The sequence below is a fragment of the Coptis chinensis genome, chromosome 6 (genome assembly GCF_015680905.1).
Source record: "Coptis chinensis isolate HL-2020 chromosome 6, ASM1568090v1, whole genome shotgun sequence".
NCBI classification, from domain to species: domain Eukaryota; kingdom Viridiplantae; phylum Streptophyta; class Magnoliopsida; order Ranunculales; family Ranunculaceae; genus Coptis; species Coptis chinensis.
The window spans coordinates 13,883,437-13,954,632 of record NC_141461.1 but is presented as its reverse complement, the minus strand read 5'-3'; the positions used below and the strand labels follow the sequence as shown (position 1 = coordinate 13,954,632).

The window sequence follows — 71,196 nt, the reverse complement described above, 5'->3', positions numbered from 1 at the left end:
ATCAAGATAGGATTTAGGGGCATCATATTTCGCTTGGTAATTCGACCTAGGTGTCGACAACGAATGCAAGCTATGCAATGTTCGTGGTGCATCGCGAAAAAGGGGTAGCCAAGAAAAACCCACATTGTAACACTTTGGCCGTAGTTTTCTTCCCAATCGAAATGACCTCCAAGATTTTTCATGGCAAAAGATAATACGTCGGTGTGTTCCCGGGAATACAACACGAATATGAGTTGGTCTCGGAACAAAGATTTAAAGAGGTAGAGTTCATCCCGAAATAATATTTTACGATGGATAAGAACTTTTATGATCAGAACGTGACCAAAAGGAGGGGACTTCCTCAGTAACTAGGTAGTTAATGATATCCCCGTACCATGGGGATGAGAAAATAGAGTACAAGTATTCGTCCGGGAAGGAATCACCGATAGCTTCAGAATCACTATCGATGTCACCAACCAGCCTTGATAAATGGTCGGCTACAACATTTTCGGTTCCTTTCTTGTCTTTGATTTCCATGATGAATTCTTGTAAGAGAAGGATCCAGCGGAACAATCGTTGTTTTGCGTCCTTTTTCGCGAGTAAGTACCGAATTGCTGCATGGTCAGTATATACGATGGTCGATGTTCCAACTAGGTATGGGTGAAACTTATCCAAAGCATAGACAACAGCTAGGAACTCTTTCTCAGTTGTGGTATAATTACGTTGAGCGTCGTTAAGAGTTTTACTAGCGTAGTAAATGACAATGGGTTTGTCGTCACGTCGTTGGCCTAGCACGCACCAATAGCAAAAAGTCGCTAAGCGTCACACATCGATTCGAATGGTTGAGACCAATCAGGGGTTGAATGATAGGAGCGGTAGTCGAGCGGTTTTAGAGTATCAAAAGCTTGTTTGCAATTGAAATTGAAGTCGAATCGTATCCTTAAGCAGAGATTGGTTAAGGGTCGAAAGCAACTTTAGAAAAAATCCTGAATGAATCTCCTGTAAAACCAGTGGGGCCTAAAAGGCACGGATATCACTTAACTATGCGTGGGAAAGGTAGCGAAGAAATTTTAACAATTTTAGCTTTATCAACCTCTATCCCGTCTTTTTGAAACAATATGACCTAGAACAAGTCCTTTGGTAACCATGAAATGACACTTCTCCTAATTTAGTACCGATTTTTCTCTTCAACGCAGCGTTAATACTTTAGAAAGGTTGGATAAACAATAAGTTAAAGGAATTTTCGTAAATGGAAAAGTCGCCCTTGAAGACTTCCATATAACGTTCCACCATATCACTAAAAATGTGAAGCATGCAAATATTGGAAAGTGTCCGGGGCATTACAAAGACCAAAAGACATTCGTCTCAGATGCAAAGGTTCCAAAGGGACATGTGAAAGTTGTCTTTTCTTGATCGGGGGATCGATGACAATTTGGAAGTATCCGAATAGCCATCAAGAAAACAAGTAGTAAGCATGACCGCTAAACGTTCTAGCATCCGGTCAATGAATGGGAGAGGGAAGTGATCTTTACGGGTTCGGCATTAAGTTTGCGATAGTCAATGCAAATTCTCCATTTCAAAGGAATGCGAGTGGAGATGCACTCACCATTTTCATTTTGTACAACTTGAATGCCGGACTTTTGGAAACAACGTGGGCGGGACTAACCAGTCACTATCCGAGATAGGGTATATGATACCCGCATCAAGTAAACGTAAAACTTCCTCTCTCACTCCTTCCTTCATGGCGGGATTAAAGGCGGCGTTGTGGTTCTCGATATATCTTTGTGTCGTCATCAAGATGTATACGATCGTCGCGAGATCTTAGGGTCTATTCCCTTGATATCATCTAAGGACCATCCGATAGCAGAGCGGTGTTCACGAATGACATGAATCAAACGCGTGCCTCTTCGCCCTCAGTAGTCAAGTGAGCAGAAATTATTATAGGGTGACTACCATCGAGATCGAGATGCACGCATTTCAAATCGGAGGGGTAGAGGTTTTAAATCCGGAGTTGGAGGATTGGGGATCAAGGATTCATGAGGGATCATCTCTTCAATGGAAAAGAGCTTAATCCGGTTCTTCGAATCACCGCACCGAAGCATTAGGGTCAAATAGTGGTAATCGACTCTAATAATGCATGGACATCCCTTATGTACGAAGTCATCGTCAAACTCCGGATTATCAAAAGAAAGAAATTGGTGTATCTCTCGTCCGGAGGAAAAGAGTTTGTGAAATAATCATGTTCCAGACTATCAACCAAGCTAATCTCGGCCTCCATTATAGGGTCGGGAAACTGTTTCATTAATTTGAACACGTTGAGTTCGACAGAAAGGTTCCCGAAAGACAATGTCATTGAACCGTCCCAACAATATATGAGAGCGTTAGCAGTTGCAAGAAAAGGACATCCCAAGATGATAGGGATGGAGTCATAGGCTACTTCAGTATCTAGAATGACAAAATCCACTGGGTAGTAAAAATCTTGGACCTTTACTATAACATTCTCTACTATGCCTTTTGGGTACTTGATGGAGCGATCCGCGAGTTGCAGAGTCATATTGGTAGGTTTTAATTCATGAAAACCTAACCGCTTAAATAAGTAGTAGGGAAGTAGGTTAACACCGCACCTAGGTCTAAAAGTGCGATGCAGATATACTTGTCGCATGGCGTGCGTGTGGTACGGTTAATTCGACACGGAATCACTTTTACTTTACCACACCATTAGTAGTGGTAATCGAGGGAAACTGCTCAGTGAGGAACGCTTGTTGAGGTACATTCGTACGTCGTTTGGTGGTGCACATGTCCTTCAAAAACTTGGCATGCTTAGGCAAATGCTTTAGCGCGTCTAGGAAAGGTAAGTTTATGGTCAAATTTTTGAAGGTTTCACGGATCTCATCAAAATGTTCATCATGTTTGTTCTTTACCAAACGGGCAGGGAACGGAGCTTTTGGATGGAATCGCGTATAAGGATTAGTGGCGTCTTTCCCTAGGGACGTAGGTGTAGATTTTGAAGGTACAACTTCATCAGTTATAGGTTGCGAGGTAGGAGTTGGAAAGACGTCAGTCGTGACTTTCGTCGATTCCTCGTCTGGCATACGTATATTATTGTCGATGGTTGGGCCAGAACGAAGAGTGGTAATGGCATTTACCTCACCCTGGCTTGGATTACTAGGTCCTGGTGCATTGTTGAGTTCAAAGGCAGTGTTTGTAGGCTTAGGGTTTGGAACCGCTTGGCGGGGAACACGCCCTTTTGACTTTTATCCCGAAAGTTACACAATGAAGAGACCGTTGGATAGAAGCTAGGATTTGATTCTGTTGATTCATGTATGTCGGGGAAAGTTTCACCGTTTTATCGGTACCGTGGATTGTACCAAAGGAGTAGCGAGGAACTAGTTCACGGTTATTATTCACGGGTTGATTTTGGTAGCCATATCCTTGATTAGCGGGAACAAGGTTGCGGTTGTTTTGGTACCCTATATTTACGTTGTTGGGAAAATTACTTTGCCCTTGTTGGAATTGTGGAGGATTTCCTTGACGATAGGAATTGTAGTTCGCGGGTGGTCGTACAGGAACGTTGTTGCCACCCGGAGGAGCTTGTTGTTGGACAGGGGGTGCCCAAGCTAAATTCGGATGTTGTCGCCAAGGTGCATTAGGGATGTTGAAAGCACAAGCCTCTTCGAAGGTTGGGGAGGACACTTGTATACCAAAGGACAATAATAATCGGCGTCTTTCGGGACTTAAAACAAATAGGGCATGGGGAAGCGTTGGCGCCCATGACGACTGTTTGGGTTTTGTTCATTTACTTGTACAGAAAAAGCATCGACTTTTTTGTTTAGGGACTCGATTAGAGTTTTTAATTCCGGATCGGGTTTGACCTCGAACATAGACGTAACTTTGGTAGGAGTGTCTTTAGAAGATCTAGAAGAATCAGTGTTTCCCCAATGGGTGTTTAAGTGAGGCCTGTTTCTCAAGAAAAGTGTATGCTTCAAGAAGTGCCCTTGTCCATGAAACAACCGCCGTTCATGATATCTAATGTTTCCTTTTGATGGTCGAGAGACCATTAAAGAATGAATGGACTAATACAAATGTGTCGAATTGATGATGGGGACATTCGAGAAGTAGATCGATAAATCTGCTCCACGCTCGAAAAGGATTCACAGGGGTGCCGGCGCGAAAGAATTGAATCTTTTGAAGCATTTACGTAGTCTTCTTACGAGTATAAAACTTTATCATGAATGCTTGAACAAGTTTGGCCCATGTGTCAATGGATTGCGGGCTTGTCCGGGCGAGCCAAACCGAAGCTTTATCGCCTAAGGTGAAGGGAAACAACCTAAGCAAGATTTGTTCGTTGGTAACGGTCGGATGGCGGAAAGTGGTGACTACTTGTTGCATCCGACGAAGATGATTGTACGGTTTTTCATGGTCTAACCCATGGTAAACAGGTAACAAACCGAAAATATTTGGCGGAATACGAAAATCACCTACAATCGCATCGAGTTTAATGCAGGAAGTAGGTCCTTCCTGTAAGGCAGTATAGAAATCCGAAAGGGGTTTCTCGACTGTGAGATTTTCCTCAGCTATAATTAAAGGAGATAATGGCAACGGAGATGTTTGACGAGGTTGATTTACGGGGGAGGGACTATGTCTAGGAGATAACATAAATAGTTGTTTCTTGTATTTTCGACGATGATATATAAGTTCTAATTCCTTATGTTTACCGGACCGTAGTCTCATACAAATATAAATTTTAATTTAAGGCTCATAAGGAACGAACAATGACTGGAGGTTTTAGAATTTTGGAAGGAGGGAGTTGAAGCACGTCTTCCTAAGCCGCTGCTAACTTTCGGCAGGAAGCTAGGATAGCGTGTGAATATTCTAGCAACCCGGTTACCCTCGAGAGAATTGAGGGAGGTTGTTAGATCGTGCGAAGACGCTCCTTAATTAGGCAACCTCAATTTTTTTTCAAGTTTCCTAGGCACTGATGGAATATGATGATGATTTATGATGGTGTATTATGCGGGGTGTTATTAAGATGATTTAGATGAAATTTTTAATTACTATGATTTTTTATTATTATTTTTTTATTATTATTTTTTATTTTTTATTTTTTTATTTATTTTTATTTTTTTATTTTAATTTACGTAATTAGTGTATTATGGAGACGTGATTACGAAATATGCAATTAAAAATGATAGATGCCAAAATAGAAACTAACTAACATATACTAATTTACGCAGAAAGTCTACTCATGCAAATATATATTACCTATACGTGCAACTATATGTAAGTTATACGTGAGCTAGGGGAATGTCGAGAACGAACTCATGCAATTGAATACCGTGTACGTGAATTGATGTAACATACACATACAAAATTATTCTAAGCAGATGGTTTGACGCTACGCATATATCAAAATATATTTGAATCATATTGTGTTAACGTGAATATGTAATGACGAACCACCTTTACATGCAAGGAGTTCTCATGCCAACAAATATACGAGGTAAAACAGGTTATAGCAAATAATATCCTAGACAAAGTTTGAGGAGTTTAAGAGTTTGAAACCTAGCGTCCCGCGATTCCTCGTATAGCGATCGACTACTCCCGAGCTTATGCTTACTAGCAAAACAGACCAAAGAGCCCAAAAGAGTAATTGAAAAGGAAAGTGGCTCAGACCTGAAAACCGGAGTGTTGATACTCCGTGTTAGTCTCGCTGCTACTAATTCAGTCTCGTCCGAGACTCTTTTGTCCGTTCAAGACTTCAAATTCCTACGAGTACTTAGATCGTGCTAATGAAAATAAACAAAATTTGGTTCCACGATATTTGTTAGTAGAAAAAAGTTAAGGTAAACCGCTCCAAGTAACTTCGTTAGTATTGTAAATGAAATGAAAATTAAAAAGATGAGGAGGTAGGGGAGGGGGTTTTTATGGATGTATTCCAGTTATTACGTTAAGTCTAGAGTCCTTCGGCGTGCAACGGCGCCATTTGATATAACACACATTTATACATTTATTGGTTTTCAGTTACTTATTTTCTTAAGTCCGAGGTCCACAGTCCAAAGTCCGAAGTCCAAAGACCCAAGTCCAAAGTCCAAATTCCAACGTCCGTATAGTCGTACGTTTTAGTCAAGTTACCTTACTCACGTGGGTTTGGTAGGATAGGTCGAGTAAGGGATCGTCCAAACCTTAGGGCTCGGATAGGTTCACAACTGGAATTACAACGTTTGGTGAGTAGGATTTCTAGGTTTCTTTTTAGTTGGTTTTAATTAAATTAACGGTAATGCAAATAATGTAAATTACTACGGCGATTATATGTAGGTAAACAAAAATAGAGAAACAGGGAGAGAGTTAATCATGCTCATGCAAGAATCATTTTTTAACAGTTTATATTACCAAATCACTACATCTCTACTTCGTCTCGTTTTCGGAGACGACATCGAGTATTGATCCCTAGCGCATGTCCACATCTCTAGGTCGCATTTCATTAGCATAAGGAGTTTCAATAATACCTCATCTATGGTATATTATTTCAGCTCCTGGCTCGATTTCACATCAGTTGGACAAATTGGAGAGTGTCGACACCGAGAGTCGCTACAGAGACATCTGGAGCATCGGCAGATCCAACTTTGTATGATCTCTCGGCCATTTTGGGACCGGATGTCAATTCTATGCCTAATTCCTAAGTAGTTATTCTAGAATATTAACGAGTCAATCCGGGTTTTCACACGAGCAGCATAACCCTCCCCCTGAGGGGGGGGGGGATTAGCTCATGGTCATAGAAGGAATAATAAAACTTGTTGTATACATTAAGTAAATAAATGCGGACGTAAATTAAACTAGAAAAGAAATGGCTGTTATTAAGGGTAAAATAACTTACAGTATTTAAGCTGCTGGAATGGAAATGACAGAATGTAAGTACTGAAGGAAAAATCTAACTAAGCGGAAGCTAAAGCATTAATATGCTGAAGGGGTAATAATGAAGGCGACCCCCTTATATATATAGGCTGGAGACTGAAGACCCATTTAATTGAGTTTTGTTCGGTAGCTAATTGATTTCTTCAAAACTTTGAGAATCAAAGTTTTGTTTTGATCTGTTTTAACTTTTGTCTTTTTGCTGATTTAAGGTTTTGTTTTTAGCTCATTTCAATTCAAACCACCTAGTTTGAATTGGTACGTGTCTTCTCTCTTGCCAGGTGGTATCAAATTGAAACCATCCTTTGCCACCTGCCTCTGCTGACTCATCATGCTTTCTGGGCCCGCAGAGTGGATCCAGCTAGTGTATCCAGTGGCTGCGCCGATTTTGACATTTTTACTTAATTTTTGTCCTTACTTGAAGTTAAATTAAGCCGGGTCGCTATGGCAGCTTCACTAGCCAACGTCGGCATCTAGATTTATCCGATTTGAGCTTCACAAGTTTGCTGCTTCTTTATATGTGGACCCGCTCGACCGGTTTTGTTTCTTTGGAAACTTCGCTCTAGTCGGGCTTTGTTGGGCTTCACGGGGGTTGAGTGGGAAACTCCAAATATTCCCAGATTCCTCAGTACTTGGCGCTTCACTAGCCAACGCGTCGGCATCTAGATTTATCCGATTTGAACCCGGAAGTTCACGCTTTTTTATATGTGGACCCGCCTCTGACCGTTTTGTTCTTTTGGAAACTTCGGCCCTAGTCAGGCTTTGTTGGGCTTTACGGGGGTCGAGTGGGAAACTTCAAGTATTCCCGTATTCCTGTACTTCGATGCATGTTTTATCACTATATTTATTTTAATTGCGAAATCCTGCAAAAGTACGAAAATATAATTATTACATGATTATTAAACACATAATCGATCAAAATGCTATGTCTCTCGGGGTTTAATACTACAGTTTTGGGTGCTTATCACTGCTCGTAGAGAGCGTTCTCACTGAGTTGGTCCTAGAATTGTAGGTCATCAACTAGTTAGAACTTGGAGAGGCTATGGAGCCTGGTAGCTCGAGTGAGCGTGTTATGCTTGAGAACGTTTGAACTCATGAAAGTGTTTTTAGTTCGCATACGCTGGTGGCTCTTTCAGACCGAGCTCTACATCTGTTGGTGAACTTGAACAGAGCAGGTTGTAATAATATCCATAAGTAAATTATACATAGTTTGCCAGTAAAGTAAACTAGTTTGCTATAATGTGTTGGATATTACATAGTTTGCCACTTAGTAAAGTAATCAGTTGTAGGAAGGACAAACCGAAAACAGGTGCTTTTTTGTGGGATGAATGGACCCATGATATCCAAGCCCCACATGTGAAAGGGCCAAGGTCTGGCGATGTTGATTAACTCGCGAGCTGGGTAGATGATATTGTAGCTAAATGTTTGGCACTTGACGCATTTCAGTACGTACTGTTTGGCATCAATCTGCATTCTTGGCCAGAAGTAACCTTGGGAGATCACTTTGTGAGCTAAAGAACGACCTCCGACATGATTCCAGCATTCTCCCTCATGGATTTTTGCGAAAATTAGCTGACCTTGTTTTGGGTTTATGCACCTCAAGTGAGGTCCGCCAGCAGATTTTCTGAATAGTTTATTATTTACCAAGCCGTAGCGATGTGCCTGATAATTAACTTGTCTAGCTTTAGTGTGGTCTTCTAGTGTGGTGCCATGTTGGATATACTCTATGAGGGGTTGCATCCATGTTTGACTCATCTGAATGTCAGAGAGTGGGCATAGGTCGTTGATTTCCAGTACGTGCTCAGCTTGGTAAGCAGGTCGGTCGAGTACTTCGATGAGTAACTGTCTAGGGGCGCAGTTCGGTGTTTAAGTAGCAAGATAAACTAAACTGTCCGCGTAGTGATTCTCGTCACGCAAGAAGTGGTGTATGGTCGTTGTCTTAAAAAAAGGAAGTAACTGATAAACAACGTGAAGATATTTAGAAAGGTTACCTTCATGGGTAGTGTATTCTTTAGCAATATGGCGAACAATCAGTTGCGAGTCACTAAAGACTTTAAGCTCCTGGACACCGAGTTGTAGCGCCATTATAAGTCCCATAATTAGAGCTTCGTACTCCGCCTCATTGTTAGAGGTCGCAAAATCAATGCGAACTAATTTCTCCACCATAGTGCCATTTGGTGACACTACGACGACCCTGATTCCACTTCCACCGGGATTGCTAGAATCATCCACAAAGAGCGACCAGACTGACTTGTCCTGCGGTTTAGTGGATGGGATATCTATTTCTGGTTCCCAGTTCAGATCATCAACAGAAAAGTCTGCTAGGAAGTCCGCAACGACCTGTCCTTTCTGAGAAGTTCGCGGAACGAACTCAATGTGATGCTCCCCGAGTTCTTCGGCCCATACTACCATGCAAGTTGTCTCTGAGAAGGATCTTCTTCAGTGGGAGGTCGGTGAGTACTTTGGTTGGATGTGCTTGAAAGTAAGGTATTAACTTCCTTGCTGAGTGCAGCAATGCGAATACTGCTTTTTCAATGTAAAAGTAGTTCTTTTCAACTGGTGTTAGCGTCTTGCTTGTGAAGTAGATCAGCTTTTCTGCCCCTTGGTCCTCCTTGAAGAGAACTGAGCTGATAGCAAAGTCTGAGACCACGAGGTAGAGCCCCAACGTTTTGCCATCTGTTGGTTTGGCCAGATCGGGTGGCGTAGTTAGGTATTCTTTTAGAGTAGAGAACGCTTGCTGGCATTGGTCGCTCCATAAGAACTGTTCCCCCCCTTTTGAGAAGTTGTATGTAGGAAAGGCTTGCATTTGTCTGACGCTCTCGATATATATCGGTTGAGAGCTGCTACCATTCCTGAGAGTTTCTGTATTTGCTTCTTTGTCTTTGGATCGGGCATCTCCAATAACGCTCGGATCTGGTCTGGATTAGCCTCGATTCCACGTTGTGATACCTGATACCCAAGAAATTTCCCTGAGGATGTTCCAACAAGGCATTTTTTGGGGTTTAGCTTCATCTGAGTTTGGCGTAATTTGGAGAACGCCTGCTCGAGGTGATCTAGGTGATCCATCGCTTTTCTGCTCTTGACCACCATGTCGTCTATGTAGACTTCCATGGTGTCACCTAACATGTCCTAAAATATGTCAGTGACTAGCCGTTGGTAGGTCGCTCCAGCATTCTTGAGACCGAACGGGAGGACGTTATAACAATAAATTCGTTGTTCTGTGATGAAGGAAGTTTTTTCTTGATTTTCTTCTGCGAGTGGGATCTGGTTGTACCCATTGTATGCATCCATAAATGACAGGAGCTCGTGCCCACAGGTCTGGTCCACAAGTCGGTTGATTCTTGGTGGGGGGGAACTATCTTTGGGTGTTTCGTGGTTGACATTGGTGAAGTCTACGCAGAGGCGAACTGTGCCATTCTTTTTTGGGACTGCTACTATGTTAGCGATCCACTCTGGGTGGTCGACCTTTCTGATGAAGCCTACTTGTTTAAGCTTGTCGACCTCATCATTAATAGCTTTCTGAAATCTCAGGGATAGCTTCCTAGGTCGCTGACGAACTGGTCTAGCATTAAGGTTGACATTTAGATTATGACATGCAATACTAGGATCTATACCAGGCACATCGACCTACAACCAAGCAAAAACGTCTTTATTCATTGATAAAAAGTTTACAAGCTGAGCTTTGAGGGTAGGGTCAAGCTTAGCCCTTACATAGAGAAACTTGGGATCATCTGCAGTGCCCAAGTTGACCTTCTCTTTCTCCTCGTTTTGCACTGTTGCTTGAGAAGATGAAGCGACCTTAGCAGATTTGGTCTGGGATATGGGGATCGCGACAGCAGGAGGTGGTGTGACCTCTGTGGTTACGACAACAGGATTAGGAGTGACCTATGTGGTCATGATAACAGGGTCTGGGGCGATCTCTGGAGTCTTGGTTACGGCATTTGGCCCGACCTCTGGGGTCTTGAATTGTGGAGGGGCCTTTTTGACAAAGCCCCCAGCATTCTCCTTAATTTGGAACTTTGGTTTTGACCTTAGCGATGAAGTCTTTGGCCATCTTGGTGCGGGTGAGCTCGCTTTTGGTTCGTACAGGATCCCCAACGGACTTGTTTGCTGAGAGGATCTGATTGCAGTGATAAGCCTCGAGTTGGTTTCTGTGAAGCTCCATCATGCCTCTGGGGCTGGGAAAGCGAAGTACCTGGTGGAGTATTGATGGTATTGCTTGCATTTGGTAGATCCAACGATGTCCTAGGATGGCATTATAGGACGAGCTGACATCCAAAATACTAAAACGAGTGTTGAAGCTGACTTTGTCCTCTTTGGATCCCACGGAGACTGGGAGTATGATATCACCGATTAGATCAACTCAAGAGCCATTGAATCCATAGAGAGGAGCGATTAGATCTATGAAGACCGATTTGGGCAGGTTCATCTCTTTGATGGTGTGATAGAACAAGATGTCACATGAACTGCCTGGGTCTATTAGGACACGCTTAACTATCCAATCGCTGATTTTGACGTGGACAACTAAGGCATCAATGTGAGGGAGGCAAACTTTGCTGAGGTCGGCCTCAGTGAATGTTATGTCGCCTGAACTGCGACCTGAAGTGCGTAGGGCAGGTGCGGCCTGGGAGGAGAACTGGTAAACTTCTTGGAGAGTGCCTACTCGTCTGCGTTTATCCCTAATGGACGTGACAGAATCGTCCTGGAAAGTGATCATGTTGATCGTTCTGTCATTATCTCTGTCAGATGAGTGCTGACGGCTGTCATGACGGGAGCGGTCGCGGGGACACCCTCTGCTACGAGAGCGAGCTGGATCATTGTGGCGAGCTGGAGACCTGTTACGCTCTCTGCGAGTCATGAGCTTATGGCGCAGGTCGCCGTCGGTGATGTTGGTGTAATGCTTGATATGTCCCGATTCAACGAGGTCTTGGAGGTAGTACTTGAGCCCCCATCACTCATTGGTGTCCTAGACACTTGGCTCTATGAAAGGCACAATAAGGTTTGCCTGGTCGATCCTCTAGTTCCCGCACATCAGGTCGGTAGTAGGCAGTTTTCTTGATCTTGCCCAGTATGTAACTGGGAGATTGGGTGAGTACAGCGAACTCGTGGCTGTTGGGCGGTCTGTTGCTAGACTTCTGTCCTTGTTGTCTGGGTCACTTTTTGGAAGGTGGGGCATCATCAGAGATCGCTGGCACTTGATGTTATTCAGTTAGACCTTCACGTTTCAGGCCTTCTTGCAACTTGATGTATTTGTCTACTTGAGCGTACAACTCAGATAAAGTTTCTGAACATTTTTTCACTAACGATCTGGATAGCCACGTGTTGTGTACATGGCAGGCGTTGGTAAATGCCAGTGTGGTGAACGACTCTTTGAGACCGCTCTCCATGCATATCAGTTCGGTTTTGAACCGACCTAGGAAGGAGCGGATGTCCTCATCTTTGCCCAGGGACAGCTGGAAAAGTGAATCTAAGTCGGCCTTTTTACGCCTGTTGTGGACGTACTGGCTAGCAAATAGATCAGTGAGATTCTCGAAGCTTTTTATCGAGTCTGGCTCAAGTGAGAAGAACCAATCGAGAGCTCCATCTTTAAGACTCGCGGGAAACAAACGACAATGGAGATGGTCGAACTCCTGAGCACTATAGAGTGCGAGGCTCTGAATGTAGCCAGCCACGTGTTGACCAGGGCACGTGCTGCCATCGTACATTGCAAAACGTGGTGGATGAAGTATTGAGGGGAGGGTTTACTGAGTACCTCAGTAGTGAAGGGGGACACACGATATGTCTTGAGCATTTTTTGAACGATCTGGGTAGCATCTTTTCTGACTACACTCTGGTCGATTCTTTGTGACAGCTTGTTAATCTGCTGATTAACTTCATTTATACCGTCCTCCGTTATGGTACCAGCTAGGTGTTGCGCGTCCACTTGTGCGCGTAAGGCAACATTCTCCTGCCTGAGCAGGGTGATGTGCTCATTCATTGTACCTAGTTGATTTGTTAAACTCTGGATTTGAGCTTCGAGGCTTGTCATACTTCGTGGGCTTGAGGTTTTTTGTTTTTGTGAAGTGGTTTCTCAAGAAATCGAGACTAGAGACGGCGCCAATGTAAATGTGTTATTTAGTTCGGGCTTTACAAACTATAATTATGGAGAAGGAGAAGGGGTTTAGATATTGGAAAGACTGAGTTCGTTTTGAGTGAACTACCTACGTATCAAGCTCTCACTTCTGGGGGGGGGAGAGTTGAATTAGGTCTGACGTACTTCATGTAGGTGGTATTTATAGCCGTTAAGTGTGTAGATCTGTGCAATACGTGCACTGACAAGTACAAATGTGTGGTTGAGATCAAGGATGAGTGTAGAGTTGGTTTTGGTAGGAATCCTGTAATGATGGAGAGTGGTTGGAGTAGTTCGTAGATTACGGAAATTGGTTGTACAAGTATGGCCCTGGTAATTATTGCATATGGATAAAGGATGGTATAATAAGATGAAGTGTTCTGCGTGAGATCGTCTGTTCAACCTGCGTTACTCTTGAACTAGCTGAAGTAGACCACCTAAATGAGGCGAGCTGCTTATGAAGCGAGCTTGGAAGACGATGACATGAGGTCGGTAGAGTATCCCTGCTTATGTTGGACGCGTACCTGATATTCATTAGATTTGAATATTACTCCCTCACAACGACAATCATATCTAGAAACACTTTCGAAAGTTGATTGTATTTATGGAAACAATTGAAAGTATGTTACATTTTTGCCAACTTTTGGCAAAGTATGAAAACTTGTTTATTCAAGAATGTTATCCAGCCTCATATCTTGTAAATTTCACTATATCTGCTGTCGAATTGAAGAAGTTGGTTATCGACAGGATCTACAATATTGAGGATAAGCTCTACATTAATTGCAAGAAAGGTGGCGTCGATGAAGTTTCTTTGATGGAGAATCAAAGGCGTAGTCAGTGCTGCCCCAATGTATGTGAATATACATACTGAGAGCAAAGGCGAAATAGCTCGCAATATCTAGAATCTTATTAATGGGATGCCTAATGCAAAATCTTTAATATTGCAGGGAATTGAGGTATGCTCTTCTTTCATCAATACACCTTACGTAAAGAGAGTCTTTGCATTTATTGCCACTAGTTTATATAGTAGTTAATGATGTGTATCGAATTTGAATTTTTGCAAAGATACGAAAGTGTGGACTACTATAGGATTGTGAGGAAATGGATTTACTTTTTAAGAACAAAATTACTGGTTATTTATTGTTTGTGTGTTTTGTACAATTGTACTCGGATGAACATATCCATGGATGTTTTGGTAATCATCCACAAGATTGATTACTGGGGTAGGCATTACACTTAGGCTGCTGGTGCTTGAAGGAAATCTTGTCTGCCCAATCCACGTACATGATTGAATAGTTCTAACAGTTTCCAGAGTTGTTGTGGCCGGACATCAAGTTGAATTTTTTGAGAATACATAATGACCTTAAAATATAGGGTGATCTTGGACATACCCAACAAAACACTCTCGTACTCCAATTTTAAAATAAATAAATAAAATAATTTTAGACATATTTAGCTTTCTAAATTACTCTTCTTTTTTATTAGGCGTACCTAAATATTTATTAACTAAAACAAGTCATTTACTCTACGTGATTCAATTGTAAATAAAGAGACGTGTTTTTTTACCCATTTTTTATAGCATTTCAGTAGCAAAGACATCTTGCTTAACCATAATGTTTCATTACTTGCTGCTGAGATTTCTTCTGTTCAAACAAACACTTATGCCTGGTCATCCAAATTTGCACCATGAGATAAACCACCGCAGCATTCCAAAGATCTTGAATAATGCTACTTAGATTTTTAGTGAGTCACCAACTCACTAAGGCCAAAGCTTCTAGTCTGACGGCATCAAATAGGTAAGCTAACCGGCCACCTCCATAGTTCCTGCACCTTCGAACAATTCCATAGCATGTCATCCACTGTCTCTCCCTCTTCTTTAATTTGAAAATTGAAAAGCCTCTAAAGTAACAGCCACTTTGACCAAGTAGTAGCCTGTTGAGTGTTGAAAAGCCTCTAAGCTCTGTTGCTTCCTCCTTTTTGATTGCCCGCTTCCTCTTTGATTGCTTGTTGTGCACTACAGATGATGTGTTTGGTATGAACCAGATTGGGGGTGGCATAACTAAGAGAGTTTCACTTGGATAAAGAAATTTGTTGATAGTGCCGTCTTCTAAATTGTATATGCCCATTTCCTGCCTTCCAAATCCTTGTTCACGAAAATAACTCCAAAAGTCGTCCGTGAAGTAGATGCAATTTCTCTTACACCCCAAGAAATGGCTGGACATAATAGAAAACGAACTGTTGTATCCCAAGAATAGAGCACGATCTCCAAGGCTTTGAATTTCAACCCACTTATTAGGACTTCCAAAATTCAACTTATAGACCTTGAATCCAACCGTTTTATGAGGTGATTTTTGTTCTCGTTCTCCAAGTATATACTTGTGTTTGAAAGGCAAGGCTCGTAAGGGATTTTTGTTTTTTGTTTTTCTCTTTTTGTGTAGAAGATATAGCGAGAGAGGGACGAAGAAGAATGGGCGAAAGAAACTTTTACTAAAAAACAGTAGCAAATAGATGTGGGTTGTTATTTTGTTTTTTGTTTTTGTTTTTATTATTTTTCCCCCTGCCTTTATTGGAAATACCCCAAATTATTTGGAAAATATTATTAGATTTATACAGTTATTGGGGTATGACAAAAACTTATGTTAGTTATGGGGTACGGGAGTGTTTTTATGGGTATGTCCAAAATCACCCTAAAAATATAACGTATTTTGCTGTTTTTTATATTAAATACAATGTATTGTTTTTACAATTGATTGATTCAATCTGTTAGGTGTGGTTAAATGGAAATTCAATTTACCGTTAAAATTGGTCACATGAGTTGCAGCCCCTCTCATTTCCCCCACTTAGTACACTTCTAGTCAACTCAGTAACAACTCAATCACCACGTTGGATACAATTCCCCCCTTCTTCTCCAATTCTTCCCCACTCAACATGAAAATCGTTATCTCCAACAACAATAACAACAATAATAACACTACCCAATGTCCTAGTAAGATTAGTACAATGGAATCATGAACCAATTGTTATTGCCCCACTACTTTTGGATCTTGATACGATGCGGCGCGAAAATGGGGTTGTTCGATTTTTTTAAAATTAAACTCCTCTTTAACATCAACATGGCAGGGGAATTGGTATGATGGGAAATATTGGGCATCCTCTATTTTTCTTTAACGCGATTATTCAGTTTGAGAAAATGAATTATTGTTCATCAACATTCAGCTATATTAGCAAAGTGGAGCTCTGAGCAATTATTCAGTTTGAGAAAATGAATTATTGTTCATCAACATTCAGCTATATTAGCAAAGTGGAGCTCTGAGCAATTCGTCTTCATTGCATGTTCTTGATTTCAATCATAATACTTTGTAAAGTGAAACAATGTACTCTACAGCAAAGTACTCTACAAAACTTTTGAGAAACAAAGTTATTTGAATTGCTTCAGTGGTAGGGGTCATAGCCTGTTCTTGATCGTATTGGGTCCAGAATTTAGAGGTTAAATGTTTGGATTTTGCACCCTTTTCTCAAAAAAAAAATTTGTTTGAACAAGTCAAGTGATTATTGAAGGAAGGAATTGGAGAATTGTTGAGAATTGGATTCAACATGGTGATTGGGTTGTTGCTGTGTTGTCAAGAATTGCCCAAAGTCATCCTCAAATGAGGACACTGGGGAGGGGGAGGATGAAACTCACGTGACCATTTTTAACAGTAAATTGACATGTCGTCTGTTCACATCTAACGGATTGTATTGATTGTAAAATTTTGAAAATACGATGCATTTTTAGGCAAGAAAAAAAGTACATTGTATTTAATGTAAAAAACAGCAAAATACGTTGTATTTTTAGGTCATTATGTCTTTTGAGAATGAGGTCATTTCAGTACGCATCACCTAAGATTGTCATTCACCCCTGCTACAGTACCACTACAGTGTACCGCTTCCTAGGATTTAACTTTTTAAGTTTCTAACGGTTCCTCCTAGTCGTCACGCTTTATGGAACAATAAGTATAATAATCGTAATGGTACTATGGTAGAAATACGTTTTGTCTCTAAAAATAACAAGATTTCATAGAAAATAGTGCATTATTTTGTGTAGAATTGCATAAATACATGTGTTAGAAAAAGTTTGGGACTTACCATCTAGTTACATCTCTCTAATGTGGTATAGTTACACATGTCTGTTCAGAGTGGTATGTAGCAGTTCTTCACAGATCAAACATCGCCGCAAGAAGTGTCTGTTTTTGAAAAAGCATCGTATTGAACTTGAGGTTTTGAATAAGTCAAATGAGTGTGTTTTTGTTCTATATGAACAAACAACTTTGAACAAACTGATGTGGCAGTGCAACATTTATGTTGCAGTGTCAATTACCATTGCCACATGGATGTTGTAGTGTCAACTCCCATTGCTATGTTCTATCGTTTATTTCTGCAACATGGGTGTTGCACTATCAAGTCTCACTGCAACATGGATGTTGCACTATCAATCCCACTGCAACATAAATGTTGCATGATAAATACCTAAAATTGTATATTATATATATAGGCACTTTACAATATTATTCATGTTTAATTGCTTATTTTTTACGTAAAACCATATATTCTATTTATTTCACGACATTATATTATGCACATTTTTTGGATATAATGGATTATTTGCATGTATGCCCCATGCAAAATATGTTATATTAATTTGGTTTAATATTTTTGTTGCACTATCAAATCCCATGCAAAATATGTTATATTAATTTTGGATGTTGCACTATCAAATCTCACTACAATATGGATGTTGCATTGTTAAACCGCATTATTTACCTCTACAACATGAGTGTTCCATGTTGCCCTATCAAATACCACTGCAACATGAATGTTGCACTGCCACGTCAATTTGTTCACAATTGTTTGTTGAAAATTGTTTGTTCATATAGAATTTTTATTCATTTATTTACCGTATAGAAACTGAATTATGTGTTTCATATCTGGTGGATCACAGCAGAAAAATGCTTGTTGTGACGTTGAAATTTCACTGATGTACTCCCCCCTTCTTTTTACAACAGGATTTCTATTCAGGCTACTAAAATTTAGATTAAGAAATGTCTATGCATGATAATCAAATCATGATCAGTCTAGGTATAAGCACAACTGAATTTTTTCTAATTGCAGGTGCAATTCATTTGTGAAGATTGTCCTACCTTTTGACTATCAATGTTATTTGACTCACTACCCATTGTTTGTTTTTGTCATCTGATACAGGTTTTTCGGGAAATCCCACATGCATCGGAACATCTGCTCGGTCCAATAAGTAATTTAAGGCATCTGAAGCTTCTGTTATCAATTCATGACAGCGCATGCATCTATGTAATTACACTTGTACTCAACGGTTGCCCTTTATTAGAAACTAGCCTTTTGCCGGCCTGGGTTAGTGATTGAGGTATTCATCAAGGCTTGATAATAGTGCATTGCCTCAGTTTATGTTATGAAAGTTTTCTCTAATCTTAATGCGTCTTATATTTAAATTTAGCGTTATTCTGACATACCCCCCCCAGTAGTTGCAATTAGGATTATCCCCATTATAACTTGAATTAGTGATCCCCAAATTGACGATCAAATGTAGTCAACTAATTTTTTCCGTCATTTGACCAGTCAAAGCACATTAAATGACCTTTTTTTTTATTGGCAAGCCTGTTTTAAATGAGATCAGTAACTCTTTTAGAGGGCTAAGGCAGACCCACACAGGTTACATTGAAGGACCCTAGCCCGAAAGCTTACATTGCTCGAAGGCTCATCAACTCTTAAGGGAACCTAGCCCGAAGGCTCTCGCCGATGCGCCATTTTGAGTAGACCCAACTGCCTCCACCTTGCCATGTGATAAGAGCCCAAAACTGTAGTTTTAACCCCTTAATAATCATACTGTTAGACCAATTATGTGAATAATAAGTAAGAGTTAACACCGATTCTGGCGTTTTATGCATTTCGTGGGCTTCAAAGTCCATTATGTGCGAAATGTACCACTTTAGCGAGATAAAGGAGCAAAAGTCGTGAGAACTTCCGAAAGCCGTATCTTTGGACTCAGACCTCGGAATTGGGCATACCTTATGTCAAAACGACCGGCTCGGAAAGAGCTTTGCAATGGTCCAAGCCTTGACCCAATCAGAGGAGCAGAAGTGGACGAAAAGTCTGTGGAAGCCAACTGCAGTGAAGAGGCCTTTTGAATTTGAAAGAATTGGGTTTTGGGCCTGATTCTCTGGCCCAAACCCTGGCTCCAAGCCCATGCACGATTTTTAGATCTGGATGTATAAAAACAAAAGCTTCACTCTTTGTTAATGGTAGCTAGTTATACCTAAATTAGTATATAGAATTCTAGATCTAGTTTTATTAATTAAATTAAGTTTTAGTTCTATTTCAATTCTTGTTTTAGATTAAATCTTTGAATCATTGTTCTTGATTGATTAGATAAATAAAATAGTTAGTTGTCCATTTCGAATTTTGTCATTTCCATTCTAGATCTAATTTAAATTCTTGTCCTTAATTCATTCCAGTCATTAAATTAGATTCATTATTGTTTAAGTAAGTAAACCTCAAATTCTTACATTATGTTTAGTTTAGATTCAATGGGAAATGTTAGTTTGATGAATCAAGGCTAAAACCTCCATTAGAGGGGTTGATGAAGCCTTGATGAAAACTTAGTGGTTAGTATAGAATTGGTTGTAGAATCTATTCCACTCTAGAAGGTCGTGTTTCGCCATGAGAATGGGTGGACGACCTCACATGCTAGTTAGTATCCCAGAAATGCCATGAACACTAGGATTAGACTCGAAATTCTGCCGCGAAAACGTAAGAATCGAGATCGACAATCTATACTAGGTTGTTAAGTTGGATTCGAGGTGGATTCAATTCCCCTCTAATTCTTTATCTAGATTCAAGAACATTAGTATTTCCATATAGTTCGTAGTGACATTCAACATATTGCTTTTCATATTGCATCGTAGTATAATCACCCCTCGTAAAACTCTCATTGACTTAAGACTGATTTCTTAGACTTAGAGAACAATCCGTGCTAGAGAACTAGGAGTGGAACGAACTTCCTACTCCACTTAGTGCAATTCGCATCGAGAGTAGAATCTTTGATAATAGACTCGTAAAAGTTCAGTTTTAGTTTACTTACGTTTTGAATTCATAGTTCATTTCGTAGGTAAACTACTCATTTTATGTTTATCACCATGAAAACTTGTTTTTGCTCCTCGGTCCACCCATCATAGCAACACCTTGTCTCTAGCCCGAAAGCTCACTTGGCTCAAAGGCCTATCACATAGTTACACAAAAAATAAATCCCAAACAACACTTGGTGAGATTTGAACTTGCAACCTCTCCCATGAGGAGAGGGGTACAAGGACTATTAAATGACCTTGATACCCTTTAAAATTGATTTTTTTTCAGTGGACCCCATCATAATAATAAAAATAATAATTTCTCTAAAAAATGTGGGTCCCACAAACACTAAGTCATTACTTCATTTTTTTTATTATTATTCTGTGGGCACCACAAAAAACAAATGTTCTCGATTTTTTTAATAAGTGAATAAACACAAAAAAAAAATCAAAAACCAAGAAAACTAAAAATAAGTGGGGCTCACAGTAGAAAAAAAAATGTTTTTTTAGTTTTGTAGGGCCACATGAAAATAAAAAGAAAATTTGAATTTTCTCTTTAAAATTGAATTTTTTTTCCTATGGGCACCGATCATAATAAAAAAATAATTTCTCTAAAAAAATGTGGGTCAAACACTAAGTCCCCACTTCATTTTTTTTTAATTTTTTATTCACTTTTTTTTGTTTGTTTTTTTTTTAGTTTGTGGGGCCACAAAATAATAAAAAGAAGAAAAGAATATGGAAGAGTAAAATGGTATCAATGTAATTTCATGTGTTTTGACTGGTCAAATGATGGAAAACGTTAGTTGACTATGTTTGACCGTCAATTTGGTTTGGAATCACTAATTCAAGTTATAATGGGGGGTAATCCTAATTGCAACTACTAGTGGGGGGCTATGACATTATAACCCTTAAATTTATTATCCTTAGAGTTCAGCGATCGGTGGATTGGAAGCCATTTTCCTATCGGACTGCAAGTTATCTCATCTCAAGTTTGTTGAGATTGGGAGCGTTAAAGGAGATGCGGCTAAAGTTGAGTTTTTGAAGTTCTAGCTGGAAAAAACTACTTATTAGGAAAAAAATGAATATTTTCATAGACCGACAAATAGAGAAGCTGCAGTAGAAGTTCGAGAAAGACTTGTCAGCATAACCCCATCACAAAGGTTGCCAAATATATATTGGCATAACCAGTAGAGGATGAATTCGGGAAATTATTAGCTTCCCCGACATAAATTTTTGACTTTTGACTGATACAGAGTCTCTTATATTCTATTGATTTTCTGCTTTCCGTGACAAAAATCTGTAAGGAGACCGTCAAGACCCGCCTAGGGATTTATACGTTTTGTTGACTTTGTAATGATACTTCTTTTGTTTTGATGAAGTCTTTCTGCTTCTACATGTTAAGGATACTAACAAGAGGTGCGAGATTATGTGCACACCCCACCCCACCTAAAAAAGTTTTTTTTTTTTTTTTTTGTAAGAAGGTCTAAACAATAAAGATCAACAAAATTATGTATTTATTTCAATTCACAAAATTATAGTGCATTGACTACTAAGAATTTAATATGGACTGACTTAACTACTTGATACTACTATGTCTATATATATCTACATAATCTAGTCCACAAGTCTACAACAATTCAACAAATTGTTAACTTCTTATAATGCTATAAATCTATATAACCCTACTATCATGTGGAGAAAACTATGAAAGATTAACATTGAAAGTAAAAACTTACCTTGTGTGTGTGTGTGTGTGTGTGTGTGTGTTTTATTTATTTATTATTATTAAGTGAAAATTTTATTGATAATGATAACGAGTTTTACAAATAATTAGGACAAGTGTGCAACAAGCTACGCCGCAAGTCCTTTTTGAATTTGTTTTTTTGTTGAGGTATGATGTTTGTTTAAGAATTGAGAGTGAAAGAAAGGATGTAGAGCTTATATTATGAGTTTGTTATGGGTGATTAAAATTATACAAACTGACTGGTTGGGCTTTGGGCATTTGACTATTTGTTTTAGTCTCATTAACCCATCAAACATTCAAAGACACATTTGTCATTATTTAATAGTTTTGGACTCAAAATAAATGATAAATGATAATTTTGTAAGGGCAAAAAAAAAAGTAAAAAAACTTTGGTTTATTGGAATGTTTTTTATTAGTTTTTTTTTTCATATTATTTTTTTTGTTGATTATATTCTTACTATAGTTGTGAAAATTTTGGGGTGCGGTAGTGGAAGTTTGCAAAAAAAATTGGAGGGTGCGGATCCTTATAATTTGAAGGTTTTTCTAGGCAATTAGTTATGTAGTAGTTGAGTTTTTCTAATCACAGGGGGTGCGACCACCCCCACACGCACTCCCCTATATCCATCTATGGATACCAATGAATATAATTTGTTATTTTCCACATAAACCATTTTTGTTATGGACTCCTAAATTTGAATACAAGCATCTTCTGGTTTTGCCTTTTGATTGATGCCTTCCAAGATATTGTTTTTGGCTTACTTCTATGATATAGAGGAAGTTTAAAGCTGAAGTGATTCGGTACAAGACAAAAAAAATATCATCACTGTTATTTCTTTTTAATTTGAGGCAAATATATCTTTTAATGGAAGCAAATATGTCTAGGCAATGAGTCCAATTTGAACGTTCCTTTTTGTGAGTTCGGTTTTGTTGTCCTAAAATACTGTGTCCTAGCTGTCCAGACTCAGTGTGTACCGTTGGTTTGCATTGAAATACACATAGACATTTGTGTGTAAATCTCTAGGCATTATATAAGCGGTTGTGATCTATTTTGGATAGCTGGACAGCAAACTTTGGGACAACATAACTCAGTTCCCTTTTCGTTTGGTGTTATTTGTGTGCTAGTTATTAGCTTTAATGGATAAGTAAAGAGGATTGAAATGATATGATAAGCCTCTCCCCATATTATCGACTACCATTTTAGTGTTAGGGTTTATACCAATACCAATCGATTCCCCCACTATACAGCTAACTTGTATTTGAACACAATTCAACTCCAGACAAATTCTAAATATCAACTACAACATATACTAACATGCCCAACTCGCTAAACAACTATTAACAACAAATAATAATATAAAGCAGTAAAAGCAAACCACAACACAAAGATTTACCATGGTTCGGCTAATGGTGACTACTTCCACAAGAGCTAGTCCTTTATAAAGTGGGAAGAAAGATTACAATCTCTCATTTCAGTCTTTCACCTTACTAGATCACTCTTCTCTCTTTACAGAGTAGTCTCTCTGTAAAGGTTATCTCTCAATCTTGATAGCTTTCAAGATTGAGTTTTCTCTGACTTTTGTGCTGCCTCTCGTGTGTTTAGTTTTGCCAAAAACCTAAACATATAAGCCAAAACTCGCGGTTCCGGAAAAAATAGAATCCCCGCCAAAATAGGCATGGGGCGGTATGCCTTCGGGTCAAGACCAATGAAGCTGGTCGGTCGTTACTGAAGGTACTCGAAGTCTTCCACGGAATGGGCGCGGGTCGCGCTCTGACATTCCCACGCAGAATGAACTTCGTTTTCTCTCTTCATGTGAGGGATAACTCCAACAATCTCCCCCTCCCGAACAGTGAGGGGGGATACCTCTATGCAATTTCCAAATCAACAGGAGGAGTGTGCTGCCATTCCGGCAATAGCACAACAAACATCAAACTTACCTTTCGGTAAGACTTTGGTCATCATATCCGACCCGTTCTTGTCGGTATGGATCTTTTCGATACACAAATGTTTGTCTTCGAGTACTTCTCTAATCCAATGATAACGCACGTGTATGTGCTTGGATCTAGAATGAAAACTTGATTCTTGCTCAAATGGATGGCGCCGATCGCATAGAACTACAAACTGTTTTACTCGCTTTAGCCCTAGTTAGGTCGAAGAACCTCTTCATCCATAGCAACTCTTTGCAACACTTCGATTGGCTGCAATATACTTTCGGCTTCAGTAGTGGAGAGGGGCAACACACTTTGCAACTTTGATTGCCAAGAAACCGCTCCCCAAAAGTAACCCGGATAACCGGAGGTGGACTTCATCGAAGTCAACATCACGCCATGTCTGCATCGATCGTTAGCGCCTTCAAGTAAAGGGCTTACTTCCACCAAAACACAAACACGATTTGGAAGTGCCCTTGACATATCTCAATATCTACTTAACACCTTCCCAATGCTCCTTACCTGGATTTGACATAAATTGGCTTACAACACCAACGGCGAAAGCAATATCCGTATTGCACACACCATGACATACATTAAGCTGCCCACTGCGGATGCATAAGGAATCTTTTTCATTTGACTCTGCTCATGCTCACCCTTTGGACACATCTCTTTGGTCATGAGGAACTGGCCACCAAGCGGACAACTGACTGGCTTCGCTTGATCCATGTTGAATCTCTTCAACACCTTCTCAATGTAGCTTTCTTGAGAGAGCCACAACTTCCCACTCTTTCTGTCTCGAGTGATCCGCATCCCAAGTATATGCTTTGCTTGACCCAAATCTTTCATCTCAAAGGACTTACTCAAGTCTTTCTTTAACTTGGATATCTTGTTGATGTTTGGGCCAACTATCAACATATCATCTACATACAACAATAACACTATGAAATCCCCATCTAGAAATCTCTGAACAAACACACAATGATCGGAAGCAGACTTCTTGTATCCTTGCTTCGCCATAAAGGAATCAAATTTTATGTACCACTGTTTCGGTGCTTGCTTCAACCTATACAAACTCTTTATCAACTTGCATACTAGGTGCTCCTTGCCTTTGACCTCAAACCCCTCTGGCTGGTCTATGTAGGCATCTTCTTCAAGGTCTCTATGAAAAAAAGTTGTTTTAACATCTAGCTGCTCAACCTCTAGGTTCATACTTGCGGTCATACCCAATACCACCCGGATAGAAGTCATTTTCACTACAGGAGAGAAAATCTCATCAAAGTCAATCCCTTTTCTTTGACCAAATCCCTTCAGAACAAGGCGAGCTTTGTGCCTTGGGTGAGGATTGTTCTCCTCATGCTTGACTTTGTATATCCACTTATTCTTGAGAATTTTTTGTCCTTGCGGTTTCTTAACTAACTCATAAGTGTGATTCTTATGCAAATAATCCATCTCGTCATGCATGATTTTCAACCACTTTTCTTTGTCTGTACCTTCAAGTGCCTCTTGATAGTACATAGGTTCCCCATCATCCGATAGTAGCACGAACATATTTGGTGGATACCTGGTTGAAGCTAGTCTCTCTCTGTTCGACCTCCTTGCCCCATCTGCTGGTGCCTCATGAGGATGCACTTCTGCTTGCTCTGGTGGTGGTTCATGCATCTCATCTGCATCTTCTATACCAATAGGTTATATTCCATCATGAGCAATAGGATTCTCATCATGAGCTTCAAACTCATGGTTCTCTACATTCTCAATGCCTTTTGCACGTTCCATAGTAGGAACTTCTGGTTCTAAATCAACAAGATCATTGGTGAAAGCCTGTAGCTTCTCACCCTCCTCAAAGTCTGCTATGGTTTGGTCTTCCAGGAACACAACATCTCGACTTCGGATTACCTTCTTGTTAATCAGATCATAGAGTTTGTAACCAAACTTTTCATCTCCATAACCCAGAAAAATGAACTGCTTGGCTTTGTCATCAAGCTTGGATCTTTCATCCTTCAGAATATTATGCACAAATGCCCTGCACCCAAATACCCTCAAGTATCCATAATCAACATCTCTGCCTGACCATACTCTCTCTGGATAATCACTATTCAGAGGCTTTGATGGCGATAGGTCGATCACATGCATGGTTGTACGCATTGCTTCTACCCAGTAGGTTCTAGGTAGCTTAGAGTGAGACATCACGCATCTCATCCTCTCTACAATGGTACGGTTCATTCTCTCTGCTATTTCATTATGTTGCGGTGTCTTGGGAACGGTCTACTCATAACGAATCCCATGACTCTGGCAATACTCTTCAAATGGCCCAATATACTCACCCCCATTATCTGAGCGAATACACTTCAACAACTTCCCAGTCTCTCTTTCCACCATGTTGTGGAATTTCTCAAACACGTCAAGTACTTCATCCTTGGTCTTCAGACTATAGGCCCATATCTTTCTTGACACATCATCAATGAAGGTCACGAAGTATGAAGCTCCCCCATGGGACTTCACTTTTGTAGGACCACATAGGTCTGTGTGCACTAGTTCAAGGACATTGTCGTTTCTGTGAGACAGGAATCTTTGGAAAGACACCCTGTGTTGCTTTCCTACAAAACAGTGAGTACATGTATTTAAATGTGTACCTTTAATGTCTGCAAGGCCTTTTGCTTAGCAAAAACTTCCATCCCTTTTATGCCCATATGACACAGTCTCTTGTGCCACAGTTCGGAGGAAGCTTCTTCTTCGCGCATTCATTCACTTTACACAAACTAGCCTTGTTTTTGTAAAGAGAGAGCAGTTTTCTTCCTCCGGCTCTTCTGATGGAACCTCTGCTCAGTTTTCATACCTCGTTACCAAACGAGTTTACAAAGCCATCGTCATCTAACTTCCTAGCTGAAATTAGGCTTAGCCGAATGTCACGGACATGTCTTACATCCTTGAGTGTCAAGGTGTAGCCGAGATTGGTTTCTACATGAATATCTCCAATGCATATAATCTTCGAGATGCCATTGTTATCTTTCTTCACTTAACCATATTCACCACCACTGTAGGTAGTGAAGAATTCCCTGTGCGGTGTGATATGATAGGATGCTCCTGTATCTATCACCCACTCTGTATCCTGACATGAGGTACTAAGACAGCATATATCACAATTTGACACAATTCCCACTAGGTCATCGACTAGTGCGGTAGTATCTCTGCCTGTGTTTCCATTCCTCTGCAACATGTCTTCATGTACACAGTTATTCTTCTCATCCCTCTTCAGTATTCTAGCTTCACCCCTAGATTTACTTTTGTCATCACCTCTAGAACGAGATGGTTTTTTGTATCTACCTCTCCCCGTTTCTCTATGACAAGGATCTTTGAGCCCTTTGAACTCCTTCTAGTCTCCTCATTCAACAAAGACGTGGTAGCCATCTCCATGGTAACAATTCCATCCTTGGCTACTCCGTGTAGAGAGACTGCTAATGTCTCCCAACTTTTAGGTAGAGAGCCTAATAGAAACAAAGCCTCAACTTCGTCTCCCAAATTAATCTTCATCAAATGCATCTGATTGATAATATTCTGTACTTCGTTAAGATGCTCAGACATTGAAGAACCTTCTTGGTACTTCGTGTCGGCAAACTTCCTAATGACTAGCACTTTGTTTCCGCCCGACTTCCTCTCATAAAGGTCTTCGAGTTTCTTCCACAAGCCAAAAGCTGTTGTCTCTTGGGATACATGGTGAAAGACACTGTCGTCAATCCACTGTCGAATGTACCCAATTGCTTTTCTGTCAAGCTTGTTCCACTCAGTCGCAGCAACCGCTTCTGGTTTTTCTCCTCCATTCTCAATGGGTTGTGCCAAGTCCTTGTAGCAAAGCAAGTCTTCCATCTTGGCTTTCCAAATTGTGTAGTTCTTCCTATTCAGACTCGTCATGCGAGTGTTCACGGAATGGTCCATTTCTACAAGTTATTTAAACTCAAATCTTCTCTCAAGAGTTTTGGCAAACACCTTCTGACCAAGACTTGGATAACCCCTAGGCTAATATAACCTGCCTCTTATACCACTTGTTAGGGTTTATACCAATACCAATCGATTCCCCCACTACACAGATAACTTGTATTTTAATACAATTCAACTCCAGACAAATTCTAAATATCAACTACAACCTATACTAATATACCAAACTCGCTAAACAACTATTAACAACAAATAATAATGTAAAGCAGTAAAAGCAAACTATAACACAAATATTTACCGTGGTTCGGCCAATTGTGCCTACTTCCACAAGAACTAGTCCTTTATAAAGTGGGAAGGAAGATTACAATATCTCCTTTCAGTCTCTCACATTACTAGATCACTCTTCTCTCTTTACAGGGTAGTCTCTCTGTAAAGGTTATCTCTCAATCTTGATAGCTTTCAAGATTGGGTTTTCTCTGACTTTTGTGCTGCCTTTCGTGTGTTTGGTTTTGCCAAAAACCCAAACATATAAGCCAAAACTCGCGGTTCCGGAAAAATAGAATCCTGCCAAAATAGGCATATGGGCGCTGGCCTTCGGGTCAAGACCAATCGAAAAGTGGGTCGCAACCGAAGGTACTGGAAGTCTTCCACGGCATGGGCGCGGGTGAAATCGCGCCTTGGTCAAGGCCAATCTGAGCGCGGGTCGCGCTAGGACATTTCCACGCATAATGAACTTCGTTTTTTCTCCTCATGTGAAGGATAACGCCAACATTTAGTATCCGTAAATATTTCTCTTGTACATATATATTAAGCCTGGAGTTCTAGTGATTAGAGTGAAATCAATATCTGCACATAGAAACTAAAGCAGAATGAAGGTGACGAGAGGAAAATTGAATTCATTGACTTGATGAACTTAATAATAATAATTTATGTGTTTAACAGACAAAGTTGTTTGGATTAGTTACTACAGAACACTCAGATATGTGTTGCAAAATGTCGAAAAATAATGGCTGATATATCCGAAAAGTCTGATATGATATTTCGGTACCAACTTGATCTGATTTTCTTTCAGAACTTTGCTTTGACCTTTGTGAAATGTTGACTGATATATCATACATATCGGTATTTGTTGGCAGGTAAATGTGATATTCCTGACATTTTGATAGCTTGCGAGACAGTGATCTTTTTTACGATATTTCAAGAATAGCTCTGCTATACATCACATATTCCGCCACCCTTGCTCTGTAGAACCAAGAATCCATTGTCATCAAGTCTAACTTTGATTTTCAACTTTTCCAGTGCCTTGGCATTTCACCGCATTTCATATTTTTGAGCTATGCATTAAGTTCCAACCATAAAAGTAAGAATCTAGCTGTGTCCTACAAACATATTCCGCTAGCCTTGTTCTGTAGAATCTCCATTTCTTGTTAGTGTATAATAAGAAAACCATACTCATCAACATGGAAAAAGAATGTAAAGAATCAGAATCAACATCTTCACACCACACAATGACACCAGGATCATCAAAGAAACAGATATTGAACCAAGAAAGACTTAGCCATCTGCCTGAAGAGATTCTACATAAAATCTTCTCTTTCTTGGACATGAAAGAAGTCATTGAAACAAGCATTTTCTCCAAAAGATATAGATATTCTTGGAATTCTGTGCATACATTGAACTTTGATCTTTCTTTGTGGAAGAAACACCTCACTTCTCCTTCTGATCTCAACCGGTTCATACCTTTTGTCTATCATGTTCTTAGTCTTCGCCGCAGTGGGGGTGCAAATAATATTCAGAAGTTGAGTATAACTTGCAGTGATTCTTTTGAAGGAACTCATTTTAATAACTGGATTGATATAGCAATACACCGACATGTTCAAGAGATTGAGATCTATGTTCACAGTGATCAAGAATTTGAAGTGAACCCTTCCATCTTTACTTCAGAGGTAAAGATTTTTAAGTTGAGGGCGGATTTGAATTCCTCGGCGTGGTTTAGCCGTCCAATCAAGCTACCGCTTCAAATGTGTTTAGCTGAACATCTCAATACATTGGAGTTGGTTTCAGTGGCATTACCAAAGGGAGATGAAGTGACGATGAACTGCCCCGTCTTGGAAAATTTGATTATAAGAAAAAGTTATCAAGCGCCTCTAAAAAGTTTCACTATATGTGCAGTTCAACTGAAGAAGTTAAACATCGACAACAGCTTTATTACGCGTAGGCTCTACATTCGTTGCGAGAAGCTGGTTCGTCTCAAGTATATAGGTAGCATGTCTGCGGTTTCTTTGTTGGAGAACCTCAATGCTGTCATAAATGCTGAAATTTGTGTGGCATTAAATACTAGAAAGATGAAAGAAGAAGCCGCCAACGCTAAGAAAGTTATTGCAGCGATGCCTAATGCGAAATGTTTAGTGTTCAAGGGACTTGAGGTATGCTCTTCTCTCAATTGCGCAAGTTACTGTTCAGTAGCAGCTTATATAGCAGGTAATAATTAATGTGTATGGAACTCGGAATTATGTGAATATAACTAAAGGATTTCTAAAAAAATGGATACATGTGATTAATGATATCATTCTTGATTGGACTGCGATAAAATGGTAATCTACTGGGGAAGGTTAATCGTTTCAGGTATGAAAGGTTAAATTTGAATAGTTCTCATGTGGTTAGGGTATCTTAAGCCTTAAGCCACGTTTGCACCTATACCGAAGCTACTTCCCACTTCAAGTGTTCTTGATTTCCTGTTGAAAGATTAGATCCTCGTAATTTTGTGACTTCTGTCAACTGTGTGCTTACCCATCTATTTTTTGGTGTTTGGTGAGTCTCAAACTACATCTGTTATATACGGACTCATTTACATCTTTCATGCTTCATTGCCATGTGTTCACGTTTTAGAGTCCCTCTGCTTTTTGTTTGGCTATTAAAAGACTTCAGAAATGGTTGTTTGACTAGATATTGGATTTCTCCCAAATATGTCTTCTTCTGGAAGCAAACTTATTTGGATGGTCACTCTTCTTGTCTGCTGCTATATTTGATCCTTCGGATGGTCACGTACTCCTCAGGATGGAGCAGAGTAATAGGATCCTAAAGGTGGAATCAGCTTTTGTGTAGGATCGAGATCATCTAAGAAAATAAAATACTGATCTGGTATTTGATCCTCACTTACATATCCCCTCATAAAGGGGTAGCCATTCATGTAACTAAACCTTTATTGTATGTTGTTCTGCTGGCCTGGTCCTGTTTCCTGACGCCCCGCCAAAAACATTTACTCCGTTTTGTTGTTGAACTTACATTTTCTTCCCCATTTGGCTCAGTTTATGATATTGGGGACTTTTTTTCAGCGATTTGAATTCAATGACGTAATTAAGCTTTTTTCCCTACTTTTTTGCGTTAGTTTTGTTCAGGCTATATAAGTTTCTAGTGGGAATCGCTTATGCAAGTTGCCTCAATCATGATCATTCTACGTATATATGCACAAGTAATGAATTATTACTGCTTTTATACTGCAGGTGCAGTTTGTTTTTAAAGAGTGTACAGTCTTTTCATTGTCAATGTTACCTTACAATGCGCTAATTGTGTCTTTTCTCATATGATAAGGTGTTTCTGAAAATCCCAAATTCATTAGATAGTCTGCTCATTCCGTTGAGGTATTTAAGAAATCTGAAATTGCTGCCTTCAAGTCGTGACAGAGCGTGCATCTATGGGATGGCACATGTTCTTAAAGGATGCCCTTTACTTGAAAAACTTGCCTGGGAATCGGTTGAGGTACATGTATACTCATCGTAGATTAGCCATGTTCTGATATGGAAGTTTTTTCTAATGTTGCTGTCTTACATATTTGAATTTTGTATCCTTAGAGTTCAAGAATCACGGATGGTGGAGTGTATACCAGTTTCCCTTCAGAATTTGTGTTGTCTCGTCTCAAGATTGTTAAGGCCCACGTAGTCCAAGGACGTGTGGATGAACTCGAGTTTCTGACCTTCTTGTTGGAAAATGCTCCTGGTTTGCGAAAAATGACTATTGATACAGACACAAATGGGCAAATAGTCCATGTGGATGAATTTGAGTTTCTGACATTCTTGTTGAAAAATGCTGTTGGTTTACGAAACATGACTATTGACACATGCACTGGACAAATATCAGGAGAAAGGGAAGAGCTGCAGAAGTTCAAGTTTAAGGCCGACTTAGTAGCATTTTTATTCAATCGTCCACATACAATAGTATCATCTCTCAATTTGTACAATAATAGTGGTGGAATCAGGCAAATATGGAGGACCGAATTTCATTTTCCGACTTGTGATGGATAGTGACGGGATCAGGCAAATAGTTATTATCTTGAAGTTTCTTCAGGTAGTATGTACAGTGTCCTATATATGTTATAATTGTACGCTTTTCTTAATAAACATTAAGCATCAGTATTGGTGTTTGCTAAGATCTGTGAGGAGACTGTCATGCGAATACTTTTTGTATTAATTAAGTCTTTTTAGTACTACTTGTACAACTCCTTTCGTTACAGACTCCTAGATATAGAGAACTAGAGAAGTTCTACTTAAAGGTGAATCTTATTCTTAAAGGCTCATCAGTACTTTCAGACGCTAGATTAATTTGTTAGTGATTTTCCAGTGTTTGTCTTGTATTAAATTGATGTGCCTCGCTCTACAGTACTTTCACTACAATGGAAGTAGTGAACTATGGGCACCTTGATCTGAGACACTTAAGTAATGAACTGTATCCTAGACCATCTATAGTGCAGTGCAACTGCTGTAGCTTTTTGCTTTTATGCTGTAACCTACAAGGACAGAGTTGCCAGAAGAGATACTGGTTCCATCACTCTGTCTTGAGAGGAAGAAGGATATAGACTGCGTGATAATTGAGTTTTTGTAGCTTTATGTATGTATTCATGTCACATTTATATTAATCACACTTCCGCTAATTTCTTCTGAGTGCTTTCGCTGCACTCCTACCTGATGACGACAATATGTTGCTTGAGTCTCAGTTACTATTATTTATTCTAGATTCAGTTAGTGCAGCGATGACAAGATATTTCAAAAAGCTTGTAGAAAATTAAAAAGAAAAAAACACCGTCCTATAAGCTCAACAAAATATGGGGCAAAACATGAATTTAGTCATTTGGAGGGCCACGAAACTCCAAGTAGGGGTGGGAATGCCTACTCCAAGCCACCGAAGCCACCGAAGCCTGGCTACAGCAATGTTAGACGACATTGTAATCCTCATCTTCAAGAGATAAGGCGCTAGGTTGAGCCACCAAGAGAATTCTACAAGGAGTAGCTAGCTGGTTACTCACTTGCCTGAGTCGGTTTGATACCTTGCTAGCTAATCTAAATACTAATATAACTGCTAGCAGTGGGAACTGGGAAGTGAGCGGAGAGGGAAGGAGGTCAGCCCATTTGCATTTACCAAGCAAAATAATTTCAATCTAAATCTCGGTAATCAAGTCTGTTGGCATTTCGCCCCATTATCATATAACGAAATATATATATAATATCATGTTCCCAGTTCCACCATAAATCTTTGTATCCAAGTTTCAAGAGTCTAGCACTGTCCTACAAACATTTTCCGCCACCCTTGCTTTGTAGAATCACTATTTCTTGTTAGTGAAGAATCAAGAAACCATACTCATCAACATGAAAATTGAAGAGATCGACATGGAGAAAGAGTCAGAATCAACATCTTCACATCACACAATGATGCCAACATCGTCGGATGAAGACAAAGTCAGCAATTTTCCTGAAGAGATTCTACATAGCATCTTCTCTTTGTTGGACATGAAAGAAATCGTTTTGTTTTTTTTACCAAAAGCCTCCAGTAGGGAGGGGGGTTCGGCAAACCACTACCAGTTTATCTTATATATAAAGCGGATACCGGATTTTCCAATTAGTTCCCGTATTCCCGGTTTTACACCAAAGTTTTTAATGGGAAGGGTACCGGAAAGTTGGACAGCCACTTTATTTTTGTTCATTGAAAGGGTAAATTGGTCAACATGCTTTGCCTTTAAACCCCTTAAATTACAACCGCGAAAAAACCGAAGAGGCCATACTCTTTTCTTCGTCCTTTAAACCAACCGAAACAATTAAATAACTGCAAACTCTCCTCTTCGTTCCTTCGTTCTTTTCAAATTTTTTTCATCGTGGACCAAACTCTCCTCTCTTCATCATTCGAAACTCTCTCCCCGACGCTTTTCACAGTTTTTTTTTTTTTTTTAAAATCTCTTATTCAGAGTTACGATGCCTAGAGGTATTGTGTTTTTACTTCCTTTCAATTATTACTCTCTACGACTTCTTTGTTTTTTTTTTTTTTTTGTAAATCTCTCTTATTTAGAGTTACGATGCTAGAGGTATTTTGTTTTTCCTTACTTTCAATTACTACTCTCTACGAGCATGTGTTTTTGACATTTTCATTTTTGTTTTTTTACAGAACCAAAGTGTTTCACATCGGCGACGCGGAACCAGACTTCCCAGACTTCGAAGAAGAGTTTCTGAAAATGAACAACAAAGACAGAGGCGTTCTATTAATCATAGAAATCGTTATCAGAGGCATATCAATCAACGACACTTATCTTCTACCGTTAATGAAGGTTGGTTTTTTCCTTATTCCGTGTTAAAACTTTATTCTATAACTCTGTCTAACTTATTCTTTTTTTTAACGTTTTCTTTCAGATTCCCATCAACAGCATGTTCCTGCGAACACACGCCTGCAAGTAACAGCCTCATTGTGAATTGCTAGAAACATAAACGCGGATTTAGGTGACATTTATTGATGTTCCTATTTTGACACTTTAAGTTTGACGCTTTTAGTTCTTCTACGTCGTTTGCTTTGAATGCTGAATTCACCCATTTTAATAAATAGTTTTTTTCACTCAAAATGCTATGTCACTCAGAGGCACTTTTTATTACCTTTTGTACTTATCTCTTTACTCGATCAACACTTTACAGGGAGTAACAGACCTAGCTCGCATGTAATGTCAACAACTCTTCCATCGTCGAGACCGTCTATGATAAGTCATGAGTTTTATAGATGTGCAAGAGGTTTTGTTTTCGATCAAAGCTTCAATCCTTACATGTTGCCCAAACCTACACTTTGTCACTATTGTGGAGCCAAACAATTCATTCACGAGACATCTGAGATATGTTGTGGAAAAGGTAGAATAAAGCTTCCTAGGCCATCAGCGCCAACCGAATTAGTGCAACTATTCTGTGACGGCGTCCTGTGGTAAATTTAAAATTAGATATATACATTTATTTAACCTTGCCTGTACAGATACACTTTTATTATTCTCAAGCTATTTGTGTTTACATGCTCTGGTTATTTAAAAATTGGCCCTAATCTGATTTTTCTGCAGAATGCCAAATATTGATCTGGATATCATACCTTGCCAGATGGGTTTCCTCAAGGGTAACTCAAAATAACTCATCCTATGAAGTTCAAAATAAAACTGAACATTCAAAATATATGATAAATGTTGATAAAGTTCTATGGTGGGAAATCTTTGTAGGTTTGCTATGCCCCGCATATGCCCCACTTATCGTGCAAGTTCTCACATGCGCTTTTCATGTAGGCATGAAATCTAGTATTGTTGGCAGAACTGGCAGTGGCAAAACAACACTCAATCAAACTGTATTCTGCTTAGTTGAACCTACTGCTTCTAGACAGATCCTGTTAATTAAGGGGGTAAGATATTGTCCATTGTTAGTTATTACATCATACTATGAGATATACTAAGAAGCCAACTCTTAAAAATTTGGTTCCTTTTTTTCAGCTGAGCAACTATTCCTTAATGTAGGGATTTCTATACTGCAAGCCCCACTTTGCCCATCTCTTTAAGGATTCTGCGAATTTCAACTGGAACTTCCAGTTACGTGTACCTTCTTGATCACGTCAATCGAATTTCCTTTGAATTTTTTACCAGCTGTCCTTCGGTTTATTCCCTCATTGCATTTTGATTTTCGGCGCTGATATGTTGTGTGGGTTTCAGACAAGGTCACCTATCAAGGCTGCTGGAATGTTTTCTCACTTTTAGTGGTTATATAAGGTTGTTCAAATTTGACATGGATGATGGAACTATAACAATTACCTTACCATGTGGAAGAAAATTCGTTTATTGAGAAGGACCGTTTTGGGTGGTGCCCAATTGCGAACCACAGGTAATCTGTCTATCAGTTTATTGCTCAATATCTTTCCTTACTTTCTAATATAAGTTACTTTTATATTTTCTTATACACACAATTATATCTGTCGTCTGTGGTGTTGTTCTTTGTCATGTACACTTTTCCTTTGATTTGTAGTTTGAAATTTAGGCATGAGCCCAGAATTACAAACTTGGAATTCACGGCTTGACACAAAATTAAAGGCTATTTATTTACCTTTTCTCCTTTGATTTGTAGACTGAATTAAGGCTTGATTAGGAGATGGCCACAATCATAGACTTGAAATCCATGGGATAGTCCCCATTTTCTAGCAAGGAAAGTACAATCAATATATGCTGTGTCTTTGGGATTGCGGAAAGCTCCACCATTTTTTTAAACAATACCAAGTGGGACATTAACTCTTATTGCATACTGATCTAATATAAGCCTATAAGGGGTCTACCTAAAATGTTCAGTACCAATGTATAATAGTCTATTTTTCATTAAACTACACACCATGTTTTCTGAGTTGGAATATATGGCCTGATTAATGTAGAAGATATTGTTCTAATCCCGGACAACATATTTTGTAGGTCAAGAAAGAAGTCCCGAAGGTGGGGAACTACAAAACTAAAATTATAAAAGAGAGTTGGAATGACCTTCCAGCCAAGCTTTTAGAGTTGGTCATATCATCTCTGTTTCTTGGTGATTGCATTCGTTTTCGTCTTACTTGCAAATCCTTGATATCCATCACGCCACCAATGCGATCAAACCAGCCTCTTACACAGTGTGAATCTAGGTGTCAACACATACCATGGCTGATGTCCTTGCCAAAGAACAAGAGCGCTGAAGGCATATTCTATTATCCTATATACGAGAAATGTGCTACGTGTTGTAAAACGGCTTATCCACTAGAGAAGGTAAGTGCTACAGTTGTTATTCATCTGAATGAATTATATGCTTCCTTTTACTTGGCTTCTGGTCTGTGGATTATCTTTAACATTTTTATCACACAATAATGACCCTTCTGATTATGGTTTTGACTTATTTATATTGTGGACCTAACAAAGTCCATGTTGTTAGAAAGTAAATCGTATGAAAGCAGTTTACTTGCTACAATGCAAAAGAGTCACTCGAGCATGTAAGGAGGAAAACATGTTTTTTATCCATCACATAGTAACTTATCGTATTATAGAAAAGATACAATGTTTAATTAGTTATAGGAAAGATGCACAAAAGGTATTGGAGCATGTGCGGAGCAAATAGTGCCAACTTTTTACAATTTGAGCTACTTGGTTTTGACTGGCAATTAGTTTTAGTTAATTAAACTTTTTACAATGCTGAGGAAATGCTTGCGGTGACACAGGATTGGTTCTCTCTCCTGATGCTAAGCCTAGATTAAAATGGACGCCTGAGTTGCTCGAGCATTTCATCAGAGCTGTCAAACATCTTGGAGGAGCAGACAGTGAGTATCTCTTTCTTTACCTTTCTATATAAGCTAATTTTAGGAACATGCACCCGCGTCTTATTCTGCTAATTCAACCTTCTATATGTTTGTCACAGGGGCAACACGAAAGACAATTATGAAGCTCATTGGGATTCCAGGACTTACCCTATACCATCTAAAGAGCCATTTACAGGTAAAATATATTCAAAAAAACTTTCCAAATATTTCATCGAGGATTACGTATGACTAATAATCTGCTAGACAGCATAAAACCAAATCAATTTTGTAGGGACAATCTAATACAGGGAACAACAAAGTAGGTAGGATACTGCCTTTTTGAGTATTCCAACTTCATCTTTAGACAAAGTACACATAGTACCTCATTATTCAGAATAACCACATCACAAATTTTAAATTTTAAGAAGGCATTAACTTACTGTGATAGGTTTTATGGGTGCGGAAGCAGGGGATAGGATGTGTGATGCAAGTGGAGCACTCATGACAGTATCCCAAACAAACAAGTAACACTTTGAGCAACGACAAATCTTTGTATATACATTCTTTGGCTTCGACCTGAACTGACAAAAGAACTTAAATGTATCAGAAGCTTGGAGATAAGTGAAGCATTAGAGATGCAAATCGAAGTGCAAAGAAGGCTAAATGAACATCTTTAGGTAAATAGTCTTATGAGTTACCATAACCATCATCAACATCATCATCAACTAACAAAATGTTAAATAGTTGAGAGTGAATGCATGTGATATATGTGCTGAACTTACAATCAATGGAACGCCTATTCTATATGTAGGTGCAGCGATAATTACAGCTAAGGATAGAAGCCCAGGGGAAATATCTACAATTGGTTCTCAAGAAAGCCCAGGAGACACTTGGAAAACAAAAGCTAGGAGTTTGTGCGGGACTGTACGATGCCAAAGTGCATATCTCCCAGCTGGTCTCCAAATTATCCAATGAATGCCTCGACTCTGGGGCACCAGATGGTTCGATGGACAGTTGTTTGACCTCATCATGCGAGGGATCTCAGAAGGACCAAGAAATCCCCTTCATCAGCTTGACACCATATCATCATCACACTGATAAATGATAAGGTAACCATGGGATCAAGAGAGGAGACGCAGTGTGAAACAAATGAGCCTCAATGGTGTCGAAACATGAATGAGAACAATCTGTTCCCTTCCTGCTCAATAGATAAGACACTGAAATAATGTTGTTTTACTACCATTTACGGGGAATATCCGCACACCATTGTTTTCCATCTTCGTGTTTTGGAATATTTTTTTTTGTGAAGAAGAACTCGTATGGTGTATTCAACAATCTAAGGTGAGTTTCAGGCTGTTTTAAGATGAAGCGTTTGAAAATCATTCCATTTGCGTTCCCTATACAAAAAAGGACTAGCACTTGCGAAGATCGAATCTACTAAGGTAGGAATGACTTTCTCAACTTTTATTATTATTGTGATTGTTGTATGATTTTTCACTTAATTCTTCTCAATGCCAGTTTTCCGTAAAGTTGCCAGGTATTGTAGTCTTCATTTTTAGGTTTATTATTATCTATTTTACCTATTTCGAAATTTGGCAACATTTGTTGTTGTGCATTATAGCTTCGGTGTAGAGTTTCCCATTGCAGAGCCTTTTCTAGGTATTAGGTAGAGAATGAAATATAACAAAATTATGGACCTTATTTCAAGCTTTGCCTTTACTATTTCCTCCTTGAACAATATATAGAATGTCTAAAGAACTCGATTGTTTTAGTATGTTGCTTTTCCTTACTCTAAGGAAGTCATTTGCCCTGTTGTGTTTGAGAAAGGGCATTGTCAGTGGTTAATTAAGTTTCTATATTTTTCAAGATGAGGAGACGGCAATTGCAGCAGTATATGATTCGACCAAGGACGGTGAATCTGGACCAAAATCCTGCAATCGTTCTTTTCATTTAAAATTCAAAAGTACGTTCTTCTACCACCTTTTGTCTTCTCTGTAGGGCTAGCTGTCTTTAATGTGCTGTAAAGGATTCTGAATGTGTTTGGCATGGGTTTCCTTAAGGGTAACTCGGATTCTAAATACGCTAACATAAAACGTGCTAGCCGAATCTTATGTCTATGTTAAAGCAGTATAGAAGCTCACTTAGATGCATACTATTATAAAACAAATAGGATTCAAGAAGGTGATGCCTTATTCATGAATCAAGAAATATATTTGGGGTGAGGATATAGAAGAATATCGTCCAGAAAGGTGGATCGACGGACATGGAAGGTGCCACATGGAGAGCCATTTCAAGTTCCCAGACTTCCAGGTACTAAATTTTAGTAAACAAACTTTGCCATTTGTACTAATTTGGACCTCTCACACCTCTTCACGAAAACTCTTACTCTTATCCATGCCATTGTGATTTTTTAGACCAATTAGAAACAATGTCTTCATTTTCTTTTTCTTTTTAAATTTGTGGGAGCAAAGCGCCGAATAAAACTAAATTTACGATATTTCTTGCTTCTTAGGCTGGGCCGCCAATTTGTGCTGGGAAATATTTTGCTTTCTCGCAGATGAAGGTGTTCGCTTCCATCCTGTTATACTTATTTGTTTTCGAGCTATGAGATAAGAAGAAATCGGTCAACTACAAAACTATGATCACTCTTCATGCTAATGTCCCTCAAACTCGAAGATTTTGAGTCAAATATTAAGAAGTTGATCAGTAATCTTATGTTTTATTCTTTGTCATGTACCATCAATACATATCCTAGCATCCCTACTTTCATTTTTTGCAAAAATGGTTTATGTGGTTCTTGCTGCAACCAACTGTGTTTTCGCCACATGTTGTTATACCCATGAACTCAATCTGTATGTTTTCGGCATAATTCAACAATGCAAGATCTTTATAATTATGTACTGATTACAGTATACATCAGTTTTTTACGCTATTGTGTCATCGATACTTACTACTATCTCATAATACAAGCTTAGATAGTTAGCGCCATCAAATATGCTAACATAGAACATACTATCCGAATCTTATGTCTATGTTACAGCAGTATATAAGCTCACTTAGACGCATACTATTATAAGACTAATAGGATTCAAACAGGTGATGCCTCATTCATGAATCAATATAGTAGTCACTATCAGACTTTCATAAAGTATTCTATCTCCCCAATAATTCCCATAGATGTACATTTTTACCAGTTCGTAATGCACCAAAGGTACCACTGACAGACCAAACAAATCAAGAGCAAATTAAAAACTAACAAAATGCGAATGTTCCCTTCTACCATTTTTTTTCCCGTTTAACTAAAAAAAGGAGGCTCCAACAAATATACATACAACTGTCATTATTTTATTTTTGTTACAACAGCCCGCTAAGAAACAGATAAAGTGGTAGGAGGGAGCTACGAGTCTTACATTTAGTCTTCATTCATGCCTTCATACGAGGTATTGCTTGAGAGCGGATTTCTACTATTACTTTTTGGAAATCCCCATACCATAGAGATTTCTAAACGAACTAGGAAGGCCCAGGAATGGAACAAACAACAACATACTTATCCCTTCGATCCCCACTGGTTGAAGTTCAATTCCCTCAGCCGTCAAAAAACTCTTCCTTCAAAATTCAAGTACGAACTGCTTCAACTACCGCTTGTATGGTTTCTTCAAGCAATAACCGTTTGTTAAGCGAAACTGACAGTATACATACATAAATTTTACATTGTCAAAGCCTAACTTATTCTCTTCCTTCCCAATTTCTCATGTGGCATCTTTGGCATCAAGGAATAGCATTTTCCTGCAACAAAGGTTTGCTCATGACTAATTTCAGTCTATTCGACAACACTTTGCATATATCAACTTTAAATAGACACAATTTTAACCTTACTAAATTGTTTCATCGTATCATTTTTTTGTCATAGTATTGTAGTTTTTTTAAAATGAAATAGTAGTTCGTCAGTTACACTTTTCAGAGTGATTGATTACTTTTTTGTGTACTTTTTCTTATTCACTATTGCATTTCATAATCTCCTTGTGTAAAATATTTAATTCATGGTCTATATTCCTCTGACGTTAAAATTTTATAGGTTTCCTTCAAAATGACAACACTGGGATATCTTCCTTTATCTTACATAAATGACCAGAATCAGAACTGTAGAATTAAGTTTCGCGTCTCTAGAAAATGGAGCATCGGAAAAGAATTGCATGGAAAAACTAGCAGATTTGACATGGTTTTGATAGACAATAAAGTTAGCCAATTTCATTTGAATTGTACAAATTCCCTTTCCATTATTTTTTATTCAAACAATTATTAACTATTTGCGTATATTTTGGTTTCAAGGAAATCAAGTTCATGCAATTGTTCCAAAGAGCAAAGCAGAAAAATTCTCAAAAGTTATCCGAGAAGGTTGCGTGTATCATGCTGAAAATTTTATTGTATAAACAGTGTCGAATTATCGGCCTGTTCAACATGCGTTTGTTATACTTTTTAAATGGGATACGTTTGTTAGACTGCTAAGTGAAACTCAATTAGAAATTTCGCCATACAAGTTTGCTTTTGCTGAATTTGACAACATCAGCAGTCGTTACAAACAAATCACAAATCTAACAGGTATCCAAGGAATGAAGCAACTGAAAAATATATAAAACTACAAATATATATATTCATACATAACAAATATCTCTTTATAATGTCTATCAGATGTATGTGGCATGCTTGAAGGAATATTAGTCATAATGTTTAGCAAAGGAATGAAGCAACTGAGAAATATTCACTTGAGGAATGATAGGTTAGCTTCCAATTTTTTTTTTAATGAATATGGAAAACATCTTACCTGTATCACTCACAAAAAAATAACTACCCAGTGAGAAAAAAATGAGGATTACACTATGTTAAAATGGAGTGGACTTGGTGGACAAAGATATCATTAACTCTATTGTGGATCAGCCTGTGGTCGTTGTAACATCGTTGACTGTTGACATCTATAATGGTAACTTCATTATTACGAGTATAATTATACATTGTATATTACTATATTATTCCTTCGCCTTGGAACTAAATGATCTTTTAAATATTTCAGGAGTATACTATCTAAATTCAACAAGGGCGACAAAAAATTATTACAACTTGGAAATTCCTGAACTTAAACATCTAATGAACAGGTAAAGTTCTCACACGTTCATATACTTTACATTACTCAAAATTTAACTTTCAATTTTTCAGTCCCAAGAACAAAAAAATCGCACTGCTTGAAGGGTCATCATCTACTGATCGTATATCGAGTACTTGGCAGCTTAACAACAGGAAAACTCTTTCTAAAATTCTTAATTCATTAGACAGAGACACCATTGTGAGTTAACATTACACTTTTATATAATATTTTTTTGCTTTAAAACGTCACACTATATAAAATCATTCTTTTCAGGGACATGTTATGACATGCAAAGCTTCAGTTTGTGAAGTCATACATGACCATGAGCCATATTATTTGTTCTGCCCTAAAGATGGCTGTCGAAAGAAAAAAGTATTGGAAAAAGATGATCGCTATTGGTGTAATAGCTGTAATGAGTTTATACCATCTCCATTTACAAGGTAAAACTATTAAATTTTATTATAACTTTTTCACTTCCCTTTCAATTATTGATATTGACATTGAATGCTAGATATCAAATTCGAGTCCGCATTCAAGATCACACAAATCGTTCAACTGAGACAATATTTGGAAAAGAAGCAGAAACACTGGTTAAACATCCAGCATCTGAATTGGAGGCTATGCTCATATCGGTAAATCTACTATTAAACATTTCAACACCAACTTATTTGCCTTTAAATATATCTCATTCAAGTGCATAATCTTTTCTTAAACCAGGCAAGTGGTTCTCAAATGGTTAAGAATATACTGAATGAGCTTATAGGTTCATCATTAATTTTTGAAATAAGAATTATTGAATACAATATCAAGGATCAAGGCACCAATGGCTTCACAACAACTAAAGTTTTCCCTGTGGATTACAAACAAGAAGGAAACATGATGCTCACTAACATTGATCAGGTAAAAAGAAAAAGTATATTTACTATCCCACTAAGCTATACAGTGTGTTGTTTGCATTGCCTATTATTGTTTATATTTTTCTCCACCCTTATTTTCTTTCCTAGCACGTGCAACGCACATGCCCGTTTACTAGTTAATCATAAAAATAATTGTGGAGGGGGAGGGAGGGGTTGTCTTAAAGTTTGATCTTTCTTTATGGCAAAAACCCACTACTCCTTCTGAAGAAGACTTGGAATGTGACGATGACATCGACACGCTTTTGGATCCCAGCTATCTCAGTCGTTTCAATGCATTTGTTGACCATGTTCTTAGTCTTCGTGTTGGTGGGGATGCGAAAATTGGTACGTTAACGTTGCGTTTATCTTCCACTGATCCTTACGAAGCAAAGAGTTTTAATAGTTGGATTGAGAATGCACTGCAGGAAAATATTAAAGAAATTGAGATTTATGCTCAATATTATCAAGAACTTGTAATGAATCCTTCTATCTTTAATTCAAAAGTTACGGCTTTTAAGTTGGAGATCTTGAAAAGAAGTTGATCTTGAATTGCCCCACTTTGGAAGATTTGACCCTAAAAAATTGTTATTATGTGCATCTTCGGAGTTTCGATATATGTGCTCTTAAGTTAAAAAAAACTGGTTATTGGCAACAGTTACATTGCGAGAACAGTTATTGTTAGGGTGTAAACGAAACAACCCCGAAAATAAATAGGATCTTGGAAGCACTGTAACAAGAACGTTATAAGATAATTTAAATGAATGCGACAAAATTATGACAACAACAAGAATTTACGAGGTTCGACAATTTTGCCTATGTCCTCAAGAGCACACCAGTTTCTCTTATTAAAGATGATAAGCCCTTACAAAGCTCTCTGTCTCTTACTCTCTAAGTTTTGGTTTCCTTAATGAAACCAAAACACAAAATCACTCAAGACTACTGATTCTTTCTCTCTGAATCGTGTATAAAAGAATGAATCAAAGCACTCATTTATAGGCTTCTAATTCCCCTCTACAATAGTTGCAAATAGTTGCAAACTATTTTGAATCCACAATTTAAGGCTTGTTGTCTCCATGCTTTTTGTGATTTGCATTTACAAAGAGTCTCATTTGTTGACAAGCTTAATTTGGCGGTGGTCACTCATTCACTTTGAATTGAGTTGCTGTTTTAATTGACTTATCAATCAGGCTTCACACTTACCTATCAATCTCCCACTTGGAGACTGAAACCAAATCATCTTTAATCCTGTGAAACCTGGTGCGCTCATTCCACGATCTTCAAGCTTGAAGACCTACTAAAGTTGTGACTGAAGTTGAACACAACTTCAGTTTGTCACTTGTGACCGTCTTGGTCAACTTGTCGGCTGGGTTCTTACTCCCCTAAATCTTCTCAAGTTTTAGAGTACCATCTTCCAAAAGTGTACGAATGAAATGGTACCTCCGGTCTATGTGCTTCGTCCTTGAGTGAAACACCGAGTTTTTCGCAAGATGAATCGCACTTTGACTGTCACTGTATAACGTGCTATTCTTTTGTTCCTTACAATTCCTCTAAAAGACCTTGCAACCAAATCATCTCCTTGCTAGCTTCTGTGATTGCAACATACTCAGCCTCTGTAGTCGATAGAGCTACAATCTTCTGCAGTTGAGCGACCTAACTTACTGAGGTGGAACCCATAGTGAACAGATACCCAGTAGTGCTCCGGCGATGATCAATTTCACCGGCTAAGTCAACGTCTACAAAACCCTGTAGTAAACTGTCACCTTGACCAAAGCATAAAGACATATCGTTGGTACCTCTTAAGTACCTGAGAATCCACTTCACTGCATCTCAGTGATGTTTTCCTGGATTGCTCATAAATCGGCTTACTACTCCCACTGCATTAGCAATGTCTAGTCTGGTACAGACCATAACATGCATTAGATTGCCGATAGCTAATGTGTATGGCACCTTTGCCATAAATTCTTTTTCCTGCTTTGTCTTTGGCAACTACTCGGATAACCTGAAATGACTAGCCAAGGGTGTGCTAACTGGTTTAGCATCACTCATGTTAAAATGTTTTAGAACTTTTTCAACATATTCTGTTTGAGACAACTTCAGTGTCCCATTTGCTCTGTCCCTGTTGATTCTCATTCCAAGAATCTGTTTGGCAGCTCCCAAATCCTTCATAGCAAACTCATTTGCTAGTTGCTTCTTCAAGTTCATTATTTCCTTCATGTTTGACCCTGCCACCAACATATCATCCACATAGAGTAAAAAGATGATATAGCTGGTGTCAAACTTCTTGAAGTAGCAGCAGTGATCCGCATTGCACTTGTTGTAGCCATTACTGTGTATAAAGCTATCGAACTTCTTGTACCACTGCTGGTACAAGAAGTTCGATAGTCCATACAAGCTCTTTTTGAGCTTGTAAACCATTTTCTCCTTGCCATGAATTGAGTAATTAACACTGTGGTTGCTGCATGTAAATCTCTTTCTCCAAATTGCCATGGAGAAATGCAGTTTTCACATCAAGCTGCTCAAGATACAAGTCTTCTGTAGCCACAATACTCAACACCACTTTGATAGTGGTTAGCTTCACAATTGGGGAGAAAATTTCCGTGTAGTCGATGCCTTCTTTCTGTTGAAAGCCTTTGACTACCAATCTGGCCTTGACCGCTTACTCCCATCATGTTCTTCCTTAACTCTATAAACCCACTTGTTATGTAGAGCTCGTTTTCCCATGGGTAGTTCAGTCAACTCCCAAGTCTGGTTCGAGATGAGAGATTCCATCTCATCATGCATAGCTAACTCCCACTTGCTTGCATTCTCTACCTCTAATGCTTCATCATAGCATTGGGGTTCACCACCATCAGTAAGCAAGAAGAAGTGGACATAAGTAGATGACGAATACCTCGTGCTCAGCACAGGTGGCCTAGTCCAAGGACGTGATGATGAACTTGTGTTTTTGAAGTTCTTGCTGAAAAATGCTACTGGGTTGGAAAATATGATTATTGACACACGCACACATTGGCAAATGTCGGGAGAAATAAGCATGGCGCTGTGGCTACGCCAGTTCAAGGAGAAGTTACGCGGTCGTCCACATACTGAAATATCATTCGACCCGAAACCAATAGTGGTTGAATCAGACAAATCACAAATTCGTGAAATATGTTTCTGACTACGCACACACAGTATTCCAAGTCCTCTCAGTTTTTGCTTTCTTCGCAAATATCAGTATTTGCTAATTAAGAACTGTCAGGAGATAGTGAAGAACCCTGTGTTCAAGGATTAACATTTTTGGTGACTTTCTAATATGGTTCTTTAATTTTCCGGGCCTTTTAATCAAGTCACTTTCCTACTTCCAGTAGTTATGGCAATGTCAATGTGCATTTGTATTACTCAAACAGGCATGCTAGTGTAACCAGTTCTGTTAAGACTCCTAAACAGAGCAGAAATTTCTACTTGTTAGTTTCATTCTGTGCAATAGTTGTATTAAGCTTAGTTATACCCAAAATTCTATAGCAACCGAATCTTTTGAACTGAATTTGTGAACACACTGACGTGGCACTCATCAGGCAGGGGGGTGCGTGTGTATTGGTCAAAGAAGTACTGAAAATCAAGATTTTTCTGCTTGCCACGTCAGTGTGTTCACAAATTAGATTCAAAAGTGTGAGTTGCTGTAGAAACACTCTAGTTATACTCGTGGACGCGAGGTGAGTAAGTAGGGAATTTCCCATTTTAGAGTCCTGTCATCTATTGGGATCGCCAAGATGTGGAGTTTAATTGAGGACCTTCTAGCCACTTGAGTACTAAACCCTGTGTTACTGAAAGCACTTTGTTTGAGTGGAATTGGTTGATCCTAGGACCCTAACTTCGATCGGTCGGTGTGTTCTACCACCATTTCTCATGATTATAAGCATACACGTGTACTACATGTTGAACACTTGTGCGTACCCTGACTTATTACAATCCTACAAGATGTAGTCTGTTCCTAGAGCATCTACTATGTAGTGCAGTCGTGCAGAGCTGTATGTTGCAAGCTATAAACTACCAAGAAATAGTTGCACTCTGGCACGTATAATACCTACTTAAAAAGGAAGAAATATCTACGTTTTATTCAAGGACCAAAATATCTCCGATATATTCTATATATCACCAATATATATCGGTATTTTGATACACCGATATTAATATTTTTGATATATATTCACCGAATATAGAATTCTTTTTTTCCGATATATATCGAATTTTGATATAAAATTTTATATCGTCAATATAATCGATATATCTGATATTTATTATATATATCGGTTGACTTTTTGATCATTTTTTTAATATAAATTTGATATTTCCAATATATTTCCGATATATTTCTAATATTTCTGATATTATATTTCCGATATATTTGATATTTTCTATATTTTAAATAGTTTGGACTGGTCACAAAAAAATGGATATATCCAATATATTCGATATATATCAGTTTTTAGGTACACTGATATATTCACCGACATCGATATTTTGGGCCTTGGTTTTATTGTAACTATCACATATTGAAATTTGCAAGCAGGATACCAGCACCATGCTTTGAATTGTGTCTATAGGCTTGTTTTTAAAAGCCTTAACTTACTATGCAATTGTGAACTCCTTGAGCCACAAGTGCTACACGTACCAAACAAAATGTAACAGGACCCAAGTTGGTACGTATAAGCACCCCCGCCTCCAAAACAATCACCTCAAGACCACCATCTACTCTGCCTCCTACCCTCCATATAATCATAATAGCTTCACAGTATAAAACCCATCTTGTCACCCATTGACAGAAACCCCCATCATTATTTTTCTTATTTCTATAATTTCCGTTTCAAGTAACTGATACGAAACTATCTAAAATTTCAAGATATTTGTTACTGACCGACTCCAATTTGTGTTGGGCAGACTCTAAAAAAAACTCAATTATTACAAGTGTGCCATTGGTTTCAAAATATCTAAAAAAAAATAATTATTATAAGTATGTCATTGGTCTCAAAAAAGTTGAATTCGAAAACCCCAAACTTAAACGACCCGGCTAGGTCGTTTAGACTAAGTCCCCAACGACTTGGCCACACCATTTGTGACAGTTCAAACTCGAAAACCCCAAACTTAAACGACCCGGCTAGGTCGTTTAGACTAAGTCCCCAACGACTTGGCCACACCATTTGTGACAGTCCAAACGATGTGCCCACACTAGGGGTGGGCAATGGGCCGGACTAGCTAGCCTACCCTAAACATTTAAAGCCCTTCGATATTATTAGGGTAGGGTTCCTACCCCCTAAAAGTCGGCATAGGGCGGGTCACAAGTCTAAATCTCAAGCCTCGACCGACCACTAGCCCTTTTAAGGGGCTTTAGGGCTTTTTAGAGGCCGGAGCTTTAGGCCTGCCTATATATTTTTTTTTTTTTTTTCTTACATCGGTTTTAAAACTCATTTATATTACAAAATGTACAATAATCTACAAACTCAAAGTCCAACCAATCTAAGAATAATCCCGTATAAGTCCAAAAATTTAAAATGCACATCCACAATCTAATGAACTCAAGACATCGAGAGTTCGAATTTGTTCTTCCTTGTACTCAAACCTCACTAAAAAATTACATTTAACATTGAAATACATAGACAAATAATTATATTATCATTTTAAAGGAAGAAGTAATAGATATAAAGAAGAAACATAATAGTTTTGGTTAAGGGTCATGGAAGTTGTTAAACTATTTGTAATATCATAAATTATTTCTATAATAGATTCAAATAAATATAATATTACCTTTCTTCTAATTTAAAAGTGATTCAAGCTTTGTATATGGAAATGAAAATATTGGCTTTTGAACAAGTGATGGAGAAAGGTTTGAGATTACAAATGTCATTTTTCTGACAAAGGGTGTTTTTGTTTTCTATGTTACAAATGTCCGCTTCAGATTTCTTTTTAATGGTGTGGAAGGAAACCTTTAGTTTTAGACTTGACTTAGATGTGAATAAAAATATAATTTATAAGAAATAAGTGAGAAAAGAAAAATTGAGAATAATAAGTTATGGACTTTGACTTGATGATCAAAGGAATAAAAAGTCATATTTTTATTAGGCTAGTGCTCATTGTTCTTCATGGTGCTAAGTTGACAAGTTTTGTTATATAAAACAAGTTATTGGAAGTACCCTTGGGTGTAAGTGATAAATTACAAAGGACAATGTTATTTTAATTGAAAATATTTAACAAAGAGTTGGACAATTATGATATGTGTATTTATAGTGAAAGTATGAAACGGGGCGGTTAGGGCTTGGTTGGGAACTTGTTAGGGGGTTCCGGCCTATGTTTTAGAATCTTAGCCCTAGCCCCCGCCTCTAGAAGGCATTAGGGTAGGTCGGCCCGGCCTAAACTCTGTGAGGGCTTTAGTTGTGAGGGCTTTATAGGGCTTAGGGTCGGGTCGGTCAGGGCCGGGTTAGGGTCGTTAGGGCCAAATTCCCACCCCTAGCCCACACCGGTCAAGAGTCCAAAAAACAGAATTTTATATTTTTTCAAAGTTCAAATCCCAAACGACATGGCCACACCGCGTGCGGCCTCGAAGTTCAAAATGATGTGGCCATATGGGTTTGGGATTTGAACTTTGAAAAAAATATAAAGATATGGACACACCGTTTGGACTAAATCTCCAACGATATGGCCATATCGCTTGGACTAAGTCCATATCGTTGGGGATTTTTCAAAGTCGTTTGGGACTTAGTCCAAACGACCCATGTCGGTTGGGATTTAAGTTTAAAAATTTTATGTTTTCAACTTTTTGGGCATATCGGACCAATGACATATTTATAAGAATTGTTTTTTTAAGTTTAGATTTTTTGAAAACTTTTTAATGGTACATTTTATAATAAATTTTTTTTTTTCAGTTTTTGAAACTAACACAAATAATTTTTTTTTTTTTTTTTGAGTCCGGCAAATTAATAGGACTCAATTTCAATACTACAGAAGTGTTTTGGGTTTAAATTCTAGTTTTTTTTAGCCTTGGATATATTTCAATTGTTTTAAACACTGGTATTTTGTTGCCACAACTTTGATTATCTTCCATATTTACCGATATATCTGGACATATTCCGCCCAATTTGCATTTTCCACCTGATCGAGGAAACATTCTGGAATTATCCAAAATTTCAGACAAAGTTTGGAATGTCGTCCCGTTCCCACCATAAAAGACCAGTCCCCAGTTATCTTGGTCTCCAATTTTCAAGAATCTAGCTCTGTCCTACAAACACATTCCTCCACCCTTGTTCTGAAGAATCACCATTAAAGAAACAAGAACCCATACTCCTCAACATGAAAATCGAAGAAATGAACATGGATGAAGAGAAGAAAGAATCAGAATCAACATCTTCAGATCACGCAATGAAACCAGGATCATCGAAGAAACAGAAACTGAACCAAGAAACTACCGGCAATAAACGAGACTTCAGCAATTTGCCTGAAGACGCACTACTTATCATCTTCTCAAATTTTGACATGAAGGAAGTCATTCAAATATGCTGCCTCTGCAAGAAAATGAGAAATACTTGGAGAACAGTTCCCGTTTTAAACTTTGATCTTGCTTTATGGAAGATACCTACTGAAGAAGATATGGCGGCCGAGGGGCTTTTGCAACTCAATCATGGCAGTCGTTTCAATGCATTCGTCGATCGTGTTCTTAGTCTTCGTGCTCGTGAGGGTGCAAAGATTGATAAATTGCGTTTGTGTTCCACTGAGCGTTACAAGGCAGAGGATTTTAATCATTGGATCGAAATAGCATTGCAAGAAAATGTCCAAGAAATTGAGATTTATGCTCATTATTATCAGGAAATTGTGGTGAATCATTCAATCTTTAACTCAAATGTTACAGTTTTTAAGCTGGAGGGGAATATGAATTTTGAAAACCATTTCGGATACGATAGATTCAAGTATCTATGTTTGCCCATGCAGATGTTTATAGCTGAACGTCTTACAACTTTGAAGTTGGTTCAAGTGGCATTACCAACTGGATATCGGGGTCCTAACTTACTATTTGTAGATAGTAAGTTGATCTTGAAGTGCCCCACTTTGAAAGAGTTGACTCTAAAAGATTGTTGTGATGCGCATCTTCTGATATTCGTTATATGTGCTGTTAAGTTAATGAAGTTAGTTATCGATAACAGTTACAATAGGATAATGGTTAATTCTAAATGTGTGATCCAAATTGTTTGCGAGAATTTGGTTGATTTTAAGTATAGAGGTCTGATGAGAAATGTTCGTTTGACAGTAGACCACAATGCCATAGTTGATGCTGCAATTTATATGGTTATAGTAGATTCGAAAAAGATACCTAAAATAGACATTGCTGAAGCTGCACGGAAAGTTATTGAAAGGATGCCCAGGGTGAAATCTTTGACACTGCAGGGACTTGAGGTACGCTCTTGTTTCATTTGTGAAAATTACTTAAAGAGGGTATTTGCATTTATTATCACTAGTTTAGAAGTTATAAGCACGGAATTAGGTTTATGCAAGGCCTGAAATGATAACTAAATTTTTTTAACAACAAGATCGAGGCATGTGGTTTGGATTGTGTTGAAATGGATTTACTTCTTAGTTTGGACGAATTTATTGGTGAAATAATGTGTGTGCCTTGTAGTCTGTTGATGGATCTCATGGGCACACAACTACCCAGGGAAGTTTAGGTAACCATCTAATTATCTAAACAATTAAAGGTTCAAGTGTGCAAGGCCATGTTTAAATAGTTCTCCTGTGGGGAAGAAATCCTGATAATATCTAGGTTGATAGTTTAAGGAATTCTGGTCTGCCTATTGCGTAGCTTATGTCGTATGGAGGGGTGTGAGGGCTATCATCGATCTACCTACTCGAAAACGACAAAAGATCCATCTTTGGTTGGTTTGTCATGTTTTAGCTTTATTGTTGGTTTGGAAAATGAATATTAAGGGAGGTATTCCCCTCAAATATCCCCCCCCCCCCCAAAGGGCACTATCCTTCACAGATAGATTAGTCATAACCAGTACTAGTGTGAATTTGGAGAAAAGACACCACTCCTGTTTGAAACTTGGGATTAATATATAATGAATTTACTGGTTTTCATACACTTTGTTATGTACACTCTAATTCCTAAGAAATCAACAGTTGCATCTATCATTTTCATACAATTTCGTGATTTCTATATGCTTCCCATCTTTTGTTTTTCAGCTGAAGCACGCATTATCTGATGTTGAGATCTCATTTTTAATTCAATTTATTTTACATTTCAGCATTAGCTACGCTCAGGCTGTAGAAATTTCCAGAAAAAAATGTTTATGCAAGTTGCTCCAATCAATATCAGTGTAGATTAATTATATGCACAACTGAATTACTTCTAGGTGCCGGTGTGATGTGCTTTTTAAGAATGTACAACCTGTTTGAATGTCAATGTTATCCTAAAAATGCTCATTGTTTGTCTTTCTCATATGACAAGGTTTTTGTGAAGAACAAACTTGTTACTTCTTTGAAAGATCTGCTCTCTCCATTAACTGATTTAAGACATCTGAAGCTGCTGCTATCAAGTCATGACAGTGCTTGCATCTATGGGATGGCATACTTACTCCAGGGTTGTCTCTCACTTGAAACTCTTACATGGAAAATGATTGAGGTGCTCATCAAAGACTTGAATTTGTCACTGTTCAATGTTCTGATATGAAAGTTTCCTCTAATCTTGCCATGTCTTACATATTTATCTTTCTAATCTTAGGATTATTACAGAGTCAGATCATCGAAGTTCACCAAAATCCCTCAAAAATTCTCGTTGTCTCATCTCATCAGGTCTGTTGAGGGCCAAGTAGTCCAAGGACGTGATGATGAACTTGAGTTTCTTACTTTCTTGCTGGAAAATGCTACTGGTTTGGAGCAAATGATTATTGACACACGTACACATTGGCAAATGTGGGGAGAAAGCATGGAACTGCTCCAGTTCAGGGAGAAGTTACCCAGTCGTCCACGTGTTGAAATATCATTTTCCGACTAATGTGGTTGAATCAGGGAACTCACAAATTTCGTGAAATATGTTTCTGACTTCTACAGTTTCCTATATCTATCAGATACTGTCGCTTTCCTTGACAAAGATCAGTATGTGCTTGGATCTGTGAGGAGACAGTTAAGAAACCCTGTGTTCAAGGATTATTGTGTTTGTTGATCGACTTTGTAATGTGGTTAATTTTCTTTCTGCTTCAGCTTCTGTTTGTAACATGCACATTAGTATTACCCCAACAAGCCTGCCTTGTGTAAATCTAGTATTTTTATGTCGGCATTTTAGTTAATTGTAAAGTTTTGTAATCTTCCGAAACAATCATGGAAGTTGACGATAGATTCCGAGATTTCAATGGCAAGTACTGAGATTTTGAGCTTCGCTAAGGGTATATACGTAAATGGACACAAATAGGCAATGGATAAAGAAAATTTAATAGATAAAAATGATACACGAGTGAGAAGAACGGACATGGCTTCAGTACAAAGTTTTGAGAAATTAGTCGTTGATATATTTCTGTGCTCAAAACCAACACCAATCCAAAAACAAAACCAAAACCAACTAGTTTTACCATTACCCATTTCAAGAAGAGCTGCTTTATTGATATCTGTTCTTCCGCTCAACTTCATTTCACCTTGTCAACCTTCACTGGCTAGGGAGAGAAGGGACAGGAGAGTTATCCCACTTGAAGACTACAAAACCAGCTGTTAGTTTTCACTTCACCTTTTTCAAACTATGTATGTTTTGGCAATTAACTATTAGATACTGACATTTGCATAGATGTTTAACGTGTTTCTTTTGATTTATAAGTCTTGTGAAGTGGTCGATTCTCAAAGTTTAACAAGTATCCTTTTACTGACTTCCAATTCTATTTGAATTTCGTTATTTAGTTGATAAGAGGGGAGACCATATCTGTATAGAAGCCGATATATAGAATTAAGATACATTAATAAAAATTATATGATTCCAGAATGCCTATCTCTTGTTAAAATCATTAAGGCTTTAAGGTGACCAAAAATTCTCATAGCTGAGTTTTTTACACCAGTTCTCCAACAGTATTTTACTTGCTGTAGGATGATTACTCACTTTTCGTCTTAGCTGTACCAATCAACAAGTTTATTCTTGATTGCGCAACACTTCGCTGTAAGAGTCGGTGCTGGTTTTATTGGTCTCATAACAGTTGGGTGATCTGGTCGAATGTCTATTATTCTTTGTTGTTGCTTTCAAAATTTCACCCCGAACTTGACCATTTTACTCTAGTTTACCTGCACATCCTCTGCAGTTCTCTTTATCTGATTGCCCTTTTTCACATCTCATCCTCAACTTGTGAACAGCTGATGGCCTTAAGTACTATGATCTTGTCGAGGGGAAGGGCCGGACGGCGGAGAAAGGATCAGCAGTGATGGTTCATTTCATAAAGTTATTGGCGTATCTTCCTTTGTATCAGTATAAGCAAAACAAAGTTCACTATTTCACTTTTTGGTTTTGTAGGTTCATTTTGACTGCTTATATCGTAACATTGATGCAGTCTCAAGTCGAGAATCTAAACTTCTAGCAGGAAACCGTAGTATTGCAGAGGTTTGTTTCATTTGTCCTAGTGCTCTATTTATTTGATTAAGTGACCCAGATGCCTCATTCTGTTGTGGAAACAGTCTTTTCTTCCAATCGGTTGTTGCTACCCTGCTTTGCCTGAATGTATATGCTGTCATAAAATTACTTACCAAAATCATACTGACTAAGTAGTAGCCATGGCTCAGAAAAAAACTTTGAGTTAGTTCAAAGTCCTTTTTATCATGGCCTACCGCCTACCTTACCAACTCCTTTTGATACTATTTTTATCAGGCCAATGTTCCTTAAAAAGGAAATGGATGATTGTCTGGATACTCTGATTTTTTTCTCCATCAGGTTTAAACCAAATATCAAACTGTCAATTTATAAGTGGGAGGAAATAGTATTGTAAATTCTGTTGTTCAATCCATCACTAAAAATATCTTCATCATCCAAAATCTGTCAAGCTGGCAAAATAGGTCTGTTAATGAGTTTATTACTTCTTGCCTTCTTGGTCTTTACTATCTGTGATTCTCGTTTACTTTTAAATTATAGTTCTTAATTTATTGAAGTTTTTCTGCTTTGGTGCTTCGTTGTGCTAAACACTTTGCAACTCTCAGCTATCCGTCTGAATCCTATGACCACCTCCCCTGTTATTGGCTGAGAGCGAACACATACCAAGAACACGTTAGTCAGTTTTGCCTATAGTGGGTGTTGGTTCCTTTTTTTTTTGGTAAAACCACTGTATATATATATATTTGCACTAAAGTGCATCAGGTACCTGAATATTACATGTCATATGATCCTCCTGCAAATGTCCTAGTAACCAAGTGGTTGCTTCCATCTCCCAAACACAGTCTCTGAGATGATGAGCAGTGGTCGCTAACAGATGTGCGACCTTATTACATGTGTGTTGGTTCCTTAGTAGCCAGATAATGTTTTTTCCTTATTTTGAAATGTATATACACTTTGCTCCCACCAGCCATTTCCCTCCAATCCTCCCTTCCGGAACAAGAAATTGACTCATCTGTCCACTTCACAATTACAAAGGAAACATGTGGCCAACTGATTTCTCTGCTGTTGCCGAAAAATTACATCCTATATGTTCTCTTAAAATCTTCTTTATTTTACTCTGTTTGCATTTGGATTCTTGTTAAATCAACCAAGACGCATATTCCTCTAGTACCAAGTAGATTTTTAAACCCTACAATGTAATACATAAATGGCCGGCTGACGTCCTCTATGGTTAAGTAGCCATATGAATTCAAGGTTGGAGCTACTCCTGGCAAAGAGCGTAAGCGTGACTTTGTAGACAACGCGAATGGGCTTTTTTCTGCTCAGGCTTCACCAAAGCCCCCGCCAGCTATGTACTCAGTAACCGAAGGGATGAAAGTAGGTGGGAAGGTAAGAGTGTCCACTGTACTTCAAAAACATGATAAATATTGTATGAAGTTCCACCCACGTTCCTATCAGTTTATCCCATCTCGTTGGTTTTTATCTCTTTTATTCTATTCTCATTATGCAGAGAACTGTCATTGTGCCACCAGAAGCTGGTTATGGCAAAAGAGGAATGAATGAAATCCCGGTACAACCTACAAACTTCTTTTGAAATTGGAAAATTTCCATTTGCATCATTTCGTTAATGATTCTTCTTTCATGAAAAGTGTGATGTGTGATGTGTCATGAAAATGGATGGACGTTTAGTTCTCTATTGCAATTGCTCCAGTCGTGACTACTAGTAGGTTATAGGTTATAGGATTAGGAACATGTCACCAATGCATTATGTGAACTAGAGGTTATTAAGATCTTCACATGCGTTTTGCAGCCTGGAGCCACCTTTCAACTGACAGTGGAACTTTTAGAAGTATTGTCACCGTAAACGAAGAAGCCTGTGTTTGGTGAGCATCACAGCAATCAGTTGAAAGAAGGAAAGAGAAAGTCATTCGTAGCATGACTGCCATTTTGCTCCATAACTATATATTTGTAAGCATAGTACAAAATATCAGGATATGGATATTTATCGATATTCAATTTCTAGATATGTATCGTAGATATATCCTTATTTTTAGGGATATTTGATATTGTTTCACATGCAAATATCGTAGATATATCTAAAATATTGACAAATATCATGGATATTATGGATATTTATTGATATATCATGATATATTATTTATATTTATTTAAAATATAATGGTAAATATTAAATAAAATTGTTATATATACAAAATATCACTAAATATCTCTAAATATCACAAAATATCTACAAATATCACAAATATCATTGAAATGTCTCCAATATTTGTAGTCGTATATATTTTTGAACATATCGTGATATTTATATATCTTTCTCAGAAATCTAAATAGATATTCCCAAATATCATGATATATCGGGATATTTTGTACTATACTTTTTTTCAAAATGCAGCAGAATTACATTTGCAGTTTTTCACTTTTTCTAATGGAACACATCCACATCATATTTTGATTCTTTCTTGTTTATACTTGTAATTTCTTCACGCTCAAGATCCCATAATATGAACTTTTGAAGACAAAGGCATTCCTCTCAGCTCATACTTGGAATATAATCTGTCAATTTTCATATTTGTCCAATTTTAATAGGTAAAAATATTAACTTGCTTAGCTCGAATAAAAAAAGCTAAAGATTTGAAGAAGTATGTATTATCTAAGAACTTATTCACAATTTAGAGAGGGCAAGTTCAAATGTCCGTATGTAATTATGTATTAGCCAAAAAACTGCCCACCTAAAAGTCAGAAATAACATACAGTGCAGCTGCTATATTCAAACAACTAAGTTGTGTAGAGCATGGCCTAAAATATCACCGAGATATCCGATATATCTTGGTAAATTGGTACACCGATATCAATATTTCCGATATATATCTACCAAATATTGAATCTCTTTTTTTCCAAAATATATCGGAATTTCCGATATGAAAATTTATATTAATGATATAATTGATATTTTTGAGATAATTGATATATATCAGTTGATTTTTTGACCAATTGTTAATAACTTAATATTGAAATTTCCGAAATATCCGAAATATATCGGCAAAATATCTGATATTTTAGAAATTTTAGACTGGTCACAAAAAAACCGAAATATCTGATATATCCGATATATTTCCGATATATTAACCGATATCGAAATTTATATTAACCGATATCGAAATTTTGGGCCGATATCGAAGCCCCAAGTTACACCGACAAATGATTGACGGCCAAAGTAAATTGGTTACAGGCCATATAGGTAATTTAATTGGCTCAAACCAGTAAACTGTCCAATGCATTAAACAAACATTCATCCCTGATGGATATGCTAAGAAGCATCTTCCTACTCATTTATCAATTCACCCTCAGGGATTAAATTATTATGTAATTTTAGGTAAATTTAATCGAAAATATCGGGAATCCGAATGCATTAATCAAATTAATTTTTTTTGTTAATGCCAGAATCTCAACCCAATCTCTATTGGCAACGTACAGCACTGATATCACTATTAAACAAGCGAATCAGAGACTCTAATTTGTTGCCTTTTTATCTATTTTGTAAGTTTACAATAACGTTTTTAATCCACGAAATAATATTAGAAATGGGAGAAAGGCTCAGAGTATATTAGTTTAGTTACATCAACAAGCTTGTTATTAAGCTTTCAAAGTTTGATGGTATATAAAACATCATCACTGCCTCTACATATATAATCTTTCACAAAAAATAATAAAATTGAAATAGAGCCTCAGGAAAAATTGATTTGAAGAATGCATCAGAGAAAATGATCTCAGATGGTACGGACAATTTTACACATCACAGGCCTAAACTCAAAAGTAGTTCATTCAGCTGACTATAAAAGATGAGACATGCAAAGAGCCTATGGTAGATGAGAGGTGAGACAAATAAACTAAGAGGCGGAGAACAAACAAGAGATGGGGGTTTACTCAAGCAAGTGGAATAGAGCGTATATATAGTTGGAATCTAAACCCTAATTTTCATGACTAAAAGTAAATTACTTAGATATCCCTGAATATGTTGGACCCAAAGAAATAGCGGAGGAATGAGCAACTTAAGGGGTGTCAAATGATCTTGGGCCAGACTAGCCCATCAATCTGACAACGAAGCCCTCAAGCTTTGAATAGTGGAACAGTGGAAATTTAGTCCCATCCGAGAAACGGCATGCGCGTTTTTCGGGCAAGCTCGTGTTTGAGGCACAAACTCTTGAAAGCAAACAATTTTTCTTTGGTCCTTTGTACAATCCTATGGTCAATATGGAATCAAGAGCCCCACCATGTGCAAGCATCTGATTCTTAAATTTTCAGCAAGGTTTGCTTGGCCTTAACTCCCTTAAGTATCTACTATTTGGACTTAACCATGTCAGCGTATTGGATAATGAATGCAGATAGCGTAATAATCTTTTGACAAATGTGCGAGTTTTGTCAAAGATGTAATCATGACAAAGGAATGTAATGATATGATATATTGACCACTAGCAGATTAAGGTCAGTAAATTTCAATACTTTGTCGTTTCAACTGATGTTGTAATGCTTTAGAAGTGCTGTAGTACGTGTAGTTTCGATAACATGCGCGCTTATCTGTTCGTCTTTGTGCAAAATATGATGAAGTTTTGATATCAAGGCTCTCAGCTCAAAACATTGGAATAGCTCAATGGTGCAACTTTCTCATTTCTAGCTTAGGCATAATGAGTCGCGGGAGACTGAGAAGATAGATTTTAGAGGTAGAGCCTCCAAATTTCTAAGTAATAAACTTTGTCTGTATCATTGAATACATTCCTAGGAAACCAACTTTTTACATGTTTGTTTGGTGTGACTTATGAGAGCATTATATTATAACGCTCAACTTTTTGGAAATCAAGCTGAAGTAACTACACAACTACAAAAAGAGGGGCAAATCATAACAGTCCCTTGGACACATTAGGCCGGCAGAAGCTAAGGGCATTTCTAATCAAGGGTTTAAAATTATACCTTTACATAGGTTTTATCTAGGTGTCATTAGGATTTAACAATTCCATTTACACACTAATTTATAGACTATTATCCACACTTTATAGCTTTCAATGGAGAAATGTAAAAAAAGTTAGATTTAAAACTCGGACGTCATTTTGGAGTGACCGTTTGAGTTTAATTTAAAGAGGGACCATGTCATTTCACGTCCAAATTTAAAATTAGAAATCAACACTTACGAACTAAAGTGACGTCCATACATGTTTTAAATTCGGGCATCACTACTTTTTCAACAACTTGTATTCGGGTGAGGAATTCTACACTTGTTTTATTAGCTATTAGTTTATTAATTACAGTTTACAATCTCCATTGGAAAGAATTTTTTAAAATTTAGAGAGGTAAATTTTACACTGTTTACACCTTCCAATGGAGATGTTTTAAAGCTTGAACTTATTATCTTGACTGACTTTAGTCAAAATGGATGCATTGGGAAGTAATTCAAACTCAAGACAATGAATGTCTAGGAATTAAGTCAAGATCGATAAAATCGGCCCGCTAATATTTTTGAAGTTCTTGTTAATTATACCAACTAACATCAAATATGAAAAAGTTTGTGATATGTATGGTAGTGTGTAAAATTAGATGATTTGTTCTTCTTGTTGTTTGTAAAAGTAAGATATCGTTGTGGACTTCTTGTTGAGCAAAAAAACGGTGACCCATGAGCAGGCAATATACAAAAAAGTAACTTAACAGAAGCTTTATTGCTTTAGAGACAAACTTAGCTGACTTTAACTTTAGAAGAAGCCCATAAAATAAGGACCAAATTTGTCACTAGAGAATCCGACCATGGACCATTCAGTTACTAAAGATTCGTACATATCCTAGTCTCCAATTAAAAATTCCAAAAAGACTTACAAAAGGAGTCGAAACCAATTCCAACTTTTTTCATGTGCATTTAGGTAATTAACCACTTACCACAAGTAAAATCCCTCCCCTTTCTTGTTTTGGGTTTTTTTTTCCCCAATTTTCCCTCCTTATTTTTCTTTTTCCTTTAAAACCCCCCAAACCCAAAAAAATAGAGAGTACACATCCAAAACATTTCTCTCTCTCTCTTCACACTCTTTTTTTTTTTCTCATGTCTGCTCCATCAAGGTTTCTCACCGGAAACAACTCGTCTCCGGGATCACCACCACCACAACCACCACTAGCCGTAGACTCCGACTTCGTCGTGATCCTCGCCGCGCTATTATGCGCGCTAATATGTGTCGTGGGGCTCGTAGCGGTCGCCCGTTGCGCTTGGCTACGCCGCTACACTGGCGACGCACTTCGATCCCAGTTACATGTAGCAGCTAACAAAGGGTTGAAGAAAAAAATTCTGAGATCAATACCAAGACTTACATTTAACGGTAACGGAGAAGAAGTTAACGGAAAGTTAGTTGATTGTGCAATATGTTTAACGGAGTTTGTTGACGGTGATGAGATAAGAGTATTGCCACAATGTGGACATGGGTTTCATGTTGGATGTATTGACATGTGGCTTGGGTCCCACTCATCATGTCCTTCGTGTCGTCGGGTTTTGGTTTTTAAAAGGTGTAAGAAATGTGGGGGTGTACCTGAAACTTCTGCTACTAGTTCTAGAGCTGTAATTGAAGCTAGGGAAGATCATGTTAATAGTTTTTTACCCTAGCAGGAGTATCTCTCTCTTTATTTTCTTTCCCCCCCCTTTTTTTTTTTTTTTTTTGTAACTTTTTTTTATTTCGTTTTTTATAAATTAATTTATAGTGTAGTGTGTGAAGTTGGTGATTCACTTTGTTGTCTCTGTAATATTGGCTGTTATAAGTTATAACAGAAAAAGGAAAATATTCAGTCAAAAAAGTGGGAAAAAAAATGGTGTGGATTATTTATGTTAATTCTATATTTTATTAAGAAATAATTGGAATTCTCATGAGGCATGATGCAGCACAGTAGCAGTGTTAGTTGTGACTTTGTGATATATGGCACAATTGCCGCAAATTTTAGGAATTTGACAGTTAATGTGCCAATTTTGTAGCTGAGCGGTGGATATTTCAACAAATATATATCATCCCCAAGTCTCAACTCTTAAGCTCTTAACCTCAAAATAAAAGTTCAACCTCCAGGCATACCTAGTAATTTGCCAAATTATTTACGAATTATAAAGTTTGGCGAATAAAATGAATAATTCGGTGAATTTTTGAATGATATTGTTTAATTCGCAAATTGGTTGGGCCGGACTTATAATTGTCGAATTATAATGTCCAGATTTTTGAAATTCAAAAAAACGGGCCGGGCCTTAATTGGAACAAAAAATAAATGTATTAGTAATAGTAAGTAGAACAAAAAATTTGACATTTGTATTATTTTTTCATGAATAAAATTGTAAAAATAAAAATAAAAACGTTATGTACTTATATATCAAAGTTGTAAATATAAAATATATAATTGAATTTTAAAAGAATACATTCATATTATACCCGTTTAAAACACGTATATCGTATTTTTACCATTAGCGTTTTATTGGACCAATTATTTAAAAATATTATTGTTGAAAATTTCAAATCTTAGGTGAATAATTGTGTATCGAACTTTTGCCGTCCACAAATTTACTACCGGACATATAGTGTGCCTACAGTGCACACTGCACACTAAAGGTAAATGAGAAATCTAAGATATTTCTTTGTCCCTCTCATGTATCTGTCTCTCTCGTATTCCTCCTATTTCTTGAAAAAGGAATCACTCATAAATGTAATCTGTGACTCTATGTGGCTTTGGCATGAGAATACATGAGATAAGATTAAGGAAGTCAATTATCGAAAAAAAATTATGAGATAAGACATTCATATTTCATTTTCAGGAAAAACTGGAATTTCTAATACAGTAATACATACTCTTATACAATGTGGTCCTATATTTGAGAATTTGAGTTCATATTTTATTACATAAAAACAAAAATAAATATAGATGTTACTATATTGTGACAAGTGGTTACGTGAAGAACTGAAAAATAATGACTAGCATGTGAAGGTGATGTGAAGGTGAGGGGCCAAGAAAGTTCACTCAAATTTTGGAGTTTAGCATTCACAAGTAAACAGAAATTAGTGAGGTGTGGAGCATGTGAGCATAGAGTTCCGACCATAGTTTTAAGAGATTGTGTGACATACAAGGTTATTAGTCTTTGAATCTAAATTTAACTTCATCTTTCTATTTTGGCAAGCCAAACTTGTGATTTCATTTGTACAAGATGTCACTCAAATCTCAAATAGAGTCTTGTACTAAAAATAAGTTTATCTTAGCCCACAACTGCAAAGTTGATTAATCTTAACACTCGAGAGTCAACGTACAGCAGAATGCACAAAATCTTACTTATCTTAGGACTCATTCACTCAACTGCGAACGTCTATATATATCTTTACCCGAAACAATAAAAAATAAAAACAACAACACTGCAAACATCTCTCTATATATATATGCAAGTAGTCTCCAACTAACTATTGAATTTTTCCTATTATCTCTTCTTACATTTTCTTCCTTATAGTTTTACTCCATAAACAAACTTTATCTTCATTTTGCAGCGACAATTAGTTGCGTTGTACCAGCTAAACACAGATGGTTTCATATAATTGAACTGTATAATAAAGAAAATTACGACACTCAAGTCCATAGTTGGGCACACAATGCTTTTTGGAGAAATTCAACAAGTACCTCTGTAGATGGGCACAAAGACGATTCCTCCGCAGATGTTTGGTAGTTCGTCTCTATCAATTCTTCAGTATAATCAACACTCAAGTAGGTAAACTGAAAATAAAATGAGTGTATTACTATATTAGTATAAACTCTAGCTACTTTCAGGCAATAAGAGTTAACATTATTGTGACATGAGTTGGGCACATCAAGACTACGACTAAATCAAACCGGCAGATGTGCTTAGAACAAGATTTAATCCAACATTATGGTCGGTAGCTTAGTATCTTAGACCCATCAAAATGTAGGTTCATTAATTGGGCGATCAATGGTGATGTTTTAATATGACAATGCTAGATCAAATCTAATAAATTTGTTGGATCATTTGTGTCTACCACAACAAGAAAAGGGCCACATTCTTAAATTTTCCTAGAAGTATTACGAGAATTGTCTTTTTGGCGAGTAGGCGCAAAAGTAGGAGTACATGCTTATGAGAAATACTAATCGATATTCCTACAGTCCGTATTGAGTCTTATCAAAATGTTGGTCCACTAATTGAATGGTCCTGATCAATACTTTTGTGAGATTATTTTACTATGATCAGAATTAGTAGTGCATAAATATGGGAATGTGGGCATAGATAGTAGTTTTGTCGGATTTCTTTAGTGCGTACACAACAAAATCGCCTTATCCTCGGATTTGGGTCCACTTCACTAAATTCTTTCTATCCATTCAAGATTATATGAATTTTTAGTTGAAACTTGAAACTAAAAAAATAAATAGATAAATGAACTTAACATTGGATTCAATAAGATTGCAGTATAATGAGGAATATAGTCAAGTGGTGTATAAATATACAGGGTACCTCAATACGTGAGACTTGTGACCTACAATTTACTTGGTTGATTGCAGTGGAAGATAGAAAAGAGAGTGACAGGACTCAGGAGTGCACAACGATCCAGTTAATCAATACAGATTCCCACTTAGATAGCTTTGATAACCAATTGTCTGTAAAATATTTTAAGCATTGTCTTATCCGGCCGAAGCAAGTGAACATGTTTAAGTAACTGTTGGTCTATAACCGCAGATAAGATATGTTTTCTTCCAAATTAAAGAATATTGTTCTTCAATTCCACCAAGTTTTTTATGTGGGCAGGAGGGCGATCCAAATAAGGTGAGCTTCAGTACGCTCAAGCTGGGCTTAGTGTCTCAACGAGTTCTAATATAATATATATTCAGGCTCGGCTGGTACGAGACAAACTCGTCTGTGCCAGAAACGAACTGAACTTGAGTCGGCCGAACTTTAAAATATTCAGGTTGGAATCTGTCTTTTAAACCTACATGAAACAAGCCAACATTGTCTTGAAGGCAAAAGGAATTTTACAAGTTAAAATAAGCAATGCATTTAGATTTTGCAATTATATATAACTAAAGGACTAAAATAAATCGTCTATGGTAATCATCCGAAAGATTAAGTGGAAACTATTAATTACATATGTTAAATTATTATCTTAAATGGGATTTAAAAATTTGGTACTATGTATATGGTTATAGCTCTGCACACAATTAAATAGTGAAACTATATGCAAGTAATGCAACATTGCAACTACTTCTACGTTGGCTGCAGTTATGTCAATGATGAGTATAGCTCAACTAAACAGTTTTTTAATGCCTACTTGTGTTTGTAATTTTTTAGCATACTTCCTACTCTTAGTGGCGTTGGTACCGTGTTCACTATATTACTTACGTGCCAAACTGTGTATAGAACTGCAATAGTTGTGCAGTAACCTACATTTTTCATGTTTAAATGATTAGCAAATTAATCGGTTGGAACACTCCATAGACCATGTTCATTTTCTTGGCAAGTAAGGTTCACGCAATGTTCATTTAATCATGTTTCAGTTTAAGCTACTCGTAGTTCTCAATTCAGACGTTACATCATCGATAGAGGGTTGCAGGAAGACGAGAGGGTGGTTGAGGGTTTGTTCAACTCGTGTAGGTCATAGAAGTCGAAATCATTGTTATAATGAGCAAATTAGAGATTTCCCAAAGGTCATGAGGTTTATGGGCACGTACTGCGTATTTGCAAGAGCTTGTTGATGATTCGCAAGTTGCGAGGCAACAACTGTTTTGTGCAACAGGGTGGATTCACCTACCAAACTCATCTCTTTTAAATGTTATTCTGAGCCTCGAGCTCCATTACTCTGAAGTAATTTTTCGAACCACCTGGTTTGACTATCAAATGCTAATCGGTGCTGGATTGTGGCCAATTGAGCTCCACCATATTGAGGTATTTCAATGTGTTTTATTACATTTTTTTTCCTTAGCATCACAAACACTAAATCTACACCTGCAATTAACCAAGTCAAGAAGAACTCAATCTCTTGACCTTCCCTCGTCACACAGTTTTTTTTTTAGCATGTGATTACTGACTCGTTTGGTGCTGTCAAGACTCAAGAATGAAGAGGGCTATTTCAAGAAACTTTTGGGCATTACCACATCACCCCTGCAATGGAGATAGCATGACAGAGTCGAAAATGTGTAACTTTTGTCAATGTTTAGGAGATTTTGGCACGTAAGAAGGAATTCAGGAAAATGAAACTCACAGATAGTAAAATTGTAACTGGAGCAGAATGGAGAAAAGAGAGAGAGGAAGGGAGTGGTGGTAGTAGAAATGAGACATAATGGGGAATGATATATTTTTGGGCGAGTGTATACATGGCAGAAAATTAATTAAGATTTGGTACCTACTACCTAGTGTTTCTGAAACTGTGTAAACATTGGCAATATTTTGTTGATCTGCTGGTGCAACCCTTGCGAAAGATGAAGAAATGTTTGTTACCAAAAAACAAACAAATGGAACAAATGTAATGAAATGTGTACAGTGACTAGGCCGAAAAACTTAGATAACAACTGTTTCCGTAAGACCGTAACACGCCAATGTTTGGGGACGGAGCTGAAGGCTACCTGCCAAGAAGAATGCAGCAGGGCACTTGGCATCAAAATGTTTTTTGGGCTTTGCACCTATGTCCAAGGATAATCCGGAGTAAAGTTTAAGTAGCGAACGGCCAGCTAGGATATTGCATAACCCGTTCATCTTACAGTTTGAAGGCATCTACTTGGAGCACTTAAACAAAAGTACGTAAATTAATGAAACAATCTACTCGGTACACCTAAAACAAAACTATATAAGGAAAATGCATGTACCAATTAACCAATAACAGAAGGAGGGGGTCATGGGTGCCGGTGAAATAAATCAAAGTCTCTTGCTTTCAAACAACTCAGAAGCAAAAGAAAACCACCCTTAACACGTTTCACCGATTAATCTATTTTCTCTATATTCAGTTTTCCTTTCTGGATTATCACCACGCCCCTTCATCCCTTAAGCTCAAAACAAGAAGTTCAGAATCCCCAAACAGAAGCATGTTAGCATCATTACCAATGCCCAACGCCAAAACTCACAAAATTGGAACTTCCAATCTCTTAACAATCAAAGTCAATTGTTCTTGGCAGCTTGTTTTGCACCAACGGAAAAGAACTCCGAAATGACTTCGAGGGGCATACCTTTGGTTTCTGGAACTTTCAAGAACACAAATATCCATGAGATGAAGCACACCACTGCATATATACCAAAGACGCCAGCAAGGCCAATGGTATTTAACATCACAGGGAGTGAATAGGTGACAATGATGTCTCCAATCCAAAATACAAGCGCACAGATAGCAATGCAGAGGCCACGAACCCGGGTGGGAAAGATTTCTGAGCAGAGGATATTGGGTATTGGACCAAAGCCCATAACAAAGGTGCAGAAGTAGACCACAACACTGATGGTTGAAATTACCGCATGGGTGACAGAATCCATACTCACAACGTTGCCAATCACAAGAACAATGAGTGTAAGTATTAAAACAGGGAGAGTGGAGAGGAGCAGCCGCCTGCAGAGCCATATCAGTTAAGTCGACAAATAATTATGTGAGACAAAAAAAAAATGAAACCTACAGAAATAGCTGAAATCTTAATAGCATATATCGTTCGAAATATACATGAGGGTGACAAGAAATTCTACGAGATTTACAAAGTATGATCTTTGTAGGAAACACAATCACCAATCATCCAAACTGAGGTATGTAATAGCATAGCTTACTTTGTAAATCTCGTATCCGACATGGATATTTTAAAGTATGTGTCATTCAACTTTAAAATTACCCTACACTAAAAGCATAGTGTGGGATACTAGGAAACAGTGGTGATATTTGACCGATACTGTCTGTAGACAGTCATACGATAAGATAGATGTAATAATGCCATTTGCATCATTTGAATATTAGCATATATTAAGAGCATTCTTTATTGTAGAAAGCAACAACATTGTTTTGAAAAACTTTGTTTGCTTATCAGCTGCTTCACAATCACTGAGCTGACGTATCAGCCATCATCCGTCATGTAAAACATCTTCACTCTCAGTTATGAAAAAAAAAGGTGTAGTAGATCTTTTAACTTGATGACCAATGAGCACAGCATAACAGATAAGACACTCGGGTAACAGAAGGTCAAAGTAGTGTGTGATCTACAATTTAATAAAAGTCATCACCAATACAATAACATAAAGTAACTTTGAACGAGATAGATACGACTAGAGAAGCTAGGATTACTAAAATCCCTCACACTCTAGGCTTGTAACTCAGTTATACAAAATAGTTCCACTGAGAACCGTCATTGGAAGTTCTTCAATGCATAAAATGATTCAGACTGGTAAAGCGATAAAGTATAATAAAAAAGGATATTTGTACACGGCAAGAATTCAGCGAAAAACCGACACTGGAAGGAAAATTGATTGGATTATGCTATGCAAAAAGACGAGGGAAGAAGAATCACCTTCTTCCTGAGATATCCATGAGCCTCATTGCAACAGCTATACAAGGAAGCATCAACAAGGTAGTCACAGCGCTAATAAGTAGAGATGCAGAATCTGAACTGATTCCCATGTTTGAGAGAAGAACTCCAACTCCTGCTTGCTCAAGAATCTGAGGGGTGTAGTAGAGGACTCCATTTATGCCAGAAAACTGCAAAATAAATATGCATAAAAGTTTGTCAGAAAACAGAAGGTCATTAAAAACATAAACTTTGGCCCCCCTTATATAAAACTGATTACAGTAATTAATTTTCTTCAAGATTGTTAAAAATCAAAAGTAAAAAAAAAAAGGAACAAAGACGGGCTGCAAAACAAACACCACACCTAATTGAACATAATTCCCACTGTCCTATGAGCTCAAAGGAAGCTCATGAGTTTCTATCCGTATCTGTGGTCTCAAATGAACAAAGCTCTTTATGCTAACATATTTTTAAGAATAAAGATTATAGTCACTCGGCCTATTGGCATATAAAGATTCTTTATGGTAGAACTTCCTGTTCTCTTCTTCAAACAAGAAAGCAAAAAATCAAGTACAATTTCTGCAGCCAAAGAGACTATGAACTTCTCAGGTGCTGAGTTGGGAGATCCATAAAACAAATGCAACCTAGATATGAGCTTCATCCAGACACATGTTAAAATAGATAACAAAACTTCTAAAGGATTTCAGTAGAAACTATTCTCTCACCTGCTGAAGGATTTGAATTCCTATGCCAACAAACAAAGCATGCTTCACTCCTGGCTCTAAAAGATCACCCCATTTTGGCCCCTGAACGGCTTCAGATGGGTGAAGCATAGCTGGACCAACCGGATGCTGGTCAATCAGATCCTTTGAATACAAAGCAGGCTGACTTACGAGAGCTGCCGCCTGAATATACTCACTTTCTGCAGGGACGTCATGCCACCAGGAAGTGAAACAAGAGACCCACGACGAGATGCAGGAACACCTTCCTGGTGCAAATAGATCCTTTTAAATCCTCCTTCTTTCTGCCCATCTTCACCTTCCCTTTCCGTCCATTGCCAAGCCAGCTGCCAACCACCACCAATACCCATACTACCAACTGGGTCCCCAGCGTTCCCTTGCATGAGACTGCTGTTACGTCTCATGCTCAAAATGCTGCCATGAGAAGCAGGTGGCACCATGTCTTTTTCCATGCTTGTAGTCTGACGGGACAGCAGCGGGCTTTGCAAGTTGTCATCAGAATCATTGCCAGCTACATCAGATGTGTAGTCTTCTCCCTCCCTCTGACTCTCCTCATCCCATTGTTCATTTTTAACTTGATGTTCTGCCACACTAAACATGCTGCCAAAATTGGGAAAAAGCATACTTCGCATGCTTCCTGTCTCGGGAAGCTTTTCATGGACACTGCCAAAGAGGGTGACCAAAGGATCCATAAGAGGAATGCTCTGGCTATCCATGCTTCCATGACGAGACATGAGACCAAGAGTACTCTGCCCAGGGATAGGTCTTGCAACCCAGGAGAGTCCCTCTTCAGTGCCATATAACCTGATCTGGTCCTTCTCGTCAATTGGTTCCAGGTCATCATGAAGTTCATTGTCTGGGCCTATTATGTACTCTTCTATAGATGTGTCACCTCCAAATCCAAGGCCTTCAACTAGCAGAGCCATCTCAGCTGCAGATCGCCAGACCTTTCTAAGTAACAAGCTTATTTCAACAATTAAAAAATGAATAAATAAATAAATATAATTGTTAACTATCATAAGTTCCAAAGCATATCTGATAAAGTAGTTTTTAGCTCAAAAGATATAGTTCAAAAGGGGTAAGCGGCATTAATAGTTTAGTATGACAAATCATGCCTCTGGCTGTAGAGAGCACCAAAAAAATGTTATATTTCCATAAAGCATACTTTAAGTATATAGCACAAGACAAGAAATGAGTTTCACATTCAACATTCTCAAAACAACAGGCATAAACAACAACAGGAAGAATGTTTGAGTCATTGTATAGGAAGCCGACAAGACAGGACTCTTCGTCATATGAACCACCTAAACAAAACTAAATGTGGTCTAGATTTTTAACCTGAAAATTTATTTGGACCGCACTTGTATTGTCTGTCATAAGTATTTACTGGATAGGTTATTTCAACGTTCTAGATTCAAATATATTATCTTTATTCGATAATTTGAATTTTATTACGGGAAAAAGCCAGGTTCACGGAGCAGGGCAAAGTGAGAGGGTAAGAACGATCCTGAAAATCATAACCACTGTTCTGCTACATAATCGAAGTAGGGTCAGATCCAGAATGCAAAACCGAATTAGCAAACATACACCTCAATAAAAAAATATGTAGGTAGAAATACCCAGTGTAAACATGCAAGTTACGATATAAATAGAACCTAAAACAGAAAAAAGAAAATTAATTGACTAAAGGCAGAAACAACACTTAAAATCACACCTGACACATCTTCTCTGCCACGCAATCGTTGCAAAACTTGTTTAGCCTCAAGCATACGCCCTTTGCTCACAAGCCATCTTGGAGATTCCGGCAAGAAAAATACTGTTAAAGCGAAATAAACGAGAGATGGAACAGAGAGAACACCAAGCATCAATCTCCAATTTGGTGAATCCATCAAAGACATCCCAAATACCATGCAGTAAGACAAAAACATTCCTCCAGAACCAGTGAACTGGGGAAGAGTATTGAGTAATCCCCTTATTTCCGGTGGAGCTGT

The 71,196-nt window shown here is 37.9% G+C and overlaps 5 protein-coding genes, 2 non-coding genes and 2 pseudogenes across 13 annotated transcripts in view; 6 read left to right on the top strand and 3 right to left on the bottom strand.

The window, feature by feature from the left end:
* The first annotated feature begins 29,193 nt into the window (after nt 1–29,193).
* Nucleotides 29,194–30,225, top strand: LOC147491595 (F-box/LRR-repeat protein At3g26922-like). Its single transcript, XM_086567283.1, has one exon. It carries the CDS (start codon nt 29,194–29,196, stop codon nt 30,223–30,225), a length of 1,032 nt encoding a protein of 343 aa, XP_086423409.1.
* A 660-nt stretch (nt 30,226–30,885) lies between these two features.
* Nucleotides 30,886–32,217, top strand: LOC147491594 (uncharacterized). Its single transcript, XM_086569093.1, has 3 exons — nt 30,886–31,086; nt 31,325–31,492; nt 31,585–32,217. The coding sequence occupies exons 1-3, from the start codon at nt 31,045–31,047 to the stop codon at nt 32,032–32,034; spliced, it is 660 nt and encodes a 219-aa protein (XP_086425219.1). The 5' UTR covers nt 30,886–31,044; the 3' UTR covers nt 32,035–32,217.
* A 4,986-nt stretch (nt 32,218–37,203) lies between these two features.
* On the top strand, nt 37,204–38,567 carry LOC147491593 (myb-related protein 2-like; annotated as a pseudogene). The gene is made up of 6 exons (XR_015199421.1): nt 37,204–37,336; nt 37,435–37,511; nt 37,608–37,638; nt 37,764–37,839; nt 37,923–37,992; nt 38,127–38,567. The product of XR_015199421.1 is annotated as a myb-related protein 2-like (transcript).
* An 11,992-nt stretch (nt 38,568–50,559) lies between these two features.
* LOC147491592 (F-box/FBD/LRR-repeat protein At5g56420-like) lies at nt 50,560–53,627 on the top strand. 4 transcript variants are annotated; one of them, XM_086565932.1, is made up of 4 exons: nt 50,561–51,193; nt 51,308–51,769; nt 52,821–52,994; nt 53,094–53,627. In XM_086565932.1, exons 1-4 carry the CDS (start codon nt 50,672–50,674, stop codon nt 53,364–53,366), a joined length of 1,431 nt encoding a protein of 476 aa, XP_086422058.1. In that variant the 5' UTR covers nt 50,561–50,671; the 3' UTR covers nt 53,367–53,627. The 4 variants fall into 4 exon arrangements, with proteins under 4 accessions (XP_086422060.1, XP_086422059.1, XP_086422058.1 ...); XM_086565934.1 differs by having other exon boundaries at nt 50,560–51,769; nt 53,165–53,627; XM_086565933.1 differs by having other exon boundaries at nt 50,560–51,769; nt 53,105–53,306.
* A 164-nt stretch (nt 53,628–53,791) lies between these two features.
* Nucleotides 53,792–56,953, top strand: LOC147491591 (FKBP-like peptidyl-prolyl cis-trans isomerase family protein). Of its 2 annotated transcripts, none has more exons than XM_086566860.1 (6): nt 53,792–54,072; nt 54,701–54,771; nt 54,858–54,944; nt 56,169–56,318; nt 56,440–56,499; nt 56,740–56,953. In XM_086566860.1, exons 1-6 carry the CDS (start codon nt 53,838–53,840, stop codon nt 56,791–56,793), a joined length of 657 nt encoding a protein of 218 aa, XP_086422986.1. In that variant the 5' UTR covers nt 53,792–53,837; the 3' UTR covers nt 56,794–56,953. The 2 variants fall into 2 exon arrangements, with proteins under 2 accessions (XP_086422986.1, XP_086422987.1); XM_086566861.1 differs by having other exon boundaries at nt 53,799–54,072; nt 54,701–54,765.
* Nucleotides 56,954–58,540: 1,587 nt separating this feature from the next.
* LOC147491590 (small nucleolar RNA snoR116) lies at nt 58,541–58,628 on the bottom strand. The gene has a single exon (XR_015200496.1). It is a non-coding gene; the product is annotated as a small nucleolar RNA snoR116 (small nucleolar RNA).
* A 42-nt stretch (nt 58,629–58,670) lies between these two features.
* On the bottom strand, nt 58,671–58,752 carry LOC147491589 (small nucleolar RNA snoR117). The gene has a single exon (XR_015200497.1). It is a non-coding gene; the product is annotated as a small nucleolar RNA snoR117 (small nucleolar RNA).
* A 2,185-nt stretch (nt 58,753–60,937) lies between these two features.
* Nucleotides 60,938–61,680, top strand: LOC147491588 (RING-H2 finger protein ATL8 pseudogene; annotated as a pseudogene). Its single transcript, XR_015199814.1, has one exon. The product of XR_015199814.1 is annotated as an RING-H2 finger protein ATL8 pseudogene (transcript).
* Nucleotides 61,681–66,622: 4,942 nt separating this feature from the next.
* The window catches only part of LOC147491587 (monosaccharide-sensing protein 2-like), a 5,242-nt gene continuing 668 nt past the window's right edge, over nt 66,623–71,196 (bottom strand). The window contains 5 exon segments of the mRNA XM_086565450.1: nt 66,623–67,528; nt 68,469–68,656; nt 69,191–69,400; nt 69,403–70,136; nt 70,920–71,196. The exon segment at nt 70,920–71,196 is cut by the window's right edge and continues 290 nt beyond it. Of these exon segments, the coding sequence (XP_086421576.1) occupies nt 67,090–67,528; nt 68,469–68,656; nt 69,191–69,400; nt 69,403–70,136; nt 70,920–71,196 (1,848 nt within the window). The 3' untranslated portion in view covers nt 66,623–67,089.

Excerpts from the sequence above, each read along its gene's own strand:
- LOC147491592 (XM_086565931.1), top strand. The coding sequence starts at position 50,672 with ATGAAAATCGAAGAAATGAACATGGATGAAGAGAAGAAAGAATCAGAA. Across the intron at positions 51,770-52,820 it reads TGACACTGCAGGGACTTGAG|GTTTTTGTGAAGAACAAACT; the intron begins GTACGCTCTTGT and ends TCATATGACAAG. Across the intron at positions 52,995-53,093 it reads TTACATGGAAAATGATTGAG|GATTATTACAGAGTCAGATC; the intron begins GTGCTCATCAAA and ends TTCTAATCTTAG.
- LOC147491595 (XM_086567283.1), top strand. The coding sequence starts at position 29,194 with ATGGAAAAAGAATGTAAAGAATCAGAATCAACATCTTCACACCACACA.
- LOC147491591 (XM_086566860.1), top strand. The coding sequence starts at position 53,838 with ATGGCTTCAGTACAAAGTTTTGAGAAATTAGTCGTTGATATATTTCTG. Across the intron at positions 54,772-54,857 it reads AGAAAGGATCAGCAGTGATG|GTTCATTTTGACTGCTTATA; the intron begins GTTCATTTCATA and ends TTGGTTTTGTAG. Across the intron at positions 56,500-56,739 it reads GAGGAATGAATGAAATCCCG|CCTGGAGCCACCTTTCAACT; the intron begins GTACAACCTACA and ends TGCGTTTTGCAG.
- LOC147491594 (XM_086569093.1), top strand. The coding sequence starts at position 31,045 with ATGATATTGGGGACTTTTTTTCAGCGATTTGAATTCAATGAC. Across the intron at positions 31,087-31,324 it reads AGCGATTTGAATTCAATGAC|GTGTTTCTGAAAATCCCAAA; the intron begins GTAATTAAGCTT and ends TCATATGATAAG. Across the intron at positions 31,493-31,584 it reads TTGCCTGGGAATCGGTTGAG|AGTTCAAGAATCACGGATGG; the intron begins GTACATGTATAC and ends TTGTATCCTTAG.